Genomic DNA, 72,089 nt, shown 5'->3' with positions numbered 1-72,089 from the left:
TGTTGGGGATACTGTTGGGGGTACTGGAGGAGGTACTGTTGGGGATACTGTTGGGGGTACTGTTGGAGGTACTGTTGGGGGTACTGGAGGAGGTACTGTTGGGGATACTGTTGGAGGTACTGGAGGAGGTACTGTTGGAGGTACTGTTGGAGGTACTGTTGGAGGTACTGTTGGGGATACTGTTGGAGGTACTGCTGGGTGTCCTGGAGGAGGTACTGTTGGGGATACTGTTGGAGGTACTGTTGGGGTACTGGAGGAGGTACTGTTGGAGGTACTGTTGGGGGTACTGTTGGGGATACTGTTGGAGGTACTGTTGGGGATACTGTTGGAGGTACTGGAGGAGGTACTGTTGGGGGTACTGTTGGGGGTACTGGAGGAGGTACTTTTGGAGGTACTGTTGGGGGTACTCAAGGACCATGGTTGGGAAATACTGGTTTGGGAGACCTCTGTCACACTTGGGAGAGATTGCTTTCAAAGACAGGCAGCACATGCTTTCCTTTGGCAGAACTGAAGCCTGGATTTGGAGGAGGTTGGAGGTACTGTTGGGGGTACTGGAGGAGGTACTGTTGGGGATACTGTTGGAGGTACTGTTGGGGATACTGTTGGAGGTACTGTTGGGGGTACTGTTGGGGGTACTGTTGGGGGTACTGGAGGAGATACTGTTGGGGATACTGTTGGAGGATACTGTTGGAGGTACTGTTGGGGGTACTGGAGGAGGTACTGTTGGGGGTACTGGGGGGTACTCAAGTACTGGAGGAGGTACTGTTGGGGGGGATACTGGTACTGGAGGAGGTACTTTGGAGGGAGGTACTGTTGGGGGTACTGGAGGAGGTACTGTTGGGGGTACTGGAGGAGGTACTGTTGGGGATACTGTTGGGGGTACTGGAGGAGGTACTGTTGGGGGTACTGGAGGAGGTACTGTTGGGGATACTGTTGGAGGTACTGTTGGGGGTACTGGAGGAGGTACTGTTGGGGGTACTGTTGGGGGTACTGGAGGAGGTACTGTTGGAGGTACTGTTGGGGGTACTGTTGGAGGTACTGTTGGGGGTACTGGAGGAGATACTGTTGGGGATACTGTTGGAGGTACTGTTGGGGGTACTGGAGGAGGTACTGTTGGGGATACTGTTGGAGGTACTGTTGGGGATACTGTTGGAGGTACTGGAGGAGGTACTGTTGGAGGTACTGTTGGTACTGGAGGAGGTACTGTTGGAGGAGGTACTGTTGGAGGTACTGTTGGGGGTACTGGAGGAGGTACTGTTGGAGGTACTGTTGGGGGTACTGTTGGGGGTACTGGAGGAGGTACTGTTGGAGGTACTGTTGGGGGTACTCAAGGACCATGGTTGGGAAATACTGGTCTGGGAGACCTCTGTCACACTTGGGAGAGATTGCTTTCAAAGACAGGCAGCACATGCTTTCCTTTCGCAGAACTGAAGCCTGGATTTTTTTGTATGAATTGTGTTATTTTACCAATGGTAGACTATGGCCGGGATTCAGTCCGAACAGCAGTAGATCCACGGTATAAGCGCTTGACATTTAAAGGTAATTTCCGATTTAGCCGACATTTGCAGCGTGTATGGTCTCCGCAAGTGTGTGAAAATTGTTTTCAAAAGGTGCATAGCTGACAAACGGCGATGCAAATGATTCCAAGCCTAGATTTCAATATAATCTGGTGTTAGAAATATGAATGATGAAAATACATCATCCCTGATGGGAAGGATCACTCTCCTCCACTACCAAGGATCCCCTTTAGTCTCCTCCACTACCAAGGATCCCCTTTAGTCTCCTCCACTACCAAGGATCCCCACTTATCCCCTTTAGTCTCCTCCACTACCAAGGATCCCCTTTCCACTACCAAGGAGTCTCCCCCACTACCAAGGATCCCCTTTAGTCTCCTCCACTACCAAGGATCCCCTTCACTCTCCTCCACTACCAAGGATCCCCTTTAGTCTCCTCCACTACCAAGGATCCCCTTTACTCTCCTCCACTACCAAGGATCCCCTTTAGTCTCCTCCACTACCAAGGATCCCCTTCACTCTCCTCCACTACCAAGGATCCCCATCACTCTCCTCCACTACCAAGGATCCCCTTTAGTCTCCTCCACTACCAAGGATCCCCTTCACTCTCCTCCACTACCAAGGATCCCCTTTAGTCTACCCCACTACCAAGGATCCCCTTTAGTCTCCTCCACTACCAAGGATCCCCTTTAGTCTACCCCACTACCAAGGATCCCCTTCACTCTCCTTCACTACCAAGGATCCTCTTTAGTCTTATCCACTACAAAGGATCCCCTTTCGTCTCCTTCACTACCAAGGGTCCCCTTCACTCTCCTCCACTACCAAGGATCCCCTTTAGTCTCCCCACTACCAAGGATCCCCTTCACTCTCCTCCACTACCAAGGATCCCCTTTAGTCTCCTCCACTACCAAGGATCCCCTTCACTCTCCTTCACTACCAAGGATCCCCTTTAGTCTTATCCACTACAAAGGATCCCCTTTCGTCTCCTTCACCACCAAGGATCCCCTTTAGTCTCACCCACTGCCAAGGATCATCTTTCGTCTCATCCACTAGCGAGGATCCCCTTTAGTCGCCTTCACTACCAAGGATCCCCTTCACTCTCCTCCACTACCAAGGATTCACTTTAGTCGCCTCCACTACCAAGGATCCCCTTCACTCTCCTCCACTACTAAGGATTCCCTTTAGTCTCCTCCACTACCAAGGATTCCCTTTAGTCTCATCCACTACCAAGGATCCCCTTTAGTCTCATCCACTACCAAGGATCCCCTTTAGTCTCCTCCACTACCAAGGATCCCCTTTAGTCTCCTCCACTACCAAGGATCCCCTTTAGTCTCATCCACTACCAAGGATCCCCTTTAGTCTCCTCCACTACCAAGGATCCCCTTTAGTCTCATCCACTACCACTACCAAGGATTTAGTCGCCCCACTACCAAGGATCCTTTAGTCTCATCCACTACCAACTACCAAGGATCCCCTTTAGTCTCCTCCACTACCAAGGATCCCCTTTAGTTGGGACATCCACTACGGGCTGATGTCATGTTTGTGTCCTCACTACCAAGGATCCTAGTCTTATCCACTATTATCCCCTATTTCCTGACCTGCCAAGGATTCCTTTAGTCTCACCCACTGCCAAGGATCCTATCCATACTTCATCCCCTTTACATACCAATTCAATTCAACTACCAAGGATTCACTGTAAATATCCACTACCAAGGATCCCCTTCACTCTCCTCCACTAGACAGTCACTGTTTATCCACTCAGGATCCCCTTTAGTCACTTCCTAATATGGACATCCACTAACATCCCCTTTAGTTTCCACTTATCTGGTTTCTGATCAATCCCCTTTAGTCTCCTCCACTACCAAGGATTCACTTCAACATGTCTTCACAACTACCAGAGGATCCCCTTTAGTCTTAACTGTCTTCACTACAAGGATCCCCTTTAGTCTCATACTAACATGTCTTCAGAACAGACACTACCAAGGATCCCCTTCACTCTCCTCCAGGATTCTTTAGTCGCCTACTACTTCAACATGTCTTCACACTACAAGTCTCAGGATCCCCTATACTTCAACATGTCTTCAGAACAGACAGGATCCCCTTTACTTCAACATGTCTTCACAATTCAGTCAGAGGATACTTCACTACATGTCTTCACAACAGGATCCCCTTTAGCTATACTTCAACATGTCTTCACAACAGTACAGAGGATACTTCAACATGTCTTCACTACCAAGTCCCCTTTAGAGCTATACTTCAACATGTCTTCACTAACAAGGATCCCAGAGCTATACTTCAACATGTCTTCACAACAGTCAGAGATCCCCTTTATACTCCTCCAACATGTCCCCTTCAGTCTACCCCACTACAAGGATCCCCTTCAGACAGATCCTCTTTAGTCTATCCACTTCAACATGTCTTCACAACAGGATCAGAGCTCATCTTTAGTCTCCTCCACAACATGTCTTCATAACAGGATCCAGAGCTTTAGTCTTCAACATGAGCTATACTTCAACATGTCTTCACCACAGTCAGAGCTATACTTCAACATGTCTTCACAACAGGATCCCCTTTAGCTATACCACAACATGTCTTCCACTACAGTCAGGATCCCCTACTTCCTCATGTCTTCAGTCTCCTCCACTACAAGGATTCCTCTTAGTCTTATCCACTACAAAGGATCCCTTTAGTCTCCTCAGGATCCCCTTTAGTCTATACTTCAACATGTCTTCACAACAGTCCCTTTAGAGCTTCACTACCAAGGATCCCCTTCAACATGTCTTCACAACAGTCAGATTATACTTCAACATGTCTTCACTACAAGTCTCATCCACAGTCAGAGCTATACCCAACATGTCTTCCAACTACCAAGAGATACCCTTCAACATGTCTTCACTAACAGTCAGAGCTATACTTCAACATGTCTCATCCACTACAACAGTCAGAGCTATCTCATCCACTACCAAGGATCCCCTTCAACACCAAGTCTTCCACTACCAAGGATTCCCTTTAGTTCAACCAGACAGAGGATACCAACATGTCTTCATAACAGACAGAGGATCCCCTTCAACATGTCTTCCAACAGACAGAGGATCCCCTTGTCTTCATCCACTACAGAGCTATACCCCAACATGTCTTCATAACAGTCAGAGTCTATACTTCAACATGTCTTCATCCACAGTCAGAGCTATACTTCCCATGTCTTCACTACAGACAGAGATCCCCTTCAACATGTCTTCACACTACCAGTCAGAGATATACTTCAACATGTCTTCACAACAGACAGAGTTTCTGTCTTCACTACAAGCACTAATCCATCCACACAAGCTATTTAACCTTCACCTCAGCTGCCAACATGTCATCACTGCACAACTGTTTCAATAACCCTCCATGTTTCACAACAGTATTATACTTCAACATGTCTTCATAACAGTCAGAGCTATACTTCAACATGTCTTCATAACAGTCCCAGAGCCTCAACATGTCTTCAAACAACAGTTATACTTAACATGTCTTCATAACAGTCTTACTTCAACATGTCTTCATCAGTCAGAGCTATACTTCAACATGTCTTCAGAACAGACAGTATACTTCAACATGTCTTCACACAGCCAGAGCTATACTTCAACATGTCTTCATAACAGTCAGAGCTATACTTCAACATGTCTTCAGAACAGACAGAGCTCTCCTTCAAACAGCTCTCCATGTCTTCATAACAGTCAGAGCAAACAGCCCGTGCTATCAAACAGTTATTTATACCAGCCTTCAACATGTCTTCACAACAGTCAGAGCTCTTCAACATGTCTTCATAACAGACAGAGCTATACTTCAACATGTTTCATATACTTCAACATGTCTTCACAACAGTCAGAGCTTCAACATGTCTTCACAACAGTCAGAGTTTCTGGCTCCTCACACTCAGTCAGAGCTATTTTCAACATGTCTTCACAACCTCCTGTCATATTACTATACCTTCAACATGCCTCTCAGAACTCAACAGTTATTTATAACATGTCTTCATAACATTCTCCTCTCCCTAACTCAACATGTCTTCATTTATACCAGCCTTCAACATGTCTTCACAACAACAGATTTATACTTCAACATGTCTTCAGAACAGTCAACTCAACAGTTATTTACACCAGCCTTCAACATGTCTTCACTCAACAGACAGAGTTTCTCCTTCAACTCAGAGCTATCTTCAACACTTCACAACAGTTATTTATACCAGCCTTCATTCTCCTTTCCTCTCCTCAACTCAACAGTTATTTATACCAGCCTTCATTCTCCTCTCCCTCCTCAACTCAACAGTTATTTACACCAGCTCTCCATCACTCAACTCTCCTTATTTACCCAGCCTCCTCCTCCTCAACAGTTATTTACACCAGCCTTCATTCTCCTTTCCCTCCTCAACTCAACAGTTATTTACACCAGCCTTCATTCTCCTTTCCCTCCTCAACTCAACAGTTATTTATACCAGCCTTCATTCTCTCTCCCTCTTCAACTCAACAGTTATTTACACCAGCCTTCATTCTCCTTTCCTCCTCAACTCAACAGTTATTTACACCAGCCTTCGTTCTCCTCTCCCTTCTCCCTCTGCATTCCTTGATTTACCTTTGCCATCCATTCGGACCACTTGAGCATAAACAGTGGCAATCACTGTCCACCACAGGAAAGTAAACACTTCTGTCTATTGAGTCATGTAACGTTCATAAGATGTATCAACTATTGAGTCCACTTGAGTCATAAGATGTAGCAGCTCATTGAGTCCACCATATTGGGTCATAAGATGTCTGCAGCTATTGAGTCATATTGGGTCATAAGATGTAGCAACTATTGAGTCTCATATTGGGTCATAAGATGTAGCAACTATTGAGTCTCATATTGGGTCATAAGATGTAGCAGCTGTCAGGGGTTCACCTAGGGGTCATGATAGGGGCTGTATCAAATGATTGATGTATTATAGTAATTGATTATGCTTATGTTGTATTAATAGAAGGGGAGGGGTTATAAGACCCCTCCCTTCTTACATTTATAGGGTCCTAGACTACAGATTAACAATATATATATATATTATGAGGTGTAATATTGTTCCACAGTACTTTTCTAGTTTCTGCCTCTTATAAAGAAACTGTCTGAGAAATGTGTGAGTTCATGGTGTCTTTGAGAAGAGCCTAAAAGATAAAAGAGATGCAGAGACACAGAACTCCCCAGGGAGTGTAAGAGATAAGAGACTAGTCAGACATTCCACTATAAATCAAATTGAGGAGTGGACATTTACTGCTAAGTTTCTAGATAACACTGAAACTCTATGTTTGTGTCGCTGTGGATGCATGGGCTTGGTCTCACGAGTAGAAGGTAATGATGTAGGCAGTGACATCACTAAGGCTGGACTTTGGGTTTAATAAAATAACTTGGACCCTTGACTATTTTGCAGAACTTACTCAGAAACATGTCTGCTATGTTCCTGTTGTCAATTTCATTCTTTAATTGCATTAATAAAGGTTTTTGAATGATTTACTTAAAGATATTGTCATAATGCTAATTTCACCAATGAGCCAATGAGCCAATGATTGACAAGAAACAAGAAAACGAACCCCAACACAGCTATGGAGTCACATATTGGGTCATAAGATGTAGCAGCTATGGAGTCTCATATTGGGTCATAAGATGTAGCAGCTATTGCAGTCATGACTCTCTGAGAACAAAGTAGCACTACCATTTGACTGTTGTGTCTGGGGGGTTGTTGATATTAGGTAACCTCTCCTGCTGCTACGTCAAGAGTGACCCATATGCACGCAAAGCCTTGTGTCCAGACCCCAAACAGAACAAGAGAAAGGAAGAGGGAGTGAGTTAAAGGGAAAGAGGGGGGCTAGAGAGAGAAAGGAGAAAGGGGGAGAGATGGTAAACTGAGCATTAAAGACGTTTATTTATACTACTATCTCCAAAGGGGCTCCTTTTCAGCTCCATGTTGTTGGGTCACAAACAGGCACAGACTTGTATGGAGGCTGTTTCGATGAGTGCAGTGCAGTGTCTATTCACCCAGGGTCGCTGGGGACTATGGATGTTTCCATTAGGACAGCTGGGCTCTAAATGTAAACTGTCTTTTTCCTCCAGGAGGGGAGAACACCCAGGGACAGACGGGGTCAGGAATTACAGAGAGTGATACCTTGCACTGCTGCTACCAGCCAGCTCTCTCTGTATGCCCCATCATGGGAAGCATGTGGGATATGGGATGGCAGGCCGTAGCCTGGTCCCAGACCTGTTTGTGCTGTATAGCCAACTCGTTTTATGGTCACAGATCTGGGAGCAGGTGACAAAGGCAGACCTGGATTCAAATAATATTTGGTTTACTTTCAAAAACGTTGAGCTGTTTCCATTGTACTATAAAAAGGGTCGGGATTCAATCTGATCGCCACTTTTCGGCTTCACACCATTTAAAGGCAATTTAAACAACATTACCACAGTCTCTGAGATAGCATTCAAAGTAAACTCGGCCCGGATTGAATCCTTTCCAAGGTCAATCAAGTGCAGCTCAATGATTGAAAAGAATATGGTCATGTAGTGACCTCACTGTAACGTCAGCAGCAGCATTCAGCAGGAGGTGGACGATGACGGATTAGAATACGGTCATGTAGTGACCTCACTGTAACGTCAGCAGCAGCATTCAGCAGGAGGTGGACGATGACGGATTAGAATACGGTCATGTAGTGACCTCACTGTAACGTCAGCAGCAGCATTCAGCAGGAGGTGGGCGATGACGGATTAGAATACGGTCATGTAGTGACCTCACTGTAACGTCAGCAGCAGCATTCAGCAGGAGGTGGGCGATGACGGATTAGAATACGGTCATGTAGTGACCTCACTGTAACGTCAGCAGCAGCATTCAGCAGGAGGTGGACGATGACGGATTAGAATACGGTCATGTAGTGACCTCACTGTAACGTCAGCAGCAGCATTCAGCAGGAGGTGGACGATGACGGATTAGAATAGGGTCAGGTAGTGACATCACTGTAACGTCAGCAGCAGCATTCAGCAGGAGGTGGGCGATGACGGATTAGAATACGGTCATGTAGTGACCTCACTGTAACGTCAGCAGCAGCATTCAGCAGGAGGTGGGCGATGCCGGATTAGAATACGGTCATGTAGTGACCTCACTGTAACGTCAGCAGCAGCATTCAGCAGGAGGTGGGCGATGACCGGATTAGAATACGGTCATGTAGTGACCTCACTGTAACGTCAGCAGCAGCATTCAGCAGGAGGTGGGCGATGGGATTAGAATACGGTCATGTAGTGACATCACTGTAACGTCAGCAGCAGCATTCAGCAGGAGGTGGGCGATGACGGATTAGAATACGGTCATGTAGTGACCTCACTGTAACGTCAGCAGCAGCATTCAGCAGGAGGTGGGCGATGACGGATTAGAATACGGTCATGTAGTGACCTCACTGTAACGTCAGCAACAGCATTCAGCAGGAGGTGGACGATGCTGGATTAGAATACGGTCATGTAGTGACATCACTGTAACGTCAGCAGCAGCATTCAGCAGGAGGTGGGCGATGACGGATTAGAATACGGTCATGTAGTGACCTCACTGTAACGTCAGCAGCAGCATTCAGCAGGAGGTGGACGATGCGGATTAGAAACTGTGGAGGATACATGCTGTATTTAGTTGAAAATCGTTTTTTAAATGTAGAGAAATAAATCAATGTGGGGGGAGGGGGAGAAACGACAGAAACCCAAGCTAAGCCAGTCACTATTGTACCCTTTTTGAACCGAGCCAAACTGTGAAATCTTTCACCGTTGATGCCTTATGTATCAGTGATGTGGTTATTTAAGATAATCAGGTCGGGGTGTTCTCACCGCAGCACCACCACTGTGACCACCACAACTCGCTGTGCCCCATCGACCCACAACACGCCATGTGTGACAACCAACGCCAGTGACACCACCACATGGTGTGTTTCTCCCTGTCATGTCATAGAGGTGCCTTGTTTAATCCTAGTATGTCTGGTTCGTGCTGCCAGCCTGGCCTTAAACATCCTGGTTGTTTCAGTGAGTAGGCTGGTACTCTACTTGCACAACCCAGGGCCTGCAGCCTTGCACCACAACATGACTGTTAGATCAATAGGATCGGGACAGTGTGGCTGCAGGACACGAATGGAAACTAATCTATGCAACAAAAATCCTTTTCTACTACTACGTCAGTGAAACAAAGCCTGATGCAACAAAAATCCTTTTCTACCACTACGTCAGTGACACAAAGCCTGATGCAACAAAAATCCTTTTCTACCACTACGTCAGTGACACAAAGCCTGATGCAACAAAAATCCTTTTCTACCACTACGTCAGTGAAACAAAGCCTGATGCAACAAAAATCCTTTTCTACCACTACGTCAGTGACACAAAGCCTGATGCAACAAAAATCCTTTTCTATCACTACGTCAGTGACACAAAGCCTGATGCAACAAAAATCCTTTTCTACCACTACGTCAGTGAAACAAAGCCTGATGCAACAAAAATCCTTTTCTACCACTACGTCAGTGAAACAAAGCCTGATGCAACAAAAATCCTTTTCTACCACTACGTCAGTGAAACAAAGCCTGATGCAACAAAAATCCTTTTCTACCCCGACGTCAGTGACACAAAGCCTGATGCAACAAAAATCCTTTTCTACCACTACGTCAGTGAAACAAAGCCTGATGCAACAAAAATCCTTTTCTACCCCGACGTCAGTGAAACAAAGCCTGATGCAACAAAAATCCTTTTCTACCACGACGTCAGTGACACAAAGCCTGATGCAACAAAAATCCTTTTCTACCACTACGTCAGTGACACAAAGCCTGATGCAACAAAAATCCTTTTCTACCACTACGTCAGTGACACAAAGCCTGATGCAACAAAAATCCTTTTCTACCACGACGTCAGTGACACAAAGCCTGATGCAACAAAATCCTTTTCTACCACTACGTCAGTGAAACAAAGCCTGATGCAACAAAAATCCTTTTCTACCACGACGTCAGTGAAACAAAGCCTGATGCAACAAAAATCCTTTTCTACCACTACGTCAGTGACACAAAGCCTGATGCAACAAAAATCCTTTTCTACCACTACGTCAGTGAAACAAAGCCTGATGCAACAAAGATCCTTTTCTACCACTACGTCAGTGAAACAAAGCATGGTGCAACAAAAATCGCAAATGAATAAGTCATATCCAGAATGTCCACATTTACATCCACAACTGAAGGAGAGCGTGTTTTGTTTCATGACATTATGCCATACAGCATTATTCAACACCTCCATTGATAGCAACTGTGAAGCAAATTATGTGCTCTAATTATGTAAATTGTATTGGAAGGTATTTGTTATTTGTATAGATTTTATTTGTGACATCAAACTAACAAAATGTTTTGGAATGTATTTATTTGTTACATCACAGAAGTGTTCAGGTTGACAAAAAGATGTCACAAAGACAAACATTGAAGCTTATTTGATTTTAATGTACGAACACTGTGGTGGACATTAGAGCAGATGTGTACAGTACGTCAGAAATATAGTTAGCACATCCTGATGTCCACTACAGAGGTCATAAACTAGGATAACCACACCCTGTTAATCATTTGCACTAAAAGAGAGTCGCAAAACCACATTCATGCTAGTTTTCATTGCCAAGATTGCAGTGCCCACACCTGGATTCCCAGGCTAAAAGGAGTCACCGAGGTGAAAAAAGTCTGGAATGACATGCTCTTATTTAGCTCTTATTTCATGTGAAGAAATTATCCTACTGCTCTGAACTCACCAAACTATTCCTGAGATTTACCTACTAGAAACTATTAGAATTTTAAACTCAGAAAAGGGATATTTACAAAATGACACCAAATTACCATAAAATGTGCTAATTGTGATGGTAGCCATTTTGAAGAATGAGGAAGAAAAGCTGATCAAGGTGACATGCCCACACGTGTGATGTCATTGAAAAGTCCATCATGTCCTCTCAAAGGGACAACAGGACCTAACGCAGTGACATATATTGTCTTAGAGATACGGACCAATAACTAATGTCCATTACAGAGGACAACAAATGAATTGCTTGGTCTCAGGAGGATAGAGAGCACAGAAGGTGAACAGCGGGACTGGGGATCCAACCGCTGTCTCCAGGGTGATGTGCACTAGACCAGCCCCAGGTAAAACCTAGAGGCATCATGAGGGCACTGTTTTGGGATGGGCTTTACAGATTTTTCTGATGTGCAAACCGACTTGCCAAAATCTGAAACTGACCCCAATTTAACCCTTAACCCTAACCCTAATCGTAGCCCAACTTTAACCAATTCTGAAATAAATTCAGAAAATTTGCTATAGCCCTTTCCCATTATTCATTCAGCAGTGGTGAGGAGGTGCAGCTGTTCTGCTCGTTAACCATCCTCCTCCATTACTCCTTCTCAACATAATGCTCAATGAGACGATATTACATTTCACCTTCTTGGACCGTCTCGATTCTAAAATAATCCGGAAAATGTTCCAAACTGCCTCGTAAACAACACACGTTTGGAACATCCTGTATTTACCCTGATGCTTGTGTCACGTTTCTACCAGCTACCACACTCCTCTCCTCTCTTCCATCCCTCCCTTATCAATCTCTGGTGACCAGTACACATCTCTAATTGGACCAATTATATTATTCTTGGCTCTGACACTGCAGCTCTCTCTCGCCCACCTTCCCTCCTCTTAGGCTGGTTGCCACTGGTTGTTGTCACATAGGAGAAATCACTCCTAATTCCCCGGGAGGGTTTGGTGTATCTTCCATTGCCGTGCACAGTTCACCATGCTAAACAGGGCACAGCGCTGCCGTTCACACACTCAACTGTGGTTGGTGTGCTGGTGTTTATGTCATGTAAAGACTAATGAAGGCAGCAATGTAATTGATATAACACAACTGGACTAGTTTTAAGAAGACAGCAAGAGCCCAAAGACCAGTTGTGTTCTTTAGGGCTTGCAACAGAATATGTTTTTAAAAGTTTTACAACTGAAACGAAAAAGTGTGTTTCTTTTCCAAGTCCATGTAGTCCTTTCCTGTTTCAGTCAGTTCTCTTCATTATGGTGCTTAATGAACATGACCTAAAATGGTAGATACACTATATATAGCTTTTTCTTTTTCCCCTCTCTACGTTTCTTCCTAGGTTCCTGCCTTCTTAGGAGTTTTTCCTAGACACTGTGCTTCTGTCTCTGCATCGCTTGCTCTTTGGGGATTCAGGCTGGTTATCTGTACAGCAATGTGTGACAACTGCTGATGGAAAAGGGCTTTACAAAAAACATTTGATTGATTGATTTATTGATTGATTGACATTACACCCTCTACAGCAAGTCAGATATTTCTGAGGCAGAATTTGGCACGCCTCTTAAGATGTCTCCATACCCTTTTAACAACATTGTGGTTAGCTTTAACTGTGCCAAGCTATCTAGATATTTTATTCTGTCAGTGTGCTGAAATATCCTGTCATCACATCTCTGGAAGGATGCTTCTATTCCAATAGTCCAATGGTAATGATCTGCTGAAGAGGTGATCCTGCCTACTCAGATGGCTCTCATCGATCTGTTTGTTTACAAACACAGTACCTGAAACACACACACACACACACACACACACACACACACACACACACAATCAAACCCACTCATGCAAGCAAGCATGCTCGCACCTACACACACATACACACCCACCTCCCTCTCATTGTGGCCTGCAGTAAACAGACAGGACAGATGTCCGACCTTGGCATGGTGATGTGTGGTGGGTGGCTGCCACCAAGGCAGAATTACTGACTACGTCTTCTCTCCAGGCTCAGCTGTCAAATACACTAATCTATCCAGGCTATCACTTTCTTTCACATCCACATTAAAACAAGGATTGTTTCTTTGAACCTTTGCAAATGAAGCCCAGAGCCTCTGTAATGAATGAATTAGCCTGTAAGACTAGAGTATTTCCAGAAGTTTAATCAGGCAGACCACTTGAGCCCCAGTTACACACAGGTATTTATTTACAACTTAGAGATCAAGCTATCAATGTTAAACAGCCAAGTAGTCGAGTCAGACTACACCTCTCTGGATCTGTCTTTCACTATATCTACGTGCTCCTCGTTGGGCCCCAAACCCAGAGGCTCCAGTGCAGTAGGACAGTGTACCAGTATAATCCCAACTGCCTTTTCGGCTATGCAATGTTACCGCGGTCCCGGAGATCGCATTTAAAGTAAAAGCTGCAGATGTCAGCTCAATTGGAAATGACCTTTAAATGTCAACCGCGCTGCAACGTGGATGTTCCACGGTCTGGACTGCATCCTGGACTTATACTGACATGTACACATATCAGAGGAGGCTGGTGAGGGGAGTTATAGGAGGACTGGCTCATTGTAATGGCTGGAATGGAATGAATAGAATGATGTCAAACAAATTAACCACATGTTTGACTCTGTTCCATGAATTCCATTCCAGCCATTACAATGAGCCAGTCCTCATATAACTCCCCCCACCAGCCTCCTCTGAAACATATGGGTTACACCATGGCCAGGCTTGATGCATCTACTGAGACATTCAACCCTTTGACAGCCAGGTAATATCTCAGATAATATCTCTCCCACATGTTGTTTATGTAATGGCCTGATATAGTCTCCCTGAGACATCCTTTTGGTAGAGGAGGATCATTTATACACAGGGTTGGCTTTGTGTCCTAACCCTTTGATTTCAGAGGGGACGGTACCCCCCTAGAGGCTTTGGAAATAAGGGATAAAAGATGGTAAGTACATTATACAAAGCCTATGGTGACCCCTGACCTTATTCCAACACATTTCAATGACATTACCATGGGCTTCTGTGGGAAAGCAAAGCAAAGACCTGTCCCCTCATGGACAGTGGAAAAACCCTCAATCTAAGCTTATGACTGTTAAACATTGTCTGCACATAGGAACCTTTCCCACTGGAAAAGCTTGGTACCACAATCAACGTGTCTGTATCACCTGTCTGTATCACCTGTCTGTATCACCTGTCTGTATCACCTGTCTGTATTACCTGTCCTGTATTACCTGTCTGTATTACCTGTCTGTATTACCTGTCTGTATTACCTGTCTGTATGTATCCTCTCTGTATTACCTGTCTGTATCACCTGTCTGTATCACCTGTCTGTATCACCTGTCTGTATTACCTCTGTATCACCTGTCTGTATTACCTGTCTGTATCACCTGTCTGTATTACCTGTCTGTATTACCTGTATCAACCTGTGTATCACCTGTCTGTATCACCGTGTCTGTATTACCTCAACGTGTCTGTATCACCTGTCTGTATCACCTGTCTGTATCAACGTGTCTGTATCAACGTGTCTGTATCAACGTGTCTGTATCAACGTGTCTGTATCAACCTGTCTGTATCACCTGTCTGTATCAACGTGTCTGTATCAACGTGTCTGTATTACCTGTCTGTATCACCTGTCTGTATTACCTGTCTGTATTACCTGTCTGTATCACCTGTCTGTATCAACGTGTCTGTATCAACATGTCTGTATCACCTGTCTGTATCAACGTGTCTGTATCAACGTGTCTGTATCAACGTGTCTGTAACACCTGTCTGTATCACCTACATGTGTGTCTGTATCACCTGTCTGTCTGTATCATCACTGTATCACATGTGTGTCTGTCTGTATCACGTGTCTGGATCACCTGTCATGTGTGTCAGTCTGTATCACCTGCATGTGTGTCTGTATCACCTGCAACGGTGTGATCACCTGTCTGTATCACCTGCATGTGAGTCTGTATCACCTGCATGTGAGTCTGTATCACCTGCATGTGTGTCACCTGTCTGTATCACCTAAATATGTCTGTATCACCTGCATGTATCACCTGTCTGTATCACCTGCATGTGAGTCTGTATCACCTGCATGTGAGTCTGTATCACCTGCATGTGAGTCTGTATCACCTGTCATGTCTGTATCACCTGTCTGTCAACGTGTATCACCTGCATGTCTGTATCACCTGTCTGTATCAACGAGTCTGTATCACCTGCATGTGTGTCTGTATCACCTGCACCTGTGTGTCTGTATCACCTGCATGTGAGTCTGTATCACCTGCATGTGAGTCTGTATCACCTGCATGTGAGTCTGTATCACCTGCATGTGAGTCTGTATCACCTGCATGTGTGTCTGTATCACCTGCATGTGTGTCTGTATCACCTGCATTTGAGTCTGTATCACCTGCATGTGAGTCTGTATCACCTGCATGTGTGTCTGTATCACCTGCATGTGTGTCTGTATTACCTGCATGTGTGCCTGTATCACCTGCATGTGTGTCTGTATCACCTGCATGTGAGTCTGTATCACCTGCATGTAAGTCTGTATCACCTGCATATGTGCCTGTATCACCTGCATGTGTGTCTGTATCACCTGCATGTGTGCCTGTATCACCTGCATGCGTGTCTGTATCACCTGCATATGTGCTTGTATCACTTGCATATGTGTCTGTCTTACCTATATGTGAGTCTGTATCACCTGTCTGTATCACCTGCATGTGTGTCTGTATCACCTGCATGTGAGTCTGTGTCACCTGTATCATGCATGTGTGTCTGTATCACCTGTCTGTATCACCTGCATGTGTGTCACCTGTGTATCACCTGCATGTGTGCCTGTATCACCTGCATGTGTCTGTATCACCTGCATATGTGTTTGTATCACCTGCATATGTGTCTGTATGTGTCTGTATCACCTACATGTGTGTCTGTATCACCTGCATATGTGCTTGTATCACCTGCATATGTGTCTGTATTACCTACATTTGAGTCTGTATCACCTACATGTAAGTCTGTATCACCTGCATGTGTGTCTGTATCACCTGCATGTGTGCCTGTATCACCTGCATGCGTGTCTGTATCACCTGCATATGTGCTTGTATCACCTGCATATGTGTCTGTATTACCTACATGTGTGTCTGTATCACCTGCATATGTGTCTGTATCACCTGCATGTGTGTCTGTATCACCTGCATGTGTGTCTGTATCACCTGCATGTGTGTCTGTATCACCTGCATGTGTTCCTGTATCACCTGCATATGTGTCTGTATCACCTGTATCATCACCTGCATGTGTGTCTGTATCACCTGCATGTGAGTCTGTATCACCTGCATGTGAGTCTGTATCACCTGCATGTGAGTCTGTATCACCTGCATGTCTGTATCACCTGCATGTGTGTCTGTATCACCTGCATGTGTGTCTGTATCACCTGCATGTGTGTCTGTATCACCTGCATGTGTGTCTGTATCACCTGCATGTGAGTCTGTATCACCTGCATGTGAGTCTGTATCACCTGCATGTGAGTCTGTATCACCTGCATGTGAGTCTGTATCACCTGCATGTGTGTCTGTATCACCTGCATGTGTGTCTGTATCACCTGCATGTGAGTCTGTATCACCTGCATGTGTGTCTGTATCACCTGCATGTGTGTCTGTATCACCTGCATATGTGCTGTATCACCTGTATCACCTGCATGTGTGTCTGTATCACCTGCATGTGAGTCTGTATCACCTGCATGTAAGTCTGTATCACCTGCATATGTGTCTCTGTATCACCTGCATGTATCCTGTATCACCTGCATGTGTGTCTGTATCACCTGCATGTGTGCCTGTATCACCTGCATGTGTGTCTGTATCACCTGCATATGTGCTTGTATCACCTGTATATGTGTGTCTGTATCACTGTCTTCACCTATATGTGAGTCTGTATCACCTGTCTGTATCACCTGCATGTGTGTCTGTATCACCTGCATGTGAGTCTGTGTCACCTGCATATGTGCCTGTATCACCTGTCTGTATCACCTGCATGTGTGTCTGTATCACCTGCATGTGTGCCTGTATCACCTGCATGCGTGTCTGTATCACCTGCATATGTGCTTGTATCACCTGCATATGTGTCTGTATCACCTACATGTGTGTCTGTATCACCTGCATATGTGCTTGTATCACCTGCATATGTGTCTGTATTACCTACATTTGACTGTATCACCTGTCTGTATCACCTACATGTGTGTCTGTATCACCTGCATGTGTGTATCTGTATCACCTGCATGTGTGCTGTATCACCTGCATGTGTGTCTGTATCACCTGCATATGTGCATATGTGCTTGTATCACCTGCATGTGTGTCTGTATCACCTGTGTGTCTGTATCACCTGCATGTGTGTCTGTATCACCTGCATGTGTGTCTGTATCACCTGCATGTGTGTCTGTATCACCTGCATGTGTCTGTATCACCTGTCTGTATCACCTGCATGTGTGTCTGTATCACCTGCATATGTGCTTGTATCACCTGCATATGTGTCTGTATCACCTACATGTGAGTCTGTATCACCTGCATATGTGCATCTGTATCACCTGCATATGTGTCTGTATCACCTGCATCATGTGTGTCTGTATCACCTGCATATGTGCTTGTATCACCTGCATATGTGTCTGTATCACCTACATGTGAGTCTGTATCACCTACATGTGTCTGTATCACCTGCATGTGTGTCTGTATCACCTGCATGTGTGTCTGTATCACCTGCATATGTGTCTGTATCACCTGTCATGTGTGTCTGTATCACCTGCATATGTGTCTGTATCACCTGCATATGTGTCTGTATCACCTACATGTGTGTCTGTATCACCTGCATATGTGCTTGTATCACCTGCATATGTGTCTGTATCACCTACATATTGAGTCTGTATCACCTGCATGTGTGTCTGTATCACCTGCATCACCTGTGTCTGTATCACCTGCATGTATCACCTGTATCACCTGCATGTGTGTCTGTATCACCTGCATATGTGTCTGTATCACCTGCATATGTGTCTGTATCACCTGCATGTGTGTCTGTATCACCTGCATATGTGTCTGTATCACCTGTGAGTCATCACCTGTGTCTGTATCACCTGCATGTGTGTCTGTATCACCTGCATGTGTGCCTGTATCACCTGCATGTGTTCCTGTATCACCTGCATATGTGCCTGTATCACCTGCATGTGTGCATGTATCACCTGTATATGTGCCTGTATCACCTACATATGTGCCTGTATCACCTACATGTGTGCCTGTATCACCTGCATGTGTGCCTGTATCACCTACATGTGTGTCTGTATCACCTGCATATGTGCCTGTATCACCTGCATGTGTGTCTGTATCACCTGCATGTGTGCCTGTATCACCTGCATATGTGTCTGTATCACCTGCATGTGTGTATCACCTGCATGTGTGTCTGTATCACTGCATGTGTGCCTGTATCACCTGCATGTGTGTCTGTATCACCTGCATGTGTGCTGTATCACCTGCATGTGTGCCTGTATCACCTGCATGTGTGCCTGTATCACCTGCATGTGTGCCTGTATCACCTGCATATGTGCCTGTATCACCTGCATGTGTGCCTGTATCACCTGCATGTGTGCCTGTATCACCTGCATGCGTGTCTGTATCACCTGTCTGTATCACCTGCATATGTGCTTGTATCACCTGCATATGTGTCTGTATTACCTACATGTGTGTCTGTATCACCTGCATATGTGTCTGTATCACCTGCATGTGTGTCTGTATCACCTGCATGTGTGTCTGTATCACCTGCATGTGTGCCTGTATCACCTGCATATGTGTCTGTATTACCTACATGTGTGTCTGTATCACCTGCATGTGTGCCTGTATCACCTGCATGTGTGCCTGTATCACCTGCATATGTGTCTGTATCACCTGCATGTGTGTCTGTATCACCTGCATGTGTGTCTGTATCACCTGCATGTGTGTCTGTATCACCTGCATGTGTGTCTGTATCACCTGCATATGTGCTTGTATCACCTGCATATGTGTCTGTATTACCTACATGTGAGTCTGTATCACCTACATGTAAGTCTGTATCACCTGCATGTGTGCCTGTATCACCTGCATGTGTGCCTGTATCACCTGCATGTGTGTCTGTATCACCTGCATGTGTGTCTGTATCACCTGCATGTGTGTCTGTATCACCTGCATGTGTGTCTGTATCACCTGCATATGTGTCTGTATCACCTGCATGTGTGTCTGTATCACCTGCATGTGTGTCTGTATCACCTGCATGTGTGCCTGTATCACCTGCATGTGTGCCTGTATCACCTGCATATGTGCCTGTATCACCTGCATGTGTGCCTGTATCACCTGCATGTGTGCATGTATCACCTGTATATGTGCCTGTATCACCTACATATGTGCCTGTATCACCTACATGTGTGCCTGTATTACCTAAATATGTGCCTGTATCACCTGCATGTGTGCATGTATCACCTGCATGTGTGCCTGTATCACCTGCATATGTGCCTGTATCACCTGCATGTGTGCCTGTATCACCTGCATGTGTGCCTGTATCACCTGCATGTGTGCCTGTATCACCTGCATGTGTGCCTGTATCACCTGCATGTGTGCCTGTATCACCTGCATGTGTGCCTGTATCACCTGCATGTGTGCCTGTATCACCTGCATGTGTGCCTGTATCACCTGCATGTGTGCCTGTATCACCTGCATGCGTGTCTGTATCACCTGCATGTGTGTCTGTATGTGTGCCTGTATCACCTGCATGTGAGTCTGTATCACCTGCATGTGTGTCTGTATCACCTGCATGTGTGCCTGTATCACCTGCATGTGTGTCTGTATCACCTGCATGTGTGCCTGTATCACCTGCATGTGTGCCTGTATCACCTGCATGTGTGTCTGTATCACCTGTCTGTATCACCTGCATATGTGCTTGTATCACCTGCATATGTGTCTGTATTACCTACATGTGTGTCTGTATCACCTGCATATGTGTCTGTATCACCTGCTGTATGTGCATATGTGTCTGTATCACCTGCATGTGTGTCTGTATCACCTGCATGTGTGTATCTGTATCACCTGCATGTGTGTCTGTATCACCTGCATATGTGCCTGTATCACCTGCATGTGTGTCATGTATCACCTGCACATGTGCCTGTATCACCTGCATGTGTGTCTGTATCACCTGCATGTGTGTGCCTGTATCACCTGCATATGTGCCTGTATCACCTGCATGTGTGTCTGTATCACCTGCATGTGTCACCTGTATCACCTACATGTGTGCCTGTATCACCTGCATATGTGCCTGTATCACCTGCATGTGTGCCTGTATCACCTGCATGTGTGCCTGTATCACCTGCATATGTGCCTGTATCACCTGCATGTGTGCCTGTATCACCTGCATGTGTGCCTGTATCACCTGTCTGTATCACCTGCATGTGTGCCTGTATCACCTGCATGTGTGCCTGTATCACCTGCATGTGTGCCTGTATCACCTGCATGTGTGCCTGTATCACCTGCATGTGTGCCTGTATCACCTGCATGTGTGCCTGTATCACCTACATATGTGCCTGTATCACCTGCATGTGTGCCTGTATCACCTGCATGTGTGCCTGTATCACCTGCATGCGTGTCTGTATCACCTGTCTGTATCACCTGCATATGTGCCTGTATCACCTGCATGTGTGCCTGTATCACCTGCATGTGTGCCTGTATCACCTGCATGTGTGCCTGTATCACCTGCATGTGTGCCTGTATCACCTGCATGTGAGCCTGTATCACCTGCATATATGCCTGTATCACCTGCATATGTGCCTGTATCACCTACATGTGTGCCTGTATCACCTGCATGTGTGCCTGTATCACCTACATGTGTGCCTGTATCACCTGCATGTGTGCCTGTATCACCTGCATATGTGCCTGTATCACCTACATATGTGCCTGTATCACCTACATGTGTGCCTGTATCACCTGCATGTGTGCCTGTATCACCTGCATATGTGCCTGTATCACCTGCATATGTGCCTGTATATGCATATGTGCCTCCTACAACCTTTTCCACCTTCCTACTACCTCTTCCATCCCAACCCTCCTACTCCAATACTCCCATTTATGGGCCCTGGTCAGAAGTAGTGCACTATATAGGGGATAGGATGTCATTTGGGATGTAGATATAGATCCCCAGTAATCCCTGTTCCAAGTACATCCTGTGTCAGACTTAGCAGTCAATTCCATCCAGTGATGAATTGCTGGTGAACAGAGATGCTCGGTAGATGAAGTGTTCTAGAAGGGGCTGTTGTAGCTCTGCCATCTAAGGGCACCGTGACACAACGATAGGGGCTGCATTCCTTGGCAGGGCAGACTGAGAGGGAGGAGGCATGGGGAGAAACAGAGATCTCCAAAACTGCTGACAGACAGACAGACATGCTGACCATCCCTGCTTGGGTAGAAGAATCTCTCTCTCTCTAACTACATTATTCCAATTAGTGACCTCTCTCATGTCCCTCATTGTCTGTCCCCAAGAAATAATTACAGGAAGCACTGGAACCAACACGGGGACAAACACTGGGATGGGAAAACTGTCCTTTGTCTCTGGATCTCGTCTCTGTCTCTCTAATGAGTTGCTAGATCACATCCTAAAATAGAGCCTTCCAATGTCCCATGTTGTTGTTGTTGTTGTAGTAGGGGGCAAAAGATCGTGAGACCTGGCATCAGATTAAAGCTCTAAACATGGAGTGTAACATATTGAACTTTGTCATACACTGTCCAATCCAGCTGAGTCTCTTATAGGGAGGTTCCCTGTCACTTTCAAACCCAAGCTCTGAAGCTCTGAGCAGAGAGCACTAGACAGGATGAGACTGGCTCTGAGCAGGTAGACAGGATGAGACTGGCTCTGAGCAGCACTAGACAGAATGAGACTGGCTCTGCCAGCAGGACTGAGACAGAATGAGACTGGTTCTCAGCACTAGACAGGATGAGACTGGCTCTGAGCAGACAGACTAGACAGGATGAGACTGGCTCTGAGCAGGACTAGACAGGATGAGACTGGCTCTGAGCAGGACTAGAGATAATGAGACTGGCTCTGAGCAGACACTAGACAGGATGAGACTGGCTCTGAGTTGCTAGATCACATCCTAAGGATTCAGGACTAGACAGGATGAGACTGGCTCTGAGACTGGTGGCTCTGAGCAGCACTAGACAGGATGAGACTGGCTCTGAGCAGGACTAGACAGGATGAGACTGGCTCTGAGCAGGACTAGACAGGATGAGACTGGCTCTGAGCAGGACTAGACATATGAGACTGGCTCTGAGCAGGACTAGACAGGATGAGACTGGCTCTGAGCAGGACTAGACAGAATGAGACTGGCTCTGAGCAAACTAAGGCTCTGAGCAGGACTAGACAGGATGAGACTGGCTCTGAGCAGGACTAGACAGGATGAGACTGGCTCTGAGCAGGACTAGACAGGATGAGACTGGCTCTGAGCAGGACTAGACAGAATGAGACTGGCTCTGAGCAGGACTAGACAGAATGAGACTGGCTCTGAGCAGGACTAGACAGGATGAGACTGGCTCTGAGCAGGACTAGACAGGATGAGACAGCAGACTAGACAGGATGAGACTGGCTCTGAGCAGGACTAGACAGGATGAGACTGGCTCTGAGCAGGACTAGACAGAATGAGACTGGCTCTGAGCAGGACTAGACAGAATGAGACTGGCTCTGAGCAGGACTAGACAGAATGAGACTGGCTCTGAGCAGCACTAGACAGAATGAGACTGGCTCTGAGCAGGACTAGACAGGATGAGACTGGCTCTGAGCAGGACTAGACAGGATGAGACTGGCTCTGAGCAGCACTAGACAGAATGAGACTGGCTCTGAGCAGGACTAGACAGAATGAGACTGGCTCTGAGCAGGACTAGACAGAATGAGACTGGCTCTGAGCAGGACTAGACAGGATGAGACTGGCTCTGAGCAGGACTAGAGAGACAAGAATCTTCTGGACTAATTTCTAATGCGGAGGAAGTGGATGCTTTTTTCGACTCAATGTACTTGAATAAAAACACAGGGAACCCCTAGCAAATTCAGGAAATGATTTAGGGCCCGCTTCCTGCCTGTCTGCTGACTTTTTCCTCTACAGATCTTGTCAATACGGAGCAACCATATATGGGGATACCCAACACACACTCACAGGCACACCTACATTTAGGCCTACACACTCAATGCTTCCTCTGGCGAGGCCTTAAACAACCTCTGTTATAAAACAGTGGTTCCCTTCGGCACCAAGGTTGCCTCTCCATTGGGATATTAACTCTAATGGACGTTGGCCCTTTTCTCTAGCAAACCTCTTGAATTTCACAGCCCTTATATAAGTGTTCACTTTGGCTGACTTTTTATTTTCCTAACAAGAGTGCCTCCGCTTTGGCTGGTGGACATGTCTTGGACCTCTCGGCTCTTGAGCCGGCCGCTGCAGACTCCTGGCATTGAGCTTCCCCATGGTGCCGTGAATAGATTGGATCTTTGACAGACACACATTGAGAGTGGAGTGGTATGCACTGGACTGGTCAAGGGAAGTGATCATTTGTTAGCTGTTGCATTGATAGTGAAAGAACGCAAAAAGAGCCATGGAAATGTGCTTTTGTGTTTCTTTTTTCTGAAGCCTCTGAAACGAATAGGCCCCTGCAGCACAGTCCTCCTTTTGTTTCCATTACGATGCAACATAACGACAGACACCACTGCAATATCATCAGGTACATGCACATGTGTTATCATAATGAACTAAATGAATTAATATGACTAAATGGGGAAATTGGCTGTAAAGTCAACTCAGATTGAAAAGTCATACGGCAGAGAACAATGAGGTTGTTCCCAAATCCTGTGTGTGTGTGTGTCTGTGTGTGAGTGTGAGTTAGAGAGAGCGAGAGAGAGAGAGAGAGGGGGGGGGGGCACAGCTACCATCTTTCCTCTCCATCTTTGAAAAACTCAATTTCATCGGGATGCATTCCTACAATACAGATATGAGCATGTGTAGACAACAACAGAACCCTACTTCCCGATCAAACATCCTATACAGCCTCTAGCAAGTACTGGAACACTGTTCTTCTTTAACATATCTAATGACTAAAGGTTAACCATTAAAAATATTTATGGTACACAATGGAGAAGAATGGAGCCGGCGGGACAAGTACTCTGGAAAAGCACCACAAAGACTGAGTGCAAGAGGAGGAGCGAGAGAGGAGGAGAGAAAGGAGAGAGGAGGAGGGAGAGAAAGAGAGGAGAGGGAGAGAGAGGAGAGGAGGGAGAGAGGAGGAGAGAAAGGAGAGAAAGGAGAGAGAGAGAGAGAGAGGAGAGAGAGGGAGAGAGGAGAGGAGAGGGAGAGAGGGGGAGAGAGAGGAGAGGAGGGAGAGAGGAGGAGAGAAAGAGAGGAGAGGAGGGAGAAAGGGGGAGAGAGGAGAGGAGGGAGAGAGGGGGAGAGAAAGAGGAGAGGAGGGAGACAGGGGGAGAGAAAGAGAGGAGAGGAGGGGGAGAGAAAGAGAGGAGAGGAGGGGGAGAGAAAGAGAGGAGAGGAGGGAGAGAGGGGGAGAGAGAGAGGAGAGGAGGGAGAGAGGGGGAGAGAAAGAGAGGAGGGAGAGATGGGGAGAGAAAGAGGAGAGGAGGGAGAGAGGGGGAGAGAGAGAGAGGAGGGAAGGGGGAGAGAAAGAGAGGAGGGAAGGGGGAGAGAGAGGAGATGAGGGGGAGAGAAAGAGGAGATGAGGGGGAGAGAAAGAGATGAGGGGGAGAGAAAGAGAGGAGGGGGAGAGAAAGAGAGGAGAGGAGGGGGAGAGAAAGAGGAGAGGAGGGGGAGAGAAAGAGAGGAGAGGAGGGAGAGAGAAAGAGAGGAGAGGAGGGAGAGGAGGGAGAGAGAAAGAGAGGAGAGAGAGGGTGAGAAAGAGGAGAGGAGGGAGAGAGAAAGAGAGGAGAGAGAGGGTGAGAAAGAGGAGAGGAGGGAGAGGGGGAGAGAAAGAGAGGAGAGGAGGGAGAGGAGGGAGAGAGAGGGAGAGAGAGAGGAGAGAGAGAGGGTGAGAAAGGAGAGGAGGGAGAGAGGGGGAGATAAAGAGAGGAGAGAGAGGGGGAGAAAGAAGGTTGAGAAAGAGGAGAGAGAGAGAAAGGGAGGAGAGGAGGGAGAGAGGGGGAGAAAGAGAAGAGAGGGGGATAAAGAGAGGAGAGAGGAGGGAGAAAGGGAGGAGAGGAGTGAGAGAGGGGGTGAGAGCGTGAGAGACTGTTTCTCTACTTTATCTGAAAGATCAGACATCTTATATCTCTCCCATCTCAATCAAGGTGTGTGGTTTCAGGAAGGGTGAACTTAAGTGGAGCCCGTTAGTGACGCACAACTCAGGGTCAGGAGGCTTGAGCTTGATTGATGGAGGACCAGTCTCAATGGCAGATCTAACTGTGACGGCCAAGATGCAAGTTTTATTTGACCTTTATTTAGGCAGGGAGTCCCATTGAGACCAAGGTCTCTTTTTCAAGAGTGCACTGCATGACAAGACCACCAGCAATTATCCAATACAAGTAATTACAGCAATTACACAATAAATGTTAGAGACAGATACTTCAATCATGTATTGGAACAGTCACAACACGACTCTAGTATTTATTGGTCGACACTTCCTGGCAGTTTCCTGCCAGTCCAAGCATGAACTTCTGGTAACACTATGCCTGCCAGTCCTAGCATGAACTTCTGGTAACACTATGCCTGTCAGTCCTAGCATGAACTTCTGGTAACACTATGCCTGCCAGTCCAAGCATGAACTTCTGGTAACACTATGCCTGCCAGTCCTAGCATGAACTTCTGGTAACACTATGCCTGTCAGTCCTAGCATGAACTTCTGGTAACACTATGCCTGTCAGTCCTAGCATGAACTTCTGGTAACACTATGCCTGTCAGTCCTAGCATGAACTTCTGGTAACACTATGCCTGCCAGTCCTAGCATGAACTTCTGGTAACACTATGCCTGTCAGTCCTAGCATGAACTTCTGGTAACACTATGCCTGTCAGTCCTAGCATGAACTTCTGGTAACACTATGCCTGCCAGTCCTAGCATGAACTTCTGGTAACACTATGCCTGTCAGTCCTAGCATGAACTTCTGGTAACACTATGCCTGTCAGTCCTAGCATGAACTTCTGGTAACACTATGCCTGCACTTTAAAAAACAAATCCAATGCAGACCTTTTTATCTCAATATCAAATCATTTCTGGTTAACAATTAAGTACCTACCTTCAATTAAATTGGGGGAAAAAATGAGCAAAGAGTAATTTCTCAGGACTGTCTGGGAGTGGTTGTAGGGAGGGGGAAACTGAAAACGTGATGTTATTGGCAGAGAGGTTTGGAACACTTTTTTTATTAGTCGATTGACTAATTTCCCACATGGTGATGTCACCAGGAAGGCCACAACTCCCTCCCACCAAAACAGGCTGAAATGTCCGTTTATTGGATTATACATATTTTAAACAGTTCTTACACTAAGGGCATTATACATTTCACAACATTATTACAACCTCATAGTGTGTAAATATATACAAAAAACATCTAATTGACTACCCTGTGTATTCATGTAGTGTATTCTTCCCTTAGCTCATAGTAACATATATGACTGTACATTGCAATATTTTCACACTTTATTTATACACTGGATTCTCAACATAGCTCACTGTGATATCTACTGCTGCACACACTCTTAGTATATATTTGTGTTGTATAAACTGTTGCACAGTCCACCAACACCTGAACAACAGTCCAGGACTGATTGTACTTTCAGTTCTGTTAGATGTGTCTCACGTTTGGAAATCAACTAAATCTATTGAACTTATTAGAAAATGTGCTCAAGTTTACATTATCTGAAGAGGCAACGACAGGAATGTCCATCTGTGCGTGTGTGGATCTACCACCTTTTGTGGTCGTTAGCAATGACACAGGAATGTCCATCTGTGTGTGTGTGTGGGTCTACCACCTTGTGTGGTCGTTAGCAATGACACAGGAATGTCCATCTGTGTGTGTGTGTGGATCTACCACCTTGTGTGGTCGTTAGCAATGACACAGGAATGTCCATCTGTGTGTGTGTGTGGATCTACCACCTTGTGTGGCCGTTAGCAATGACACAGGAATGTCCATCTGTGTGTGTGTGGATCTACCACCTTGTGTGGCCGTTAGCAATGCTAATGACAGGCTAACGTTTGTCAGGTAGATGGAAAGGGGTTTCCCAAACTTCTCAATTAAAAGTTAACAAATTAGCCTGTCTACCAGGCAGAATATTGATTATGTGCACCAATCCAGTGCTAAGGTCATGTGCACTTTAATTAAAGGGAAACTGTTTTTGGTGCCCTGACGTGGTTTAAGCATCGTTGTTGTTTACCTGTGTTTGATACCATTCTATTGTTATGAGCAGTCCTCCCCTCAGCAGCCCCCACTGGTAACGAGTATAATAAACCTGGTATCCAAGTCAGAATTATGGTATGGCATAGTATAGACGCAACGATTGCATTTGGATTACTGAGTGTTATTTGGGTTGTTAACTGGTTTCGTTCTGACATTTGATTTCTTTTTTGGCATTTCTGCTGCCCTGTACAGAGCTAGTAACAAGCATTTCTGCTGCCCTGTACAGAGCAGGTAACAAGCATTTCTACTGCACTGTACAGAGCTAGTAACAAGCATTTCTGCTGCACTGTTCAGAGCAGGTAACAAGCATTTCTGCTGCCCTGTTCAGAGCTAGTAACAAGCATTTCTGCTGCCCTGTCCAGAGCTGGTAACAAGCATTTCTGCTGCACTGTTCAGAGCAGGTAACAAGCATTTCTGCTGCCCTGTTCAGAGCAGGTAACAAGCATTTCTGCTGCCCTGTTCAGAGCAGGTAACAAGCATTTCTGCTGCACTGTTCAGAGCTAGTAACAAGCATTTCTGCTGCACTGGCTATAGCATCTGCTAAACTGTGATTTAATCATGATTCTACAATCATGGTCAACAAATGATAAAACGGGATACTCAAGAAGTTTGGTGCGATAACAGTAATTGACAAGGACACATTTTATTTAAGAATAAAGCCTTTATTTTCTTCCCACAGTTCAAGTTTGTCAGAACCACCCAATGACTTGGTGACATGTAGAGTGAATGAAAGAGGTAGACCATCAGTTCCATCCACCCAGCCCTCAGCTTGTACAGTTCCATCCACCCACCCAGTCATCAGCCTGTACAGTTCCATCCACCCAGTCATCAGCCTGTACAGTTCCATCCACCCAGTCATCAACCTGTACAGTTCCATCCACCCAGTCATCAGCCTGTACAGTTCCATCCATCCACCCAGTCATCAGCCTGTACAGTTCCATCCATCCACCCAGTCATCAGCCTGTACAGTTCCATCCACCCAGTCCTCAGCCTGTACAGTTCCATCCACCCAGTCATCAGCCTGTACAGTTCCATCCACCCAGTCATCAGCCTGTACAGTTCCATCCATCCACCCAGTCATCAGCCTGTACAGTTCCATCCACCCACCCAGTCAGTCATCAGCCTGTACAGTTCCATCCATCCACCCAGTCATCAGCCTGTACAGTTCCATCCATCCACCCAGTCATCAACCTGTACAGTTCCATCCACCCAGTCATCAGCCTGTACAGTTCCATCCACCCAGTCATCAGCCTGTACAGTTCCATCCACCCACCCAGTCATCAACCTGTACAGTTCCATCCACCCAGCCATCAGCCTGTACAGTTCCATCCATCCAGTCATCAGCCTGTACAGTTCCACCCACCCAGTCATCAGCCTGTACAGTTCCATCCACCCAGCCATCAGCCTGTACAGTTCCATCCATCCACCCAGTCATCAGCCTGTACAGTTCCATCCACCCAGCCATCAGCCTGTACAGTTCCATCCACCCAGCCATCAGCCTGTACAGTTCCATCCATCCACCCAGTCATCAGCCTGTACAGTTCCATCCACCCAGCCATCAGCCTGTACAGTTCCATCCATCCACCCAGTCATCAGCCTGTACAGTTCCATCCATCCACCCAGTCATCAGCCTGTACAGTTCCATCCACCCAGTCATCAGCCTGTACAGTTCCATCCACCCAGTCATCAGCCTGTACAGTTCCATCCACCCAGTCATCAGCCTGTACAGTTCCATCCACCCACCCAGTCATCAACCTGTACAGTTCCATCCACCCACCCAGTCATCAGCCTGTACAGTTCCATCCACCCAGCCATCAGCCTGTACAGTTCCATCCATCCAGTCATCAGCCTGTACAGTTCCACCCACCCAGTCATCAGCCTGTACAGTTCCATCCACCCAGCCATCAGCCTGTACAGTTCCATCCATCCACCCAGTCATCAGCCTGTACAGTTCCATCCACCCACCCAGTCATCAGCCTGTACAGTTCCATCCATCCACCCAGTCATCAGCCTGTACAGTTCCATCCACCCACCCAGTCATCAGCCTGTACAGTTCCATCCACCCACCCAGTCATCAGCCTGTACAGTTCCATCCACCCACCCAGTCAGTCATCAGCCTGTACAGTTCCATCCATCCACCCAGTCATCAGCCTGTACAGTTCCATCCATCCACCCAGTCATCAACCTGTACAGTTCCATCCACCCAGTCATCAGCCTGTACAGTTCCATCCACCCAGTCATCAGCCTGTACAGTTCCATCCACCCACCCAGTCATCAACCTGTACAGTTCCATCCACCCAGCCATCAGCCTGTACAGTTCCATCCATCCAGTCATCAGCCTGTACAGTTCCACCCACCCAGTCATCAGCCTGTACAGTTCCATCCACCCAGCCATCAGCCTGTACAGTTCCATCCATTACCCAGTCATCAGCCTGTACAGTTCCATCCACCCAGCCATCAGCCTGTACAGTTCCATCCACCCAGCCATCAGCCTGTACAGTTCCATCCATCCACCCAGTCATCAGCCTGTACAGTTCCATCCACCCAGCCATCAGCCTGTACAGTTCCATCCATCCACCCAGTCATCAGCCTGTACAGTTCCATCCATCCACCCAGTCATCAGCCTGTACAGTTCCATCCACCCAGTCATCAGCCTGTACAGTTCCATCCACCCAGTCATCAGCCTGTACAGTTCCATCCACCCAGTCATCAGCCTGTACAGTTCCATCCACCCACCCAGTCATCAACCTGTACAGTTCCATCCACCCACCCAGTCATCAGCCTGTACAGTTCCATCCACCCAGCCATCAGCCTGTACAGTTCCATCCATCCAGTCATCAGCCTGTACAGTTCCACCCACCCAGTCATCAGCCTGTACAGTTCCATCCACCCAGCCATCAGCCTGTACAGTTCCATCCATCCACCCAGTCATCAGCCTGTACAGTTCCATCCACCCACCCAGTCATCAGCCTGTACAGTTCCATCCATCCACCCAGTCATCAGCCTGTACAGTTCCATCCACCCACCCAGTCATCAGCCTGTACAGTTCCATCCACCCACCCAGTCATCAGCCTGTACAGTTCCATCCATCCACCCAGTCATCAGCCTGTACAGTTCCATCCACCCACCCAGTCATCAGCCTGTACAGTTCCATCCACCCACCCAGTCATCAACCTGTACAGTTCCATCCACCCAGTCATCAGCCTGTACAGTTCCATCCACCCGGTCATCAGCCTGTACAGTTCCATCCACCCACCCAGTCATCAGCCTGTACAGTTCCATCCACCCAGTCATCAGCCTGTACAGTTCCATCCACCCAGTCATCAGCCTGTACAGTTCCATCCACCCAGTCATCAGCCTGTACAGTTCCATCCATCCACCCAGTCATCAGCCTGTACAGTTCCATCCATCCACCCAGTCATCAGCCTGTACAGTTCCATCCACCCAGTCATCAGCCTGTACAGTTCCATCCACCCAGTCATCAGCCTGTACAGTTCCATCCACCCAGTCATCAGCCTGTACAGTTCCATCCACCCAGTCATCAGCCTGTACAGTTCCATCCACCCAGTCATCAGCCTGTACAGTTCCATCCATCCACCCAGTCATCAGCCTGTACAGTTCCATCCATCCACCCAGTCATCAGCCTGTACAGTTCCATCCATCCACCCAGTCATCAGCCTGTACAGTTCCATCCACCCAGTCATCAGCCTGTACAGTTCCATCCATCCACCCAGTCATCAGCCTGAACAGTTCCATCCACCCACCCAGTCATCAGCCTGTACAGTTCCATCCACCCAGTCATCAGCCTGTACAGTTCCATCCACCCAGTCATCAGCCTGTACAGTTCCATCCATCCACCCAGTCATCAACCTGTACAGTTCCATCCACCCAGTCATCAGCCTGTACAGTTCCATCCATCCACCCAGTCATCAACCTGTACAGTTCCACCCACCCACCCAGTCATCAGCCTGAACAGTTCCATCCACCCAGTCATCAGCCTGTACAGTTCCATCCATCCACCCAGTCATCAACCTGTACAGTTCCATCCACCCACACAGTCATCAACCTGTACAGTTCCATCCATCCAGACATCAGCCTGTACAGTTCCATCCACCCAGTCATCAGCCTGTACAGTTCCATCCACCCAGTCATCAGCCTGTACAGTTCCATCCATCCACCCAGTCATCAACCTGTACAGTTCCATCCACCCACACAGTCATCAACCTGTACAGTTCCATCCATCCAGTCATCAGCCTGTACAGTTCCATCCACCCAGTCATCAGCCTGTACAGTTCCATCCACCCAGTCATCAGCCTGTACAGTTCCATCCACCCAGTCATCAGCCTGTACAGTTCCATCCACCCAGTCATCAGCCTGTACAGTTCCATCCACCCAGTCATCAGCCTGTACAGTTCCATCCACCCAGTCATCAGCCTGTACAGTTCCATCCATCCACCCAGTCATCAGCCTGTACAGTTCCATCCACCCAGTCATCAGCCTGTACAGTTCCATCCATCCACCCAGTCATCAGCCTGTACAGTTCCATCCACCCAGTCATCAGCCTGTACAGTTCCATCCATCCAGTCATCAGCCTGTACAGTTCCATCCACCCAGTCATCAGCCTGTACAGTTCCATCCACCCACCCAGTCATCAGCCTGTACAGTTCCATCCATCCAGTCATCAGCCTGTACAGTTCCATCCACCCAGTCATCAGCCTGTACAGTTCCATCCACCCAGTCATCAGCCTGTACAGTTCCATCCACCCAGTCATCAGCCTGTACAGTTCCATCCACCCAGTCGTCAGCCTGTACAGTTCCATCCACCCAGACGTCAGCCTGTACAGTTCCATCCACCCACCCAGACGTCAGCCTGTACAGTTCCATCCACCCACCCAGTCATCAGCCTGTACAGTTCCACCCACCCACCCAGTCATCAGCCTGTACAGTTCCATCCACCCAGACGTCAGCCTGTACAGTTCCATCCACCCACCCAGACGTCAGCCTGTACAGTTCCATCCACCCACCCAGTCATCAGCCTGTACAGTTCCATCCACCCACCCAGTCATCAGCCTGTACAGTTCCATCCATCCACCCAGTCATCAGCCTGTACAGTTCCATCCACCCAGTCATCAGCCTGTACAGTTCCATCCACCCAGTCATCAGCCTGTACAGTTCCATCCACCCACCCAGTCATCAGCCTGTACAGTTCCATCCACCCAGTCATCAGCCTGTACAGTTCCATCCATCCACCCAGTCATCAGCCTGTACAGTTCCATCCACCCCCAGTCATCAGCCTGTACAGTTCCATCCACCCAGTCATCAGCCTGTACAGTTCCATCCACCCACCCAGTCATCAGCCTGTACAGTTCCATCCACCCAGTCATCAGCCTGTACAGTTCCATCCATCCACCCAGTCATCAGCCTGTACAGTTCCATCCATCCACCCAGTCATCAGCCTGTACAGTTCCATCCATCCACCCAGTCATCAGCCTGTACAGTTCCATCCATCCACCCAGTCATCAGCCTGTACAGTTCCATCCACCCACCCAGTCATCAGCCTGTACAGTTCCATCCACCCAGTCATCAGCCTGTACAGTTCCATCCACCCAGTCCAGCCTGTACAGTCATCAGCCTGTACAGTTCCATCCACCCAGTCATCAGCCTGTACAGTTCCATCCACCCAGTCATCAGCCTGTACAGTTCCATCCATCCACCCAGTCATCAGCCTGTACAGTTCCATCCACCCAGTCATCAGCCTGTACAGTTCCATCCATCCACCCAGTCATCAGCCTGTACAGTTCCATCCACACTGTATTACTCCATCTTCAACACATAAGGAATCAGTGTGTTGTGAGGAGCCTCTGTACTATGCGGAATAGTCCCACTCCACTTCTAGATCCTTAAGCTTCACAAACTACAAAGTGACCCATAAACAACTAACACAGTCAGTCAGATAGCCATGAACACATTGTGAATGGGCCCTAGGTTGTAATGTGTTGTTCACTGCTCTAGTCTGCTTCACGGAACTAAACAGTGGAACGGAACTATTCCGAGGACGACAGTGGTCCACTTCTAAGATGGCCGACAAGAACAAAACAAAAAGGTCAAATCACAGCAGCTCTTTATTTGCTTTCCCTTCTTTACTCACATATTATAAATACTCCTCATCCACCAACTTTGATAAGAAGCCCACTACAATGTACATCAGAGAGGCTGAGAGAAGACCGGGTAGGCTTACCAGTTACAGACCAGGGCTGCGTCTGAAATGGCACCCGGTTCCCTAGAAAGAAGAGACAGGAAATAGGGCATCCTTTTGGGCGCACCCTAAAAACACTAAGGGCAAGTGCCACCACCACCACTGGCGGTCACATGGCAGGATCCTCATAGTCCTGATGGAAGACCTGAGGGCCACGGCAGAGTCCAGAGGGTTGAGTTCCAGATCAACCCAGAGCCTCCCTACTCCCCAGGGCACTTCTAGAAAGAATGGAGTGGAAACTGGAACCAATATGCTGATTACTTCACCTTGTTATAGTGCTCATACCTCCAAATCGGTCTCAGACCTAGATGATTGTCTAGGGATTGGGGGGGGGGGGGGGTCGATTTGGGATTCAAGCCTAGATGGCAGGTACCCATTCACAGCCTAGCATGATCTCACACATAAGTAGTCTTCCACCATAATGGGTTGCGTTCATTGGGGCAGGCAACGGGAAGTGTTTAACATTTTGCAACGTGGAACCAAACATTAGCGTTTCTTATTCGGACCAAGTCCAGGTAGTTCCTCACTGTTTGTTTTCTTCCGTTTGGTGCCTAATGAACACAACCCAGCGCTGAAGAGAGGTACAACATGGTGGGGAAATAAACATGGCCGCCTCCGCTGACTTCAAGCAGGGCGTTGAAACCTGAGAGGTGGCTGCAGCAGATCGATCAAACAGATGATTACAGGAGGAGTCAGCAGGCTGCGTTTGCCTCTCTCACACACCGACTGCGTTAAAACCAGCGACAACACATCAATCAGCCGCGTAACCACGACGACACGTCCTCTCTGCCGCCACGTTGCCAACGTTACATTTAAAAAGACAAAACAGTATTTACATCTTCAACACACATAACGGATGTTCCCTGACATACTGTCCGTGTAAGGCATGAGGCTTCGTAGACCTCTCTGTGCTTCAGGGACCAAACACCATACTGACACGCTCCTGTCCGCCACTCGGGGAACGGAAATTGAGAAAAATGTAAAAGTTAAAATGGATCAAACAGCAGCCCCCAACCACATCCAGGAAACCAAGTGATAATAGTCACAATTAATAATGAAAATACAGCTTTTAAAACGGCTCGGAGGGACTGGAAGATAAATACAGCATAGTCTGGATAGTTACATTATCATTCCCCCAATTACAAGTCCATGTACTATATGAGAATACACTGTTCACATACTCTTTACAGCACTCTTGGTGACAGAGCAGATGGTTAGGAAGGGGCGGGGCAGAGGGGCATATACAGATGGTTAGGAAGGGGCGGGGCAGAGGGGCATATACAGATGGGTGATGGGGTTGTATATAGGGTCAGATGATAACGGATGCCTTGCATTCCCATGCCACCAAAGAGACCTAGGTAGGACTTGCAATTCCTTTTGTACAGGGCCCCCAGTCACACCTTCGAACTTCCCTCTACAAAGAAACTTACTGAGTCTGACCCCTCCAGAGCCTCCCAAAACCCTGCCCGACGACAGCAGCTGCCGTCCCATTACTGACCAATCACCAAAAGACCTGACGAGAAATGTAGGTAACCTCTTCCCCTCATGATACCATTCAGAAAGAGTAAAGACACACCCTTAAATTCATATTTGATGAAAATATACAGTATTACAAACTGTATCAGGAAAAACAAAAACGCATAAATGAAAAATATATATCTTTTCAATTCATCATACAGAGACGTACACATTTCACAGAATTCTTTTTCTCTTTCTGTGTAATTCAGAGTGATGGACATACAGTATGTGTGAAGAGAGATTTTCTTCCTGCTGACAGACACTGTCCAATCAGAAAACTGGTACAGTGAGGAGTTTGAATCAGTTCAGTTTGTAGGAGTAGAGGGGGGGAAAGGTTTGTTGACCATCTCCAGTTTGGGTGGACACCATCAACATCTTGAGTTCATACTACAAGCGCTTTCCCACGTGGCCTCTGTGAGCTGTCGTCAGTCTTTGGGGAAAGAAAGTTGGAGTTGTGTGGCAGATCAATTCCAGTGAGCTTTCTGAAAGGCCTTGGATTGGTGGGTGGGGGAGAAGTCCCGCCTATCTCCTACCCTGGTGGGTGGAGGAGCCTGTCAGTCTGCCAGGATGATCTTGACAAAGCTGGCTACGTCCGTCTCTTTGGAGTCATGCAGGGTGAAAAAGGGGTGTTGCTGTAAAAAAATATATATATATATGAGAAAACACCATGAGTCAACAATTCCTAAAATAAAACAGGAGTCCAACAGAAAGTACACATTTACACACAAGACTTAAACATATGTGGTGCACACAAGATTTAAATACAAGAACACATCAGCATCATGGTTTGACTAAACACTTGGGTAAGCCTGTCCTCTTGTGGACACATAACAAAGAGGAAACAGAGACAGGAAGTGAGCTTTCACAAAGATCCTGTGAATGAAGAGAGAAAAACAACTCCGACAATCCAACAACATTACACGTATTCACCGGTCACTGATTTAATGCTGATGAGGATCTAAAACCAACCATTAGTTCAGTGTAGGCGGGTCTCTCGTTGGGTTTCTTTCTTAAGCTGCAGAGAGAGAACAAAACAAACAACTGAGAAACATCCCTCAATACTGGACACTTCTTAACATATACCTTTAGTAAGAGCCCCCAACACATCGAAGCCTGTTTGAGGACAACGTTCTGATAACCTGGGATTTTTGGGAAAGTTTTCCCAGATATGCCAGTTAGGAGATTCCCAGAATCAGAAAGGAATAAGCAGGAAATCCAGAATCCTCCAACCTGGGAAAGTTGCCGTAATTGTGCAACTCTAAGTACACCAAAACACATTTACACCAGATAAGCTACAGCATGACATTTATAGAGTGGGCCAGGGCGGGACGAGGTCAGGACAACTGGGTCGTCCACTAAAATGTAGGTGGATTCATTTCCAGGTTGTCTTTTTCCCCCAGGTTGCATTCACACTGGGCAGATAAACAGATGTGATCATGTCTGGAGAAGGTTTAAATGCTTTTATTTAACCAGGAAGTCCCACAATCAGTCTCACCAACCACATATGTTGTAGCAGTCAGAGATGCACAGGCTGAAGGGGACCCACAGGGAGGGGACAGCAGGACCGTGCCCAGGCCTGGACCCACAGGGAGGGGACAGCAGGACCGTGCCCAGGCCTGGACCCACAGGGAGGGGACAGCAGGACCGTGACCGTGCCCAGGCCTGGACCCACAGGGAGGGGACAGCAGGACCCACAGTGCCCAGGCCTGGACCCACAGGGAGGGGACAGCAGGACCCCAGGCCTGGACCCAGGCCTGGACCCACAGGGAGGGGACAGCAGGACCGTGCCCAGGCCTGGACCCACAGGGAGGGGACAGCAGGACCGTGCCCAGGCCTGGACCCACAGGGAGGGGACAGCAGGACCGTGCCCAGGCCTGGACCCACAGGGAGGGGACAGCAGGACCGTGCCCAGGCCTGGACCCACAGGGAGGGGACAGCCTGGAGGACCGTGCCCAGGCCTGGACCCACAGGGAGGGGACAGCAGGACCGTGCCCAGGCCTGGACCCAGGCCTGGGCCTGGACCCACAGGGGGGAGGGGACAGCAGGGCAGCAGTGCCCAGGCCTGGACCCACAGGGAGGGGCCTGGACCCACAGGGAGGGGACAGCAGGACCGTGCCCAGGCCTGGACCCACAGGGAGGGGACAGCAGGACCGTGCCCAGGCCTGGACCCACAGGGAGGGGACAGCAGGACCGTGCCCAGGCCTGGACCCACAGGGAGGGGACAGCAGGACCGTGCCCAGGCCTGGACCCACAGGGAGGGGACAGCAGGACAGGACCCACAGGGACCGTGCCCAGGCCTGGACCCACAGGGAGGGGACAGCAGGACAGTGCCCAGGCCTGGACCCACAGGGAGGGGACAGCAGGACAGTGCCCAGGCCTGGACCCACAGGGAGGGGACAGCAGGACAGTGCCCAGGCCTGGACCCACAGGGAGGGGACAGCAGGACAGTGCCCAGGCCTGGACCCACAGGGAGGGGACAGCAGGGAGTGCCCAGGCCTGGACCCACAGGGGGGACAGCAGGACCGTGCCCAGGCCTGGACCCACGGGAGGGGACAGCAGGGCAGTGCCCAGGCTGCCCAGGGAGGGGACAGCAGGGCAGTGCCCAGGCTGGACCCACAGGGACCCACCCAGGGGGGAGGGGACAGCAGGGCAGTGCCCAGGCCTGGACCCACGGGGAGGGGACAGCAGGGCAGTGCCCAGGCTTGGACCCACGGGGAGGGGACAGCAGGGCAGTGCCCAGGCTTGGACCCACGGGGAGGGGACAGCAGGACAGTGCCCAGGCCTGGACCCACAGGGAGGGGACAGCAGGACAGTACCCAGGCCTGGACCCACAGGGAGGGGACAGCAGGACAGTGCCCAGGCCTGGACCCACAGGGAGGGGACAGCAGGGCAGTGCCCAGGCTTGGACCCACGGGGAGGGGACAGTAGGACAGTGCCCAGGCTTGGACCCACGGGGAGGGGACAGCAGGACAGTGCCCAGGCCTGGACCCACAGGGAGGGGACAGCAGGGCAGTGCCCAGGCCTGGACCCACAGGGAGGGGACAGCAGGGCAGTGCCCAGGCTTGGACCCACGGGGAGGGGACAGCAGGACAGTGCCCAGGCCTGGACCCACAGGGAGGGGACAGCAGGACAGTGCCCAGGCCTGGACCCACAGGGAGGGGACAGCAGGGCAGTGCCCAGGCCTGGACCCACGGGGAGGGGACAGCAGGACAGTGCCCAGGCCTGGACCCACAGGGAGGGGACAGCAGGGCAGTGCCACCTGGAGGCAGTTGAACCAAACACCACATCAGCAAGGCCAGACAGGTAGCATCCCAAATAACACCCTATTCCCTATACAGTGCACTACTTTTGACCAGGACTCTAAACCCTACTCCTATAGGTCCTGGTCAAAGGTAGTGCACTAAATAGTAGGGATGGGTGGTTTACCTTTTAAATTTCTGTTCGAGTTACTCGCAGGATTTTTTTCAGAGAACTCAGAATGGAGAATATATCTATTTTTTGTTACTTTTAGAACACACGGACAGATGTGTGCATATATCTATTCAGTCAATAAAACAATTTCCATTTAAGATTCATTTCTTGAAACCATAATATCAACTGGTTATATTATATGGTGAAACAGAATCCTCAGCAGGGGCGCTTGCATGTAGAACTCTGTGGCTTTGCAATGGCATAGCCTGGTTTTGTTCATTTCCTGAGCACTCACCACAGTCAAGACACCTATTGTAGAGCAAAAAACATGATCTAATATAACAAGAAAACACAACAGATGATTTTTCCAAATGAAAAAAGGGGTTGCCAGTGTGAAGTGATGTGCATCAGGAACTATTATTCTCAAACAGGGATCGTTTGAAACGGGGCTCAGTTTGAAACATTGACATTTCTTCAGGGTTACAAACTAAAATCTGTCTTTTCAATATAGGCCTACAGATGTTCCATTTAGTTTATTCTGCCTGTTCTTTGGACTTTTCTAACTGGATTAACAACATTGAACACTGCTCACACTGATGAATTACAGCCACAACATCAGTTTGGTTTAGTATGTTTAGGCTTAATAATTCTTATGAAAATACACCAGTCTTTTTCAAACTAATGTTTCTGTATATTTTCAGCAATAGTTTAACAGTATTTGGGGAGAAAAAAGGTGACCCCTGGTTCAATAAATGAGTTCTGATTCCCTTCCTTACGAAACAGAAGATGGAGTCATTTGGAATGCAGACAGGGAGAGAGAGATGGGCTCACCACTGGGAGCTGAAGTCCACAAACTCAGGGGAGAAGCGGTCCGAGGGCAGCTGTGGAGAGGACTCATCCACTACCTGCTTCAGTTGCTGGAAGGGTGTACCCCACGAGTCATAGGGGAACTTCAGAATGGCCAGCTCAATCTGGGGCAGAGGACCAGACAGAGGTTTGTTATCCCACAGAGGGAGGCAGTCAGGAGCTCATCTTTCAACTATGGGGACTGGTATTTACCGTCACAAAGACGGTAAAACATCACTCAGACCAGGGTTGTATTCATTAGGACACACCGTTACAAACTAATGGTGCAACAGAAAACAATCACATAAATGCAGGTAGCCCCTCTCCGTTTCAGTCCCATTTTCTTGTTTGGTGCCTAATGAACATGACCCTGCTGTTGAAAGAATTGTCGATCATATCTGTGACTCACCATTGTGATTCCTAGACTCCAGATGTCTGACTTAACGCTGTAGCCTTTCTGGTTGAGGTCGGGGTTTATCCGTTCTGGCTGAAACCGAGGGAATGAAAACACTATCAACACCATTACACAATGACACCAACGCCATCACATAGGATAAGAATACCACTGTAACACATAACAACGACATCAACACAACAAGCACCAGTCCTATTCCATTCAGGCAGTGCGCTCCCAACCACAACTAGACCAGGGTGGTGTTAAGTAGTTGTTGTGTTGGACGTTTTCCATGCGATGCCTACTGAACGTGGCCCAGGCGGTGTCAGAGCCACCTCTCCTCTTCTCCCCAGTCCTCCTCACTATCGCTGTTCCTCTCACTCTCCTTGTCTTTCTGTTTAGTTTCTTTCTGGCATCAGTGGTTTCTTTCATCAGGATTATTCAGAAATTAAAAACAAAATACATCATCTGCACAGAGGTGATCGTCACGTTTAGTATCTCAGGAACCACATCAATATGATGTAGCAATCTCCTGAGAGGCACAGCTTGACCACGAAAAAGAACCTGGAATCAACCAATGCCTGAAGAAGCCTGGCTGCAACCAGGGTCGTGTTCAGTCAACTTGTCCGATATGGAAGTTTCATGTTATTTCTTACATGTCAAATGTCTCTAAAACAGGGTTTCCTTTAGGAAAATGTGGAGCGGTACATTTGACTGGCAGCATTTTAATTTTAACAGACATTTGAGAAATGTGCTCATTCACGAAATGTAGACATTGGGTGTGTCATCTGATTAGGGAGTCCATCCACTGAAATCACTTTTAGATGGTTATTCATATGAACAGACATGTGAGAAATGTAGACATTGGGTGTGTCATCTGATTAGGGAGTCCATTCACTGAAATCACTTTTAGATGGTTATTCATTTTAACAGACATGTGAGAAATGTAGACATGGGGTGTGTCATCTGATTAGGGAGTCCATCCATTCATTTTAACAGACATGTGAGAAATGTAGACATGGGGTGTGTCATCTGATTAGGGAGTCCATCCATTCATTTTAACAGACATGTGAGAAATGTAGACATGGGGTGTGTCATCTGATTAGGGAGTCCATCCATTCATTTTAACAGAACATGTGAGAAATGTAGACATGGGGTGTGTCATCTGATTAGGGAGTCCATCCACTGAAATCACTTTTAGATGGTTATTCATTTTAACAGACATGTGAGAAATGTAGACATGGGGTGTGTCATCTGATTAGGGAGTCCACCCACTGAAATCACTTTTAGATGGTTATTCATTTTAACAGACATGTGAGAAATGTAGACATGGGGTGTGTCATCTGATTAGGGAGTCCATCCATTCATTTTAACAGACATGTGAGAAATGTAGACATGGGGTGTGTCATCTGATTAGGGAGTCCATCCATTCATTTTAACAGAACATGTGAGAAATGTAGACATGGGGTGTGTCATCTGATTAGGGAGTCCATCCATTCATTTTAACAGACATGTGAGAAATGTAGACATGGGGTGTGTCATCTGATTAGGGAGTCCATCCATTCATTTTAACAGAACATGTGAGAAATGTAGACATGGGGTGTGTCATCTGATTAGGGAGTCCATCCATTCATTTTAACAGAACATGTGAGAAATGTAGACATGGGGTGTGTCATCTGATTAGGGAGTCCATCCATTCATTTTAACAGACATGTGAGAAATGTAGACATGGGGTGTGTCATCTGATTAGGGAGTCCATCCATTCATTTTAACAGAACATGCCACTCCAGGATGCAACGGTGTGCGTCCTGATAACCAAATTCTGATAAGCACTTTGAAGATGTCAGAATGACTGTCACGTGTCCTTCTACTCAGCCAACAAGACCAGAAACAAACAGCAACATCACTAGCCTATGTCAATCTAGTACCCCCACAGCAGAAAAGTTGACCTATTCTATTGGTAGGCTTCTGGGACAGTTGTGGGACGAAGGATCCCAAATTCATACAACCAGTAGGCCCAGGCAACATTAAAAGAAAATAACGAGGCTGATGCAACAGAGCAGAACGTTAACTTAAAATGTCAGTAAACCATTATTTCTTCACTTTATTAGCACAACAATGAGCACAAGGCAGTAGGTTATACGCAGATGTTTATTCCATAATGCAATTAGCATGAAAACACTGTTGTCAAAAATCACACACAATTTAGAAAGAGGGGAGAACTAAAGATGCAACAACTAGCACGGGTTGCTAACATGACCAGGATTGTGCCTTTGGCTACTGGACAATGAAAGAAAGTTGAATATGCTACTGGTTTCAATGGCATAGGGAAGTCTAAATAATAATTGCCACCACGTTTCTATGGTGGGATTTTACTTTGAAGGAAACATTCAGGTTTCAAACAATTACATGTAAGTATGTTGTTTTCAAATTGTTACTGCCTCCAGCTCATTACAAAGTGGTGTGTGACGCACCGAAGCCTACACAGACCTTTGCATATATAAATGGGAAACACAATTTACCACTTGTGGACTCCAATCAAGTTGTAGAAACCTCTCAAGGATGATCAATGGAAACAGGATGCACCTGAGCTCAATTTCGAGTCTCATAGCAAAGGGTCTGGACGCTTATGCAAGTAAGGTATTTCGATTTGTAATACATTTGCAAATATTTCTAAAAACTTAGTTTTCGATTTGTCATTATAAAAATAAATGAATTGAATCCATTTTGAAATCAGGTCTGAATACTTTCCGAATGCACTGTAAGCATGACCGGCCAAATGCTTTTCCGTCGACTGGTATTTCCATCAATCAATGGGCTAAAACACATTATTCTGCAATAGGATTTTCTCTTTTGTCACTCGGCAGATACATTTTTTTGGCTTTTCATTTAAAAACAACAACAAAAGCCGTCTATTACCGGCTAACAGAAACCCTGGTGCCTACTGAACATGGCCGAGAAGGTGTCAGAGCGCACCCATTCCTACTCACCGCCATGTAGGGCTTGCAGCCGGCGTCCATGGTCTTGGCCACAGAGTCCACCAGGTGGCCGCTGATGCCAAAGTCACACATCTTCACCTGGCCCTGTGTGTTGATCAGCACGTTGGACGGTTTCACATCTGCACAAAGTTATAAAAAACAAATATGTGTTTAATAATCAGGAATAGTTTAGTCCCTCCAAACGTGGCAGAGAGCAAAAATAAATAAATAATACAAATCAAATAAAGAGCCATTTCAGATCAACATGAGTAAAGGAGGTGATCGAGTGATGAGTCACCATGCCCAAGACATGAAGACTTGTGTTAGCTTGGGGAGCTGTGTTTGCCTTGGCTTTAGCTCGGCAGGCTAACAAAACCGTATCCTTCATTTACCTCGGTGTATCACCGACAGTTTGTTATGCAGATGCTCCAAGGCCTTGACGATCTGGAGAGAGAGAAGCAGTTACACACACTGCATTGTAATGACATCACTCCAGATAACCTGAGGGAACTGTGTGCCTGTCCTTATACAGCATCACAACAAGCTGCTGTGGACACGTCTTAAAGATGACAATATACATCATATCAACAGGAACGTGTACTTCAGCATTATGAATGTTGTTCTGTTCTCTCTCTCTCTGGCATCAGTGGTTTCTTTCATCAGGATTATTCAGAAATTAAAACAAAATACATCATCTGCACAGAGGTCAGTGTGATGTTATACTGTAACCCTGCAGGGTTGTGCTCATTAGGCACCAAACAGAATAAAGAACTAAACCAGGGAGGGACTACCTGGACCAATAAGAAACTCCTGTGTTTTCCACTGCGTGCCCTGATGAACACAGCCCAGGTGTCCTACTCACCGCTACAGTGATCTTCCCCAGGATGTCTTCAGGGATGGTCATGCCTTTATCCATCACCTGCTTGTACAACTTATCCAGAGACGTGTCCATCAGCTCCATGCAGATCCACACGTCACCCTGGCAACGCAGAGACAACACCTATTACTGTACAACTACCTCTAAAATACTCAGCCTGTTTGTTTTCTCTCTCTGGCATCAGTGGTTTCTTTCATCGGGATTATTCACAAATTAAAACTAAATACATCATCTGCACAGAGGTCAGTGTGATACACAAAAACACACAAAGAAAAACAAATAAGTCCTTCCATGACTAATACAGAGGAGACTACTTTTAATCGTAGTTTGAAAACCCAACTGAATTGAAAATGTATTTGAGGGAAGAAAGAAGTGGCCAAGTGAAAGCCAGCCGAGCCACAGGCTTCCACCATAATGTCGTTTTCACAGGTCTGCTTTTTCCATTTATGTTTTGAGGTTGGACTTTTAGCACGTATAGTACTTTAGCACGTAGGGCGCACTGACTGGTGTCATCTCATTAGTCAGCACGTGTTACACCTGTGCTGGTCCCCCCCCCCACCTGTGCACCCCACCTGTGCTGGTCCCCCCCCCATCTCGTTAGTCAGCACGTGTTACACCTGTGCTGGTCCCCCCCCATCTCGTTAGTCAGCACGTGTTACACCTGTGCTGGTTCCCATCTCGACACCCCTGTTACACCTGAGTGTCCCTCAGAACCCCTCCTAAAACCCCACCCGTTTCCTTTTGGTTGTTCTCAGTGACTCTTAGTTCCCCTTTCGGTTTGTGTGACAATTTGTTGATTTTCTTGTTCTTTACTACCAATTAAAATTAAGTCCAGATAACTCTATGGCTGTTTACACAAGTAACTTAATTCAGAAATTTGGCCAATAATTGGTATTTTGAACAATCAGAACTTTTGCCAATAAATACAATAATTGGGCTGCCTGTGTAAACCCAGGCTGTGCTACAGATGTGGTGCTGAGAGACAGTGTCCAGGCAAACCCAGGCTGTCCAGATGTGGTGCTGAGAGACAGTGTCCAGGGCTGTGCTACAGATGTGGTGCTGAGAGACAGTGTCCAGGCAAACCCAGGCTTTGCTACAGATGTGGTGCTGAGAGACAGTGTCCAGGCAAACCCAGGCTGTGCTACAGATGTGGTGCTGAGAGCTGACCTCTCTGAAGAGAGCGCCGTAGAAGGTGACCGTGAAGAAGCAGTCCACGGTCCTCATGGAGATGTCCAGATCCATCAGCAGTCTCTTCTGCTCCAGGGTGTTCACTGTGGCCCGGATCCTCTGGGGGGGGGGGCAGTCACAGAAATACAATCACTAGAAGGAACAAAGCCCTTTGGCTCAGACCACAGCAATTTGAATGGAAGACTCACAGGAACACTAATTATCTCTTCCATAATGTATCTATTTTTTTTTGTGTGTAAATGACATATAGTTCAGGGGTATTCTTGTTAAAGATGATGACTTCCCGGTGAAAGTAAACTTTACATTTGGTATGACATCTGCATACGACACCATAACCTCATCTATTACTGTTAAACTACCTGTTCTCTCTCTGGCATCAGTGGTTTCTTTCATCAGGATTATTCAGAAATTAAAACAAAATACATCATCTGCACAGAGGTCATTCATTGTCCCGTTTGGATTGACAATAAAAACATATTTAACCTTTATTTACCTAGGCAAGTCAGTTAAGAATAAATTCTTATTTACAATGATGGCCTACCCCAGCCAAACCCTAACCTGGACAAAGCTGGGCCAATTGTGCGCCACCCTATGGGAGTCTCAATCACGGCCGGTTGTGATAAAGCCTGGAATCGAACCAGGGTCTGTAGTGACGCCTCTAGCACTGAAATGCAGTGCCTTAGACCGCTGTGCCACTCGGGAGCCCAAAATGACCATAGGAGTTGTCAAAACAGCACAGGTCTGTGTTGGTCAGGAGTGTTGATGTTGAGATAGAGCTGTGTGGCTCGTCTTTAAAAGTGACACGCACACTTATCTAATCAACATCTCAGATATGTAAATAGAAAATGTTTATTAGATATGTTTTCAAAAGTCAAAACAGACATCTCTGATAAAGTGCCGTCGGAAAGATCTCAGATCCGTAGACCTTTTCCACATTTTGTTACGTTACAGCCATATTCTAAAATGGATTCAATAATTCAGAAATAAATAAATTAAATACCTTATTCACATCAAGGGGTCTGAATACTTTCCGAATGCACTGTACAGAAATCTAAAATGTCTGTTTCAGTAGAAGGCAACATTTTGAAATATTCAGATACACATATGCTATGTAGAACAAACACGCCTCTGGCACGTAGAATAAGGAATCGTGTTGTCTCTATTCATGGCATTTCTATCTGCAACGTTCCATAACATTGGCTCATTAAACATGCACCCTGGAGCACTCCACCCACCTTGACGGCCATGATAAGCCCACTGGGCACATGTCTCATCTTGTCCACCACGCCATACGCTCCTCTACCCAGCTCCCCAATCTGCTCCAAGTCATCTGCCTTCACAACAAAGTTCTGTCGAGAGGGAGAAACACAGTGGAGAGAGACAGAGGTCTATCAGCCAATCACATCAAGTTCAACCAACACATGCAGAAGAGAAAACCCCAGAGTCGTGTTCATTAGGACCCGTCGCAAAACAAAAATACGTATTTCTTATTGGACCCAGGTGGTATAGTTTTGGATTTCTGAGTCAGGTAATGACATCACCATTTTGACACCAAAGCCATATACTTATCGTTGACTACAGTACAACTCTCTTCAACACCCTCCCTATCTTTCTGTTTAGTTTCTCTCTGGCATCAGTGGTTTCTTTCATCAGGATTATTCAGAAATTAAAACAAATACATCATCTGCACAGAGGTGATCGTCACGTTTGTCTGAGATGCACAGCGTGAGAAAAGTCTATCAGTCACATCAAAGTCAACCAGTAAAGGCATTAGAGAAAACGCTACGGTCGTGTTCATTAGGACATGCAACAGAAGACATTTTCAAAAAGCTTAGCAACGAAAAACAAAAGTAAGTGCTTCTTATAGGACCAGTCCAGGGGTGTAAACATTAGTCCAAAGTTACAAAACATGAGTTTCTATTGGACAAATTCAGGTCCGTCCCCAATCCGGTTAAGAAACTTTTCCCAACAGAATCGGCGTAATGAATACACCCAAGCAGCCCCTCCCTGTTTCAGTCGGTTTTCGTCCGTTTGGTGTCTAATGAACATGACCCAAGTAAAACCAAAAGGTGATAGAAAGTGAAGTACTACAGCCTGAGCACAACGTTCTTCCCTACCTTTTCTCCAATGGTAACACAGGCTTTGGAATCCAGATCTCGAGGGGGGCTGAGGAGAGAGGATAGGGAGTGGGATTAATACCATGCATTCGTTTAAAAATGTGACATCGATATCAAACTTAACACAAAACAACTAATGCTCTTTCTTATTGAACATCACACTGCATGACTGTACTTTGACAAGATGCTATGTGAAACCTGGGTGGTTTAATTTAGGGTGTGAAAGAGGAGGTTCAGGTAATGACATCTACATATGAAATCATAACCTCATCCTCTATTACTGTACAGCTACCTCTTCAGTACACTCTCCCTGTTTCTTTTGTTAGCTTCTCTCTGGCATCAGTGGTTTTCCTTGTCACCATTATTAAGAAATTAAAACAAACACAACATCTACACTGAGGTCCTCGTCACGTTTGTGACAAACACACAGCAGTGGCTAATTTCCAGGGCATCTTTTTTTTGGAGTCGTGCTGCACAGATAATGAGCTCTGACAATATCTGGAGAAGTGTTTAGCCCACCATCTCAGAAACCACGTTAATATGATGTAGCAATCTTCTGAGATGCACAGCGTGACCACGAAAAAGACACCCAACCAATGACAGAGAAGAAGCCTTACGCCGCGGCTGCAGGTGGGGGCTGATCAAAGACCTCTTTGGAGAGCTTGAGGCCTGGGTTCTTCTTCTTTCCTATGAGAGGAGAGGAAAGGGAGAGGAAAGATCAGCCTCGTTCTTTAAGAAAACCTATCTATACCATGACCTGTCAATCTTTACTTTCAATAAAGCAGAACAGAGAAACCCCCAGTTGAACCGTGTGTTGTGAGAATGCTTGGTTCTGTTTTTGGTGTGGACTTCCGACTTGTACTGTAACGTGTTAGTGACTCTACAGCTCCATTTGTTGTTATCTACCCAGAGATTGCTCAACAATAGAAAACAGGTGAACGGCTCGCTCATAAATCGGAACGATGACACAGAGAGCGAGAAAGCAGAAACAGATTACCTCACTCATTAACCCTCGGTTTTGTCTAACCCTATTGTCATACAAGCAGCAATTTAACCGCCTTGGTTTGTCCCAACCAAAGTCTCCACCATAATCAGAAGAATACTCACTGAACAGTGACTCATGTTAGCTCCTGCAGTAGGGCTGCTTCTGCCTACACAATGGAGACCAGAGACCTCTCCCTGTGTGAAATGCACACTACAGTGCATTCATAAACACTGTTCACAAGCAACAAGTGGGGACTTCTCATCCAGGCTAGGGCAATGGGGCCATGCTGGTGTAAAACAACAACCCCAACTGAAGGAACGTGGGATTCAGACGAGGACAGTGCCTCTATAGTCTAAACATGGACCCTTTTCTCCTCTCCTGATCTGCACAACATTGGATGAGTGGGAGTGATGCAGCAGAAAGATATTTAGGATCTGCTCTCATCTGGGGCCTGAGGCAGGTTGATTTCTGCCAGCTATTGGCAGGTACATTTTCAGAGGTCCTGTTGAATGCAGAATTCTGTGTTTTCACACAGACAAAAAAAGAAAAACACAAAAGAAAAATCTTGCTATGTTTTGTAAAATGCTGGTTAAAAATCTTTTTTTTGTTGCCTAGACTAATTTTGTGCTTCAGTTGCACTTCACTCAGATGAGAATACATGAAACAGGCATTCTATCAGCAGACAGCACTCTGAACTGACTCTCTGTTTTACTTTTCTCTGGTAAAATGCACGATTAGCTTCCAGAAAAACATCCGGAAATGGAGCTAGCAACATTCTTTCTATGATAAACACTAGAAATTTGATGGCCATGTATTGTTTTTTGCTAAATAATAAATAACACAAAATATATATATATAGCTAGCTTTTTCATTGTAAGCTCATTTACTTGTGTGGCTGAATGCCAAATAGAGTTGCACTTCTATTGTCATCTGATGAAATAAGCTATTTTCTGCCGAATGTGTTGCACTAATGTATTTTCTGTGAAGGTAAACTATATTTTTATGCCCCTGATCACTACTGAAGCAAAATAATATATATACAGTGGGGCCGCCCCAAAACATCACTGCTCTAGAGGAGATCTGCATGGAGGAATGGGCCAAAATACCTGCAACAGTGTGTGAAAACCTTGTGAAGACTTACAGAAAACGTTTGACCTCTGTCATTGCCAACAAAGGGTATATAACAAAGTATTGAGGTAAACTCTTGTTATTGACCAAATACTTATTTTCCACCATAATTTGCAAATAAATTCATTAAAAATCCTACAATGTGATTTTCTGGATTTTTTTCTCTCATTTTGTCTGTCATAGTTGAAGTTTACCTATGATGAAATTTAGAGGCCTCTCATCTTTTTAAGTGGGAGAACTTGCACAATTGGTGGCTGACTAAATACATTTTTGCCCCACTGTGAGTGTGTGTGTGTGTGTGTGTATATATATATATATATATACTTTCAAAATAAAATGCAGGTGTAATGGTTTAAAAAAAGGCAGATTTGATGGACTGCGTTTTGAAGATCCGGCTGTATGAACTCTAAAGCAACCCCATGCATGTCTTCTACACCAGCCACCTTGGCTGGTAGCCAATTACAGGCTCTGCTCCATGTTGGTAGATTTGTGTTGGAAAGAACAAGAGGAAATGACAACACTTGAGACTATTGAGATGCATCCTGGTACGTGTCCTGAACAACAACTGTCATTGACCTGGACATGATGATGTTCCCTCTAACCCAGACAGGCCATTAGGCAAGGAAGCACCACATAACCAAAAGTATGTGGACACCAGCTCACTCCAAAATCATGGGCATTAATATGGAGTTGGTCCACCCTTTGCTGCTATAACAGTCTCCACAATTCTGGGAAGGCTTTGTTACCAAAGCCCCTTATACCACCCACCACTGCGACCTGTATGCTCTAGTCGGCTGGCCCTGGCCCCCACTGGCTCCAGGTCATCTATAAGTCGATGCTAGGTGAAGCTCCGCCTTCTCAGCTCACTGGTCACGATAACAACATCCACCTGTAGCATGCGCTCCAGCAAGTATATCTCACTGGTCATCCCCAAAGCCAACACCTACTTTGGCTGCCTTTCCTTGCAGTTCTCTGCTGCCAATGATTGGAAGTAATTGCATTTTTTTTATTTTATATAAAATAAATGATTTTTTTTTAAATAATAAATATAATAATAATAATAATAAATAAAAATTGCTGAAGCAGGAGACATATTTCCTTCACTAACGTTAAACATTAGCTATCTGAGTAGCTAACTGATCGCTGCAGCTGTACATAGCCCATCTGTACATAGCCCACTTAATCTACCTACCTCATCCCCATATTATTTTACTTTTCCGCTCTTTTGCACATCAGTATTTCTACTTGCACATCACCATCTGCTCATCTATCACTCCGATGTTTAATTTGCTAAATTGTAATTCCTTTGCAACTATGGCCTTTTTATTGCCTTACCTCCTCACGCCGTTTGCACACACTGTATATACACTACTGCGTTATTTGACTGTATGCTTGTTTATTCCATGTGTAACTCTGTTGTTTGTGTCGCACTGCTTTGCTTTATCTTGGCCAGGTCACACAGTTGTAAATGAGAACTTGTTCTCAACTGGCCTACCTGGTTAAATGTGGGGCGGCAGGGTAGCCTAGTGGTTAGAGCGTTGGACTAGATTCGGATGGCCGTTTTGTGTGTGGATTAATTGTCGGAGTAGAGGACCTTGTGCATTTCAGGTAAAATAACTCAATGTTTATATCCGAGGACAAATTAGCTAGCAACAGCAAGCTAGCTAAATAGGACAAATTAGCTAGCTTTTCGACCTGTCCCCAAATTAATGTCATTGGTTCAGAGTTTGTTTTGATATTTTAACCTGTGTGTTGTGATCGCGTTTGGTGTGGGGGGGACAAAATAAATGTATGCACGATAGCAGGCGCGCAGGCGGTTTGGGTTCTGTGTAAGGCCATTTTACTGCCAACGTTTGTCTATGGAGATTGCATGGCTGTGTGCTGGATCTTATACACCTGTCAGCATGGGGTGTGGCTGAAAGAGCCAGATCCACTCATTTGAAGGGTTTCCACATACCTTCGTATATAGTGTACATTGGCTCAGAAGTAACCAGACACTTAAACACCACTTGCTGTTTAAAGCTTCCAATGGCTCCCTGTACCACTAACAACTGGGAAAAAGGCTGCAGAGAGCGTCAGAGACACCATTCATAAACGCAAGGCAGTGCACCGTTATGCAATGTTTCAAGTGAAGCATTTATGTTGGGTGTGCTGTGTTGGCCGGGTGATACAGTGCAGCCTAACCGTGGGTGGATTCTCTGCAGTACATACACAGGAGGCTAAATGTTAGCAAATAACCTACATATCCGGAAGAAAGCAAGTTCGTAAAGACTGGACTGGTAGCATCTCGTGCTCTCCTCAGAAGAGCCACTGCAGACATCCAGCTTCCCAGTAAGGGGAGACTCATTGACTTCCCAGTGAAACACAGTGAGGGGAGACTCATTAACTTCCCAGTGAAACACAGTGAGGGGAGATTCATTGACTTCCCAGTGAAACACAGTGAGGGGAGATTCATTGACATTGACTTCCCAGTGAAACACAGTGAGGGGAGATTCATTGACTTCCCAGTGAAACACAGTGATTCATTGACTTCCCAGTGAAACACAGTGAGGGGAGATTCATTGACTTCCCAGTGAAACACAGTGAGGGGAGATTCATTGACTTCCCAGTGAAACACAGTGAGGGGAGATTCATTGACTTCCCAGTGAAACACAGTGAGGGGAGATTCATTGACTTGTGCTATGCTCACATGCACCCAGCAGAGTAAAAATAGATCTTCATTTCCTCCGTCAAGCTAAAAAAAGAGCATTCAAAACCTTCTTAAAATGACCTAGAACAACAGTATAAAAACAGCCTTTGTCCCAACTGAAGTAGCATGGCAAGAAATGGCCTTTTTCGCCTTCATTCACTTTCTCCAAAATATCGCTATTTTTAAAACCAGCCATAGAAAGCTGGTTGCAAATTTGGTTTAATATTTGTTCAGTGTTTTCTGGTGGATTAAACAAATATTGTTCAACTCAACAACAACAAAAAAATAACGTTTTTGAAAAATATGTTTAAAAATGGTTTAATATTTCTAAATTATATAAATAGGACGGGTGGAATTGTTAACAAAAATATGGAAATGTCTGCTGTATTCAAAATTACAACCAACTGACTGCAGCATCACTGCAAAAATGGAGGCGGCAGGTGGAAAGGAGAGGAGGTAAGTGGAAAGGGGAGGAGCTAAGGATTCACAAAACGACATCGGATTCAAAACTGAGTTTTTCCAATTAAAAATTATACAACATTTTTGCAACCAATACAACTGTTATACATATACACACACACACACACACACACACACTACCAGTCAAAAGTTGACACCTACACATTCCACACTTTATTTTCACTATTTTCTACATTGTAGAATAATATTGAAAACATCAAAACTACGAAATAACACATGGAATCATATAGTAACAACAAAAGTGTTAAATATCAAATATATTTTGATTTGTTTGAGATTCTTCAAAGTAGTCACCCTTTGCGCACACTTGGCATTCTGTCAACCAGCTTCATGAGGTAGTCACCTGGAATTAATTTCAACACACAGGTGTGCCTTGATAAAAGTGAATGTGGAATTGCTTTCCTTCTTTATGCATTTGAGCCAATCAGATCAGCTGCGACAAGGTAGGGGTGGTACACAGAAGATGGTATTTTACCAACTAGGGCTAAGTCCATACTATGACAAGAACAGGTCAAATAAGCAATGAGAAACAACAGTCCATCATTACTTTAAGACATGAAGGTCAGTAAAATCCAGAACTTCTAAAGTTTCTTCAAGTGCAGTCGCAAAAACCAAGCGCTATGATGAAGCTGGCTCTCATGAGGACAGCAAAGGAAGACCCAGCATTACCTCTGCTGCAGAGGATACGTTCATTAGAGTTAAACTGCACCTCAGATTGTAGCCCAAATACATGCTTCAAAGGTCAAGTAACAGACACATCTCAACATCAACTGTTCAGAGACTGCATGAATCAGGCCTTCATGGTCGAATTGCTGCAAAGACACCACTACTAAAAGGACACCAACAAGAAGAAACTTGCTTGGGCGAAGAAACACGAGCAATGGACATTAGACCAGTGGAAAACAAATGAGATTTTTGGTTCCAACCGTCATGTCCTTGTGAGATGATCTCTGCATGTGTGGTTCCCACCGTGAAGCATGGAGGAGGTATGATAGTGTCACCAGCAAAGCACGGTCTGTGATTTATTTAGAATTCAAGGCACACTTAACCAGCATGGCTACCACAACATTCTGCAGCGATACACCATCCCATCTGGTTTGCACTTAGTGGGACAATCATTTGTTTTTCAACAGGACAATGACCCAACACACCTCCAGGCTGTTTTTGTATTTATTTTTATTTCACCTTTATTTAACCATGAAGGCTAGTCGAGAACAAGTTCTCATTTACAACTGCAACCCGGCCAAGATAAAGCAAAGCAGTGCAACACAAACAACAACAGAGTTACACATGGAAAAAACAAACATACAGTCAATAATACAATAGAGAAAGTCTAAATGCAGTGTGTGAAAATGAGGTAGGATAAGGGGGGTGACGCAATAAATAGGCCATAGTGGCAAAATTATTCCAGTATGGCAAATTAAACACTGGGGTGATAGATGTGCAGAAGATGAGTGTGCAAGTAGTGGTACTGGGGTGCAGAGGAGCAAAATAAATAACAATATGGTGATGAGGTAGTTGTATGGGCTATTTACAGACTGGCTATGTACAGGTGCAGTGATCTGAGAGCTGCTCTGACAGCTGGTGCTTAAAAAGTTAGTGAGGGTGAAAAGAGTCTCCAGCTTCAGTGATTTTTGCAGTTCGTTCCAGTCATTGGCAGCAGAGAACTGGAAAGAAAGGCGGCCTAAGGAGGAATTGGCTTTGGGGGTGACCAGTGAAATATACCTGCTGGAGCGTGTGCTGCGGGTGGGTGGTGACCAGTGAGCCGAGATAAGGCGGAGCTTTACCTAGCAACAACTTATAAATTACCTGGAGCCAGTGGGTTTGGCGACGTATATGAAGTGAGGGCCAGCCAACGAGAGTATACAGGTCACAGTGGTGGGTAGTATATGGGGCGTTGGTGACAAAACGGATTGCACTGTGATAGTGGTTTGCTGATGTCAAGGGTGTGAACAGAGTGCCCCATGAAGCCGTTGGGGTTATGGTATGGGCAGGCATAAGATACAGACAACAACACACAATTGCATTTTATCGATGGCAATTTGAATGTACAATACCGTGGTGAGATCCTGAGTCCCATTGTGAGGCCCATTTTTTAAATGTTTTTAAAAGGTATCTGTGACCAACAGATGCTTCTCTGTATTCCCAGTCATATGAAATCCAAATGCAATTCAATTGACTGATTTCCTCACTGTATTTCAGTAAACTCAATGAAATTGTTAACATATATTGTTTTTTATTAAAAAAATATATATGGGGGATTGGAAATGATGCAGACAATTACATTGTGGCTTCTAACAATCTGCAATATTAAAGCTGATCCACAGCGCAACATTGTTTTAAGCATGGCAAGAAACTATTTAGTTTGGCTAAATACTGCCCTTAGCTCATAATGCATAGCTAAAATGCATGGCAGAAACGGATCTTACGTGGCACTCTATTTCAGCTGAACTCCCTGACATACAGTATACCTTGAGCGTCTGAGGTCACATATTTGACTAGTTGACAGCTAGGCCCACATCAGGCCTCATATCAATGAAGGAGCTATTAAAAATCCTACAACTCTAAGCATTTCAGGCATGGGACTATGCAGTATCCAACACTTTCTTTGTGGGAATGTCTGACGTCGACGAAACCAAGTTGGAAGTTCTCATGTTACAAATGGTAGCCCATATGGACGATGCTTACTGTGTTAACTTCCTCAGGGTTTGGGGGTGGGGGGGCAGGTGTGCAATCCCCTCTAGTGCCTGTATCCAGGCAAGAGAGGATGACTCCCAACCAAACAAGACATCCTTTCTGAATAGCTGTCACGTGATCCTTTGGGAAGCATGATGTCATTGGGCATGGCTCTCCTCCAGCTTTCTGAACCCCTGGTACATCCACCTGAACCCTGAACACAGCCAAATAAGCTTACTGCACGACTACCCTTTGGTTATAGACAGTGGGCTTACACGCCACTATACGGGTTGCTTTGCCATCAGCATCGTATCAATTTGACATTCTACCTGCTACACAGATCGTTTTGTAAAGCGTTGTAAAATAACCAGTGGTGTGTATAGTCAAGGCCATATGTAACCAAAATCAACTTGATGTTTCATTCAATTCACAAGATGGAATGAATGTGCGCGTCACACATCCATTCTTGAGTTTAGACGCCGCCATCAGACATGATACAACTCCAGCAACAGAGCAGATTACCAAGGAAGCCTCCCCTCAACGGCCTGAACCATGCACAACAAGAGCCTATAGGCGGTAAACTGAAATAATTGATGCTGACTAATCTAGCTACAGCCGTAGCTGTGGTGTGTGTCTCATGTTACAGGTGATTCACTGCCTTCTAGAGGAAAATAACCCCACCCGGCTTTAGTCACAGACAGGTGCACTGGTTTGAAGACTCCTGCACAAGGTATGCTATGTCTCTGTGTGAAGATGAATACTCAGAATTCTTGGGCAGCCCATTGGATGACGGCGTGAATAGCTGGGTCACGAGCCACCATCAACCCGCTTAAACCAGCAACGATGAAGCTACCAAGTAACAGGATATTTTTCACTCTGGACAAGCAGCAGTGCTCTCTCACTGTCAGAGTTTCTGTGCATGTGCACGGGTTCACGTCACACTCCAACGTGGTAGGTACGGGACCAAAACAGCAGAGACGTTTAACCTTGTGCTTCACCGTTCTTAGTTGTTGTCGAAATCGGCCCGATATTGCTGCGTGAAACTCATTTCCATCTCAAATGACTCAAACAAACAGCAAAGTTATCTTAAAGAGAAAAAACATGAATAAAACAACACATCACAATGCCTCTCCCCTGTCTGACCTAAATAACTCTGGGGCATAAGTACATGTACTGATATGTGGGTAACTCAGTAATATGTGTAACTGTCAGTAGGACCTTTTTAGGGTTCTATTGTTATTTAAGATGTGTAGTTCAGTCGTTGAGCTGTTCTTGTCTATTGACGTTCTGGGATTATGTCATGGTTTTTTTGTGGATCCCCAGGAAGATTAGCTACTGCTTTAGCAACAGCTAATGGGGATACGAATAAAATACAAATGAGTTTACCTCTAAACCTAGTCCTGGACTACGACACACTTTCCATGGAGATAAACCATCCCCGGATGGGACTGGCTGCCAGTCAGACCGTGTTAACCCACTGTGCTAAAGCCTAGCACTGTCTGTAAATCAGTATGGATAAGAGTGTCTGGTAAATTAAAAGGTCAATGAAAAACAAAAACGGGGTGCTTGAAAATGTGTCACATTGCAGCTGATATTTCTTGTATGGGCAGGGCAAACACCATTGTAGAAGAGTGCATTATTTGTTGTAAAACCTCCTTAAGCAACAGCAACTTGAAATGAACAAACAAGCATTGCAAAGCACTTAAGCCAACTCCACCCAATACCTTAAACAAAGTGAAACTGGCTACAGCGTTCAAGAAAAGTCCAGACACAACGGAAAACCCAGGGCTCATCCTACACTTTTACTATAAGCAAACAGGCTGTTGCTGCTCCCGAAAGAAAGGTGAGCACCAATAACGTCAGCATAGTGTAGCAGCTGTACAACCACAGGTTGCAGAAGTCGCTGGAAGTACAAGTCAACACATGCATTCAGGTAGCTAGGCTATAGAGGGGCTGCCTGTGATAGCATAATAGTCCGTGAGCAGGCCTCTCACAATCCTGGTGGTAATGCCAGTTAGGATTGTGTAGATCAGCACTTCCCAAATTGGTGCTGGGGACTTCAAGGGGTGCACGTTTTGTTGTTTGCCCTAGCACTACACAGCTGATTCAAATAATGAATGCTTGATAATCAGTTGATATTTTGAATCAGCTGTGTAACGGTTAGTGTTAAGGCAAAAACCAAAATGTGTACCCCTTGGGATCCCCAGGACAAGAGTTTTGGAAACGATGGTGTAGCATAATATCACATCATCAACAACATAATGTCCCCATGTGTGACGTAGGAGGGCCTTGATTTATTTTCCACCAGGTGTTTTTATTCAGCATTGCTTGTTGCTAGCTAACTACACATCACTTAGTGTCAGAGGGAGACCAACTGAATGATAGACCAGGCATTTGTAGAAAATATGCGAGACAAATAAGTGAACAACTATTGCAAGAATGCGTGAGAGACGACGCACACGGTAATATTAGACCAAGTAACGCAGTTGGAAAAATACATGACTCATGTTTTCCCATCAAAACGACAAGTCGCGAGGCATGGCGTGCGTGCTCCCAATGAAATAACGCACGAGATATTGCTAACGTTACATCGATACCGGTGTGGATAGCTACGCACTTTTCGTTTGTTCGAATAGACAATGCTATAGGTAACGTTAGCTCGGTAGGTAACGAACAAGCAACAGTTGCAACTTACTGCCCCAAGTAGCCTAACTTAACGTTAGCAACGTTATCGCGTGTTCACAAACAATTGTTTAAATTTCCAGGAATTGACAGGAAACAACCAACCACGGGGAATCCGCAAACATTTTATGGTTTCTAGCCAGGTTACAGAGAAATGCAATTAGGCACCACATTACAACTTGTACTGTAGCTAGCTGGAGTTAGCTAGCAACTTTGTACAAGGACAGACCCTAACGTTAAGCCGGAAACGAACTGATATTTAAAAAAACGTCTAATGCAATGACGCAATACATAACCCTGATTTCCAGCAATGCATCTTTGTCGGAAATTCAGTCTTGTTGCACGATTAACATTATTGTTAAAATTCTTACCTCCTTTAGAAAGAGACATTTCCCCCTTTGCTTTGATGAGGGGGAGGGGAAGCACAAAGACTTTTTTACTCCCTCCCTCCCTGCATCTACCCCGCTCAGAAGCTGCGGCTTGTCCTGCAACTACGATGCAAGTCTGTTTCAATCTTCATGCATGTTGCGTTAGTTTGTTTCCGTGTCGCAGGGCTTCTAAGTTAAAAAAAAAAAAAATTATAAACCGAAAGCACATATGATTCCGGCGAAATTAACTCGATAACGTTACATTACCAAACTGTACACTTTTTAGACAGCGAAGAAGTGGTCGGATTAGTTTTTCATAGCCCGGTGCTCCTGATGTGTGGAGATTTTTATTCAGGACCAATGGAATGGTCTAAAATGAGTCAACTCTGTCCATCCGGGGCACCGGGCTATGCAAAACGAACTCGATCAATCTGACATCTGAATGCTCGAGCGTCAATTGCGTTATGACGTTTTTCCTCCCTGTGTTGTACATAGTTGTGGGATATGTAGTCTCTGCTGTCATTGCCAACAAGCGTGGACATGTCCAAGACAAGTCCATGGTCACAACAATCATGATTGAAAAATATATATATTCTAAGAATGCCATTGTACAATTTGTGGTTTTCAATGGCTTCAAAGCATTTTGATTTCAGGGAGATATCCCCATACACACATCTCTGAAACTGGAAACACTTATCTCCCTCACTAGCTTGAAGCACCAGCTGTCAGAGCAGCTCACAGATTACTGCACCTGTACATAGCCCACCTATAATGTAGCCCAAACAACTACCTCTTTCCCTACTGTATATTTATTTTTATTTTGCTCCTTTGCACCCCATTATTTTTATTTCTACTTTGCACATTCTTCCACTGCAAATCTACCATTCCAGTGTTTTACTTGCTATATTGTATTTACTTTGCCACCATGGCCTTTTTTTGCCTTTACCTCCCTTATCTCACCTCATTTGCTCACATCGTTTATAGACTTGTTTCTACTGTATTATTGACTGTATGTTTGTTTTACTCCATGTGTAACTCCGTGTCGTTGTATGTGTCGAACTGCTTTGCTTTATCTTGGCCAGGTCGCAATTGGAAATGAGAACTTGTTCTCAACCTGCCTACCTGGTTAAATAAAGGTAAAATAAATACAAGGCATGTGAAATTCATTTTGATAGGCCTACCTTGTTTGTTTTTGATTAAAGCTTAATTTATACCGTATCTACAGTACTATAAAATACAAGAGCTACAAATAGCTATGAAAAATTTCAATGCTGTTTTGTTGAGTAGCAAAAACACACACACGTCTGCAGCCCCACGATTATAAATGTGATGCCAGTTTGCAGGGTTGCCATTTTGTGTTTGCATTACTTTGTTGCATTGTACGATATAAATTAGGCTTAAGTCACAATTGTCCTCTGTATCACATTGTGTTCTGCATATTAGGGTGAATCAAGTAAACAGACCAATTACAGACTGGGTAAAATAACATTTTATTCAGGATATAGGAAGAGGACATAGAGAGATATGGTAGCTACATGAACCAGTAACGTTCTAAAGACCTGGAAGTATAATTTAGACCAACAATGTCGTCCATAGGTCTGTGCATAATTCATTATAAAAGCACTACTCACAACAACACAATCCTTCTAATAGCACTAATACTGCAGGTTGGCTTAAAGATTCAATAGAAATGCTCCTCAATTGCAAAAGAGTAGGGCAACAGCAAAATGGCTTCTAGAGAAACTCTGGTATAGGAATTGTCCAGTCACTGAGTATCAGCATGGCTATAACATTTAGGCCTGTAAACTTATGTGTGTGATTGTGACTAATGGTATGAATGCATGCTTTTAAAATGGCCTGTACTTATGGTGTTGGCAGTGTGCAAAGCGACGAAAGAAGCTTCACTTGATCCTGTGAGGTTTGGTTAGCACCAACAAAGTGAGGGTTCAGCTAATGGAAACAATACCAATAACTGACACTTTGATTTACTAGTAGTATCCTATAGCTATGCAGATAACATCATACAGTTAAATATGTCATAAAGAATGTGCCTTTCCTCTAATCAGGGGCCATCAAGGAAATATCCAACTATTGACATAATCATATCTCTAACAAATACAGTGCAGTCATGTTTGCCCTTACCATGTGTGTAAGATTTGTGGGTAGGGACAATGTGGAGGAACTGTTATTATCTGAAACTCTTTCATTGACTTCTTTTATAGATGCAGTACAGTTACAGCTGGCTCAATACACCTCTTTTCAGAGTTAAAACAGTTTGGAGACAAACTTAACCACTACTGTAAAAAGTACCATTACCTTATGTAGAACAAAGGTGCCCAGTACCAGGCAAATAAACCGGAGTTGTGATATGAGTGTGTGCATGTGTGACTTTGTCTGCAGGCTAGGGGGGGACTCAGCAGGGAGGGCAGTTGGTTACGGTCATCACTGTCTGGGCAAGTTCCAAAGTCATACACCCAGACTATTTCTATAATTTCTGTTCTTGAAATATAACCTCAACCACACTGCAAACCTTATGCCGTGTACCTTAAATTAAGACCAAAAAGCAAATGTTTTGTTTTCATAATTTTTTTATGATATAGCCAATTTTTACTCTGCAACTTGACCATCTAATGGGAACCGTTTGTTACTAAGGCAACAACAACCTCTTGGCCTATTTCCTGGCAACGATGAGGCTGTGGTAAAGGGGCTTTACCACGACGTGCAGGTAGAGGGAGCTGTCGATGAGGTATTCAGACGCCCGGCGGTGAAGGTCAGCTTCCACCAGGAAATCCCCGGCCTCCTCAGTGCTCTGGTGGAAGTTGTAGACGTGACGAACCACCATTTTACCCCCCTGCCTCGCCGTCACGATCACCGTTTTCTGGAAGCTCACACCTGCGAAGTCGGGGCTGGAAGTGGCTGGGGTGACGATGATGCGAGGACGACCGCCGTCAGTGCGTGTGGCCTGCATCTCGTTTGTATAGGCGGAGCGCACGCTGAGCGGGAGCCAGCGTGGGGAGAACAGGGCGTTCCAGGTCACTCGCTTGCTGGCGTCGCTGCCGCTTGGGCCCAGCTGGGTCTGGAAGCTGAAGCTGCGGTCGTCGCGCATGGGGTTATTGATGACCCACGGAGAGCCCCAGGACGGTGACAGGTAGTTGCGTGGCGTGAATATGCTACAGTTGACGTCAAAGTATTTGGCCAGCTGGACAGGCGAGGCCGAGTGGAACTGGAAGGCCAGGAAGAGCAGGTCACGGATTGACTCGTAGTATTTCAGCATGATTGGGGACTGCTTCTGCAGACGGAACAGGTGCTGCGGGGAGATCATGCCGTAGCGCACATGCCTCAGGGCATTCTCCACCGTTAGGCCGGCCGGCTGGTTCTGGCCGATCCAGGCTTCCAGGGCCTCGTAGAGCTCCAGCTCGCTCTGCAGAATGAGGTCGGAGCGCTGCATCAGGGACAGCAGCAGGTCGTCGCTGATGGAGCCCCACTCGCCGCTCTGCAACACCGACGACAGGTTCCAGGAGAGGTACTGGAGGCAGCTGTCCCTCAGGTTGGCGTCGCCGATCTGCATGGCGTACTGGTACCAGCCAACCACATGGCCGGTCGGGGAGTCGCTGGACAGGTGCCCTGTCATGTACTGGCTCAGGCCCTGCTGGAGGCTCCACACACGGTACTTGCTAGCCAGCTTGTGCAGAGGGATTGCCTGGTCCAGGCGCACAGAGATGTCACCGCAGTAGAGGTACCTGCAGAGATAAAACAAGGCTAGATCGGTCTGCAGAAACATCGGGAAAGGAGGTCACTTTTTAAAATAAAAAACATGAAACACCAATAGCCCATTTCTGTTCCTCCCCTATCCTCTTGAGGTGTACACTCATTCTACCCCCCCCCCCCCCCAGTCCCCTCACCTGATGAACTTGTCAAAGACAGCAGCACAGTCGGCAGGCTCTCTCAGGACCAAGGTGCTGGTGTTTTGGCTGAGCAGCAGCTCCTCAAACACCTGGCTCTGCAGCGAGAGCACCAGCGTGTGCGCCTGGATCACCTTCACCTCATCCGTGTTGACCGTCTGCACGCGGAGGGCCACATCACTGCCGTTGCCTTGGGCCAGAAGACCTTCCATGCGCTGCACCATTGCCATGGAGTGATTCAGCGTTGTGGCGCCATTCTCCAGCGCCACCTCCTGCTTCAGCGCGGCTGCAGGAAGAGAAGATGTAGGGATCCCATTCAACACCGGGTCAACTGCAAGTGAAAACACCTCTTTCTCAATTCATCTGTCCTCGATTCCTCACAACCTCATTCTATTCACCATTCTCTCTATTCTATATGGTATCCTCCCCTTGGACCTTCTCCTCCATTACGGTTGTGAAGGATGTGAGGAATTGCGGAAAGACAAATTGAGATAGAGCCCTTCTTCTCCAGTCATCACTCACTTCCACACTGAAAGTTGAGTTGACAGTTAAGCCTTCTGCCAATCAACACCGGTTGAATTACAACCGCCAACCAATCATGAATTATGACAAGTTGTCTACCAGCCTTAACACTCTACACCCTCTCCTTCAAAGCTTAATTAACAGTGCAGTGATGAGATAAACAGCCATTAACTTGAAGAGTTGCTGAGTTTGTCTGCAGTTGAAAAGTGACTGACCTAGTCGCTAATGGGGAAATCCTACCCGTGGTTTGGGTTTAGGGTCAGCATCTTGGAGTGTAAAACACATTGTTAATAGACAGATAATAATGGATGGTAATAGTGTAGGCTATGAAACCAATAGGCTACTTGTCTTTAAGTACAATTATGCCGAGGCTATACTGTATAAGCACCAGACATGTCGAAAACATTTTTTTATCGCCTGACTAAACTACTTTTAAAAGTTTTTAAATCCATATTTGCAGATTATTACATGAATAGACTGAATTAAATTGCTCGGTGTCTACATCACTGAGGACTTAACATGATCCTCTCACACCAGCACGACTGTCGTGCCTCTTCTCCCTCAGGAGGCTGATACGATTTGGCATGGCGCCTCAGATCCTTAGGAACTTCTACAGCTGCATCATCGAGAGCATCCTGACTGGTTGTATCACCGTCTGGTATGGCAACTGCAACCCCCTCAACCGGAAGGCCCTACAGAGGGTGGTACGGACGGCCCAGTGCATCACTGGGGGTGAGCACCCAGCCATTCAGGACATAAATACCAGGCGGTGTCTGAGAAAGGCCTGAAAAATTGCCAAATGGACTGTTCTCCATGTTCCCATCCGCCAGGTGGTTCCGATGCATCAAGGCTCAGGCCAACAGACTCCTAAACAGTTTAAATCTCCTGGCCATAAGACTGTTAAATGGTTAACTACTGCACACACCTACACTGCTGGTAAAAGTATTATTCATTAGATGTATTACTAACGCTACAGGGTCCCTGTGAGGTTGAACACAAGATGTCTCCTTCTTCACTACAGGGTCCCTGTGAGGTTGAACACAAGATGTCTCCTTCTTCACTACAGGGTCCCTGTGAGGTGTAACACAAGATGTCTCCTTCTTCACTACAGGGTCCCTGTGAGGATGACTCACAAGATGTCTCCTTCTTCACAAGATGTCTCCCTGTGAGGTTGAACACAAGATGTCTCCTTCTTCACTACAGGGTCCCTGTGAGGTTGAGCACAAGATGTCTCCTTCTTCACTACAGGGTCTTCTTGAGGATGAGCACAAGATGTCTCCTTCTTCACTACAGGGTCCCTGTGAGGTTGAACACAAGATGTCTCCTTCTTCACTACAGGGTCCCTGTGAGGTTGAACACAAGATGTCTCCTTCTTCACTGTCTCCTTCTTCACAGGGTCCCTGTGAGGTTGAACACAAGATGTCTCCTTCTTCACTACAGGGTCCCTTGAGGATGAGCACAAGATGGCACAAGATGCACACAGGGTCTTCTTGAGGATGAGAGTCACATGAAAGAAGGTCTCAGCACGACAAGCTGCACGCTCACTCTCTTTAACGCCCTCCTTCCTCTGCCTCCATTGACACCAGCTGCTTCCTCCTGTTACTGTAGGTTTAATGAGACACAGGGGAGAAAGACTCCTACCCCCCACTCCCTTAGCTGCCTCACCCCCCAGTCTTCGTGTCACCACTTTCGGCTAATCATGCACCTCCACTTCAAAGCAACCTTTGTTCAGTTCATTAGACACAACTAGCCTATACCCTACATCTCCATGACGGCAGCTGATGCTTGTGGGCCATTGACAAATAACTTTGACATTTGCATATTGCATTTGTGTAATTTGTGTCATTCACCCAGCTCAAACAAAATTGGACTTCTGAAGTTCAATTTGTCTATTAATTGTGATAGGTAAACATGCCATTGAATTGTGACGTGAATTGTGATGGATTTGTTCCGGCTAATTACTTCCTAGTTTAAATGTGCTGCAATCAAGCATTCCATTTGTTTCCTTTAAAATGCCGTGGTGAATTCATTGCCATAGATTGAAGTGAGAACTTCAGGGGAATTGATACAGCTGAGGAGGATGTTATTAATAAAAGATTACCGATTTTCTCCTCTAGTCAAGCACAGTGATTTTTAGAAGCTGGTGGGTTGAATCCCCTAAATTAAACATATAAATGCATGTGTATGAGTACACAGGACGAGCACACAAAACGCATGAGGAAAAAAATGCAAGATGAAGTTGTTATAGCCTGAAATAAAGTGTCATTCAATTGATGCTTCCCCAGTCAAGTCCTTCAATATAAGCTTCTAAAATAGCATCCTCATCGATTATGACTCACAAAGGCCACACAAAAACAAACATCTCAGGCTCTCCCTGCAAAACATCACAGACAAACAGAGATAGGATGTGGGAAAGTGAACTGGGGGGACAGTGCTGCTATTCCAATACTCAACCTAGTGCCTCTGGGCTTAAAGAGAGCAACCCACATGCAACGTGTCCCACCACCGTTTCCCCAACACACTGAGTGGGGCGATATTCCTCTAAAACAGAGTTGTATCTCTTTCCTACCCTTCTGTGGGATAAGAAATGTAAATAGAATAGGAAATAAAACGGATGTTGTTGATGTACTGTAGTGAGAGAGGAAAGAGTGACTAAAATAGACAAGCTAAACAGTTGATCACTATGCAGAGCAGTCTGTCACACAGTCACCTTACCTCCTCCAACGGAGATGGGATGGAAGCAAAGAGCCACGAGCAGGGTTCCCAGATAGACCCGGGCAGGGATTCCTCCTTCATAGGTGTGTGCCATATCTAGGCATATATATCCCCTCTCTCTCTCTCTCTCTTCTCTGTTCCTTCTTTTTCTCTCGTTTCACTCTTTCCGTCTTCCCCTTAGTGCTTAATGTCTTTGTGTGAGTGTGTGCAAGAGGTGGGTTGCCCCGTTGTGGCGCCCTGACTCCCCGTCCCGGACTCTTTATGTAGGACGCCTGGCCTTTTTTCCCCGCCTGGCGCCTCTCACATCGCCTTGCGGACTCCATTGATTGGTGGAATCTGGCAGGGGCCGTTGCCATGACGACAGCTTTGATTTTGAATTTCTCCCTTTTCCATGTTAACATGGCATCGATCTGTGGCCCAATAGGGACTCTCTCTTCATTTTCTGAGTGGAGGTGGATGAGAAAGGGTTATTAAACACTATACTATGGAGTCAATATGAATCAACTATTTTATGATAAAGTACACTTTAGTTATAAGTTATAATATAATTAGGCTATTGTATGTGAGGGTTTTATTTATGTTTATTTATGTTAATTAGAAGTAATGAGACCAGTATATGAAATGTGTAACAATGGCACGATTAAGTAATTAACCACAGAGTTAATTAGTGAGGTGATATCTTCCTGGAGAGCTACTGTCCTATAGGTTTTAACTCCAACCCTTTTCCTGAAGAGCTACCCTGCTGTAGGTTTTAACTCCAAGCCTGTTCCTGAAGAGCTACCCTGCTGTAGGTTTTAACTCCAAGCCTGTTCCTGGAGAGCCATCATGTTCAAAACATATAGGAGCTACCAGGAACAGGGTGCTGTATCACTCCAGGAACAGGGTTGGAGTTAACTCCAAGACTGTTCCAGAAGAGCTAAAACCCTGCTGGAACAGGGTTTTAACCCAAGGATGATTCCTGGAACAGGGTTGGAGTTAAAACCTACAGGAGGGTATCTCTCCAGGAACAAGGTTGGAGTTAAAACCTACAGGAGGGTATCTCTCCAGGAACAGGGTTGGAGTTAAAACCTACAGGACGGTATCTCTCCAGGAACAGGGTTGGAGTTAAAACCTACAGGATGATATCACTCCAGGAACAGGGTTGGAGTTAAACGCTTACAGGATGATATCGCTCCAGGAACAGGGTTGGAGTTAAAACCTACAGGACGGTATCTCTCCAGGAACAAGGTTGGAGTTAAAACCTACAGGACGGTATCTCTCCAGGAACAAGGTTGGAGTTAAAACCTACAGGACGGTATCTCTCCAGGAACGGGGTTGGAGTTAAAACCTACAGCAGTACGACCCTGCCTCACACAGGAAGCGGCGCAGGTCCTAATCCAGGCACTTGTCATCTCCCGTCTGGATTACTGCAACTCGCTGTTGGCTGGGCTCCCTGCCTGTGCCATTAAACCCCTACAACTCATCCAGAACGCCGCAGCCCGTCTGGTGTTCAACCTTCCCAAGTTCTCTCACGTCACCCCGCTCCTCCGCTCTCTCCACTGGCTTCCAGTTGAAGCTCGCAGGAAAGACCATGGTGTTGCCTACGGAGCTGTGAAACGGCACCGCAGTACCTCCAGGCTCTGATCAGGCCCTACACCCAAACAAGGGCACTGGAGTTAATCCACCTCTGGCCTGCTCGCCTCCCCACCACTGAGGAAGTACAGTTCCCGCTCAGCCCAGTCAAAACTGTTCGGTTGGCCCCCCAATGGTGGAACAAACCCCTCACGACGCCAGGACAGCAGAGTCAATCACCACCTCCAGGAAACCCCACCTCTTCAAGGAATACCTAGGATAGGATAAAATCCTTCTCACAAATGATTTAGATGCACTATTGTATGGCTCCAGGAACAGAAGGTTGGATAAAGCCTGCTAAATGACTTAAATGTAAATGTAAATGAGTAGCTCTCCAGGAACAGGGTTGGAGTTAAAACCTACAGCAGGGTAGCTCTTCAGGAACAGGGTTGGAGTTAAAACCTACAGGAGGGTATCTCTTCAGGAACAGGGTTGGAGTTAAAACCTACAGGAGGGTAGCTCTCTCCAGGAATGGGGTTGGAGAGCCTTGCATTAGAGCAATGGTCACTCTCCAAATTTTAATGTGACAATTTCAGTGCACTGCTCTCTGATTGGGTTAGTGAACATATCCTGCTAGGGACATCTGGGACTTCGTCTACTTCACTCCTCTGTTTGTACTCTTCGAAAAGAAAATACATTCACATGGATGTACACCACAGGAGGTTGGTAGCACCTTAATTGGGGAGGACGAGCTCGTGGTAATGGCAGGAGCGGAATCAGTGGAATGGTATCAAATACATTAAACACGTGGTTTCCATGTGATTGAGGCCCTTCCATTCACTCCATTCCAACCATCTTTATGAGCCGTCCTCCCCTCAGCAGCCTCCACTGATGTACACACCTATCTTCTTGTTCATGTCTTGCTTTTATGACAAATGGCTTGATATGAAGTCAGTATGGACAATGCTTCATGTCCAAATCATCCTAAAATATCTAACATTGATTGTGTAGCTCAATAGATGGTTTGGACATGAAGTGTGACACATTTGAGTACTATTGACTTGCATTGGATTTGTGCCACGAATGAAAAACAAAGTTAGCATTTGGAAACAGTGGCCAAGTAAATAAAACCAAAGCATGGCACCGCTACAAAGATTCTAGTGGGCTGGTCACCACTTCCACCATCACAGACCTTGGTTAGGTACCCCTCATGTAATATTATCGCTCAATTGTTGTATCTTGAACTGCTGTATCAATCTCCCCCCCACCCCGTTCTTGCTCATGTTTTGTTGCTCTGGTAATCATGTGATTGCTATATCTTATTGCTTGACATTGATAAAAACACCAAATAATAAAACATGTAAATGGGTGCTGTCATCATACCTTGTTCATAGACTGCTTACAGGGTAAGGAAACCAATATGTAATTTAGTCATTTGGGTGAACTATCCCTTTAACGTTTACTTATTGTGTTGAAAAGGATTGAAATGTGGTTAAGAGACAAACCACACTAACAAGCGATACCTGAGTCAGTGCATGCAGAGTGACTGTGTGTTCTGTGTTCTGTGTCACTGTGTTCTGTTCCACTGTGTTCTGTGTTCTTTTCCACTGTGTTCTGTCCCACTGGGTTCTGTTGCAGAGTGTAAAACGAATGTGCGTGATCCGACAAAAGAAACAGCTGGTCAAAGAGTTCACAGGTTGCTGCTGCAGGCAGGGAACATGCTAATTGCTCGTACGGGGAACCATGAAATCAATACCACGCATACTATCCACTCTGGTGAGTGGTATCAAGCTACATCCTAAAAACTCTTACTCGGCCTTATTGACGAGCATGAAGGTTACTGCCTGGTGCATTGTGGTCCCGGCAGAGAGAAGCCGCCCGTGACATTGGCACATGAGAATGTAGTGATGACCTAAAAAGGTCAAAGGAATGTTAAAGTAATTGACCAATGAACAAGGTGTTCATTTGACCCTTTCTCTGCCATGAAGTTTCTATATGGATTTCCTGTCTCTGGGGTAATGAGGAGTCAATACCCGAATGGTTTTGATGATCTCTTCTTCAGGGAAAGATGAAGAGATGCTCTCAAAGTGTGTTGGACCGCTGACTGAGATGAAAGCAAATGAAGGAGCCTCTCAGACTAATTAAGCCGGTTGATGTTTATTGGGATGAGTCTTATACTTGAGGCAGAACTGAGCGATTATGGCTAGAAGGACCAGCTGCAAAGACAGAATTGGCTATATTATTGTAAACATTATTGAAAACAAAAATGTGCTTTCAGGTCTTAATTTAAGGTCAGGCATTATGGTCAGCAGTGTGGTCAGGGTTAAGGTTATGTTAAAAATCAGATGGGATGACTTTGTAACTGTGCCAGCTTGTGACCACTCTGCAAAGCTGCCTCCAGAGCAAGATTCATGACAAAAAACCCTAACCTGCACTAATTAGTCTTCCGTCTAATCTCTCGTTCACAGACGTCTATCGAAGCATCTGAACAAATTACGCAAGATTTTAGTTCTGTGTTAAATGAGATTACCTTCAGTCGAGTCAAATCATCTCTGTTGAATAACCAGCACATAAGAGAGATAAATACATCTGTAGAAAGAATATGGGTTTTGTTCATTATGGTATCCTACGTAGTCCACCAAGGATAGCATAAAACTTTGTGTCAGACGGAATTGGGTTGCTAGTAAGAATGCATCTATGTAGTTGCCTACAGATGTCCTAGGAGATCCATACCTAGCCTGTGTGCTATGAATAGCATGACATGTTCTCTGAGGAGAGCTGGGCAGAGGTACTCTCTAATGAGGTCTGAGACAGGAAGGAAGGAATTGGAATCTCTACTGGAGGACAGGGGACAGGAGACTCTGCATCTCCTTGAGAAGAAGTGATAGCTTGCCCTGGTCTTATGTAAATGTGTCGTCAATTAAATCAAATCAAACTTTATTTAAAGTGCATTCAAAATCGCAACACACTTTACATTAAAACAATCAAATGAATAAAGTTAAAGCGAACAGGTCGTATGAAGGATTAATAAAATAACACAACACTGAGGATGTTTAAAACAATTCCCGACTAAAAGACATGCTAAAAAGGTGGGGTTCTAAATGTGATTTAAAAAACCTAAAATGGTACCTGACCCTGACAGACTGTAACCAACTATAGTTGCCATGGAATGACAATGAAGAAACAAAGAGAGGCTGTATTTGAGATGGTGATACATGATGCAAAGCCATCACTCTACGTACAGTCAATTACAGACACGGACCGATCCCATCCAATAGGTTTAATTCAGGCGGCTTTTTCAGGCACAGTGAGATTCAAAAGGAATATTTCACTACCTGATCTAAACGTGTCGTCTCTCCTCTCTCCCTAATCATTCTGAATCGCCTGAGGGTACCCAATACATTTTCTGCCAAACTGGCATCTTTTCTTCTGGAAATGTTTAAGCACTTTCTCAACCAGTGTGCCAAAGTCTGACAGAAGCAGCGTTCAAACTTTTGTTAAAGCATTGCAAAGATGTGTCTAATTGTTGCTCTTTTAGACCAATTTTGCTTTTGAATCGAAACATTCAAATACCAGCAAAATGTCTTGCTTCTCTGTTGTGAAAGACATCTGCTTTGATATACATAATATTGGATTAGACAGGGTTTATTAACCAATGTCCAACACTCCCCTGCATATTGGGATGTTCCTGAACATCCTTAGATTCAGATGTGTTTGACAGGAGAAAATGGGACTATTTATTCTCTGTGCCTTAAAATGTGGCTTCTGAGAAGTAATTTTCCTTGAATCATCTTTTGGACTTGTCACCCAAGCACAGGAGGCTACCGAGGGGAGGACAGCTAATGGAAAGCATGTGTTTAATGGGTTTGATACTATTCCATTATTCCGTTCCAGCCATTACGATGAGCTGTCCTACCCAATTAAGGTGCCACCGGCCACATGTGCACCCAAGGCATCAGTGCTTACAAACTAAGTTCACATTGCTTTCCACTTTTAAGGAACATGCTCCAAGGATGACCAATATCTACTCTGTTCTTTGTCTTTTGTTCGTCTTCTCATCCTCTGGCAGTGAGTAGATCAATCCTAAACTGTAAAACTGTTCAGTGTAGGTTCACTGTGAGCCGAAATGCAAGAAATCATTATCTTGGTTGCAGCTTAGAATTAGAACTCTGGGTGACTTCCAGAGCTTTACCAAGGTCATCTCTTCCCCAAGACCAGTTCTAAGAAGAATGTACTGACAGGACAGTGGTCACAAAGTTCAGAATCCAATTGACACCCTGCCAAATCTCTAAAAGCACCCCTGGGGAGGACTGAATGGTAGGATCAATGAGACCACAGGGGGCCTTGCCTGGTCCGATCGCAGCCCTGTTAAACACCTTAGTTTAACGAGTGGTAAATGGCAGTGCCAACACCAGAAATGTGTCCTGAGTGACCTCACGTTGTGTGTTGGGACCACAGGGTATCAACCAGTTGATTGGCTCCCTTGGAGACCTCGAAAACTTCATGCCAATCTAAACACTCAATACTGAAATTAACTGAAAGCACAACCTGAATGTTCCTCTGTGATCTAAAATACAGGCGGTTGCATTCAGTGATCTAAAATACAGGCGGTGCATTCAGTGATCTTGTCACGTCTTGACCTTAGTTCCTTTGTTATGTTTCTTGTTTACGTTGGTCAGGGCGTGAGTTGGGGTGGGCATTCTATGTGTTGTTCTAGTTTTGGTTTTCTATGTGTTTGGCCTGGTATGGTTCTCAATCAGAGGCAGCTGTCAATCGTTGTCTCTGATTGAGAAACATACTTAGGTAGCCTGTTTTTCCCATTTGATTTGTGGGTAGTTGTTTTCTGTTTTGTGTGTTTGCACCTTACAAGACTGTTTCGTTCACTCTCTTTGTTGTTTTGTTATTCAGTGTTCAGTTGCTTTATTAAATATTAACATGGACACATACCACGCTGCGCATTGGTCCGATCTTGACTACTCTTCCTCAGATGACGAGGAGAACCGTTACAGGTCTAAAATACAGGCGGTACATTCAGTGATCTAAAATAT

The 72,089-nt window shown here is 45.9% G+C and overlaps 2 protein-coding genes and 1 long non-coding RNA gene across 3 annotated transcripts; all 3 read right to left on the bottom strand.

The window, feature by feature from the left end:
• Nucleotides 1–28,399: 28,399 nt before the first annotated feature.
• Nucleotides 28,400–33,033, bottom strand: LOC135537086 (uncharacterized). Its single transcript, XR_010455116.1, has 2 exons — nt 30,507–33,033; nt 28,400–30,314 (listed from the first exon to the last, which is right to left on the bottom strand). It is a non-coding gene; the product is annotated as an uncharacterized LOC135537086 (long non-coding RNA).
• Nucleotides 33,034–33,862: 829 nt separating this feature from the next.
• Nucleotides 33,863–58,740, bottom strand: LOC135537085 (dual specificity mitogen-activated protein kinase kinase 6-like). Its single transcript, XM_064963290.1, has 12 exons — nt 58,355–58,740; nt 47,961–48,030; nt 47,344–47,392; nt 46,462–46,575; nt 45,206–45,325; nt 44,024–44,140; nt 43,554–43,605; nt 43,174–43,301; nt 40,199–40,276; nt 39,775–39,914; nt 36,502–36,547; nt 33,863–36,164 (listed from the first exon to the last, which is right to left on the bottom strand). The coding sequence occupies exons 1-12, from the start codon at nt 58,371–58,373 to the stop codon at nt 36,087–36,089; spliced, it is 1,011 nt and encodes a 336-aa protein (XP_064819362.1). The 5' UTR covers nt 58,374–58,740; the 3' UTR covers nt 33,863–36,086.
• Nucleotides 58,741–59,822: 1,082 nt separating this feature from the next.
• On the bottom strand, nt 59,823–65,651 carry LOC135537079 (BTB/POZ domain-containing protein 17-like). The gene is made up of 3 exons (XM_064963285.1): nt 65,491–65,651; nt 62,254–62,539; nt 59,823–62,091 (listed from the first exon to the last, which is right to left on the bottom strand). The coding sequence occupies exons 1-3, from the start codon at nt 65,582–65,584 to the stop codon at nt 61,023–61,025; spliced, it is 1,449 nt and encodes a 482-aa protein (XP_064819357.1). The 5' UTR covers nt 65,585–65,651; the 3' UTR covers nt 59,823–61,022.
• Nucleotides 65,652–72,089: the final 6,438 nt, after the last annotated feature.

The sequence above is a fragment of the Oncorhynchus masou genome, unplaced genomic scaffold (assembly GCF_036934945.1).
Source record: "Oncorhynchus masou masou isolate Uvic2021 unplaced genomic scaffold, UVic_Omas_1.1 unplaced_scaffold_708, whole genome shotgun sequence".
Taxonomy (NCBI): domain Eukaryota; kingdom Metazoa; phylum Chordata; class Actinopteri; order Salmoniformes; family Salmonidae; genus Oncorhynchus; species Oncorhynchus masou.
This window is presented reverse-complemented; position numbering and strand designations above follow the sequence as displayed.

What these genes read in the sequence shown, in the direction of transcription:
- LOC135537085 (XM_064963290.1), bottom strand. An exon ending in CCCCCACCTGCAGCCGCGGC is followed by an intron (nt 47,393 to 47,960) that starts GTAAGGCTTCTT and finishes CTCTCTCCTCAG; the next exon opens with CCCCCCTCGAGATCTGGATT. An exon ending in CCGCCTACACTGAACTAATG is followed by an intron (nt 36,165 to 36,501) that starts GTTGGTTTTAGA and finishes ATTTTTTTACAG; the next exon opens with CAACACCCCTTTTTCACCCT.
- LOC135537079 (XM_064963285.1), bottom strand. Translation starts at nt 65,584, where the DNA reads ATGGCACACACCTATGAAGGAGGAATCCCTGCCCGGGTCTATCTGGGA. An exon ending in TCCCATCTCCGTTGGAGGAG is followed by an intron (nt 62,540 to 65,490) that starts GTAAGGTGACTG and finishes CTCTTCCTGCAG; the next exon opens with CCGCGCTGAAGCAGGAGGTG. An exon ending in GTCTTTGACAAGTTCATCAG is followed by an intron (nt 62,092 to 62,253) that starts GTGAGGGGACTG and finishes TTATCTCTGCAG; the next exon opens with GTACCTCTACTGCGGTGACA.